Source organism: Phacochoerus africanus, chromosome 12 (genome assembly GCF_016906955.1).
Source record: "Phacochoerus africanus isolate WHEZ1 chromosome 12, ROS_Pafr_v1, whole genome shotgun sequence".
NCBI classification, from domain to species: domain Eukaryota; kingdom Metazoa; phylum Chordata; class Mammalia; order Artiodactyla; family Suidae; genus Phacochoerus; species Phacochoerus africanus.
In genome coordinates, this window is record NC_062555.1 from 44,262,871 (window position 1) to 44,316,128 (window position 53,258).

Here is a 53,258-nt window from a genome sequence, read left to right on the forward strand (position 1 = left end):
TTTGTTTTTTGTCATTTCTTGGGCTGCTCCCGTGGCACATGGAGGTTCCCAGGTTAGGGGTTGAATTGGAGCTATAGTCACTGGCCTACACTGCAGCTCATGGCAATGCCATATCCTTAACCCACTGAGCAAGGCCAGGGATTGAACCCACAACCTCACAGTTCCCAGTCAGATTCATTAACCACTGAGCCATGACGGGAACTCCTATATATGCATTCTTATCATGAATATTTTTCTTTTTCTTTTAGTCTCCCCCCACGCCCCTCCGTCTCTCCTGCCCTCTCTGTGCTCAATCAAGGAAACCAATTTGACCAATTTGGTGGTTTTCTTCTCTTCCTCTGTGCATTGATTCCCTATTGTAAGCTGGGCATTGTTCTAATCATAAGCCACATTGTGCCAAAAAGATAGGGAATAAACATTTAAACAAATAAGATCATTTAGGATACCTATAATTACAATGGAATAAAGTAGAGAATTTGTGAGGGTACCTTTACATGATGTTGGAGGTGGCCTCTCTGAAAAGCAGATCCTCTAGTTAAGATCTGAATGATTCAAAAAAAAAAAGACAAAAAAAAATCTGAATGATGATGAAGCAGCAGCTCTGGGGAGACCTGAGATGTGAGCAATCAGAGCAGAAGGAACAGCATGTGTAAGGCCCAGAAAGGAAATGAGTTTGAGGTGGCTGAGAGACAAAAGTCAGTGTGACTGGAGCATCGTAACTAAGAGCAAGAGAGGGAAAGATGAAGCCAAGAGGTATAGCCTCCATGAGGCAATGTTAATGTCCACATGTGCTGGAGGCCATCAAAGGTTTCAAGAATTATGCAATGGATTTTGTTTTGCAATGATTTCTCCAATTCAAGTATAGCGAATAGAGTGGAGGGGCCAGAGGAGACACAATAAGCCCAGTTGGGGAGGCTGTTGCCAGGGTCCAGAGAAGTTGCAGTGGGGATAGTGAGTGACTGAATTCTCAAGTGTTGTAGAGGAGAAGTTTGATGGATGGGGTATGGGGCTGAGACAGACCGAGGAAAGTTATGTGAATAGAGCATGTGGGTATGCATTGTTTGAAGACACTGGGATCCAATGATGGGGCAAAAGTGAGCAGACATGAGGGATGGTCTGGAGGTCAGAGTGGGATGGCCTCAGCAAGGAAGCAAGCACCAAGTCATCTGAAAGCCAGGGGGAGCCATCACACCCTTGAGGGCAAACCCCAGGCAGCCAACATGGCCCCAAGCCATTCTCGGGAGCATCCTCGTATCTCACAGTTCACATACATCATGGCTGATTTATCTTTCTCCAGTGAGTAGGCATTACCTTTTTTCCAATTTTTTTTTTAATTTTGGATTTTTTGGGGGGGAGGTGGGGGAGGACATAAGCAGTAAGGCTGCATATACTTTTTTTTTTTCTTTTTTTAATGGCTGCACCCATGGCATATGGAAGATCCAGGGCCAGGGACTGAATCTGAACCTGCAACCTGCATAGCTGCAACCTACACCGCAACTGCAGCAATGCCAGATCCTTTAACCCACTGTGCCAGGAACTCCCTGCATATACATTTTTTAGAGTGTCAGAAGTGGGTGGCTGGGTATAAGATTAATTATCAATATAATTAATTAACAGGTCAAGTCATCTTCCAAAAATGTAGCCATGAAATCTTATGGATTTACCAATAAACTATGTACAGTGTTTAATAATAAAAGTGCAGATCTTTTGGCTGAGAAGGGAGCAGAGGATGTCTTGGAGCAGAAGATGACCCAGAATTCCACATCCCTGGAGATGCTAGAAGTGACGCACCTTGCTGTCTGGTACAAGAGTTTCATCTTTGATGTCAAGAGGACTTAGCTCCTTCACTACTATTTAAAGGAATTTCTTGGAGTTCCCATCGTGGCGCAGTGGATAACGAATCTGACCAGGAACCATGAGGTCACAGGTTCAATCCCTGGCCTTGCTCAGTGGGTTAAGGATCCGGCATTGCTGTGAGCTGTGGTGTAGGTCACAGACGCAGCTTGGATCCCGAGTTGCTGTGACTGTGGTGTAGGCCAGGGGCTACAGCTCCGATTCGACCCCTAGCCTGGGAACCTCCATATGCTGTGGGTGCGGCCCCTAGAAAAAGAAAGAAAAAAAAGAAAAAAAAAGAAAAAAAAAACAAAAAACAACTTGAGAGGATTGGTAGTGAAGGAACTGCAGTGATGCTCCCCACCCCGGGCGGAGGTGGAGTTGAGTTCTGAGGCAGCATCTTTCCTTTCAGTGTTTCCTCCCATGAGGTTTTAATGAGGCCTTTTAGTTTCCAGCTGGGATCAGGTCCTCTTCCCTAACTCTCACTCAGATACACACAATTATTTTTTTTTATCACCTACTGCATGCCCGATAGTGTCCTGGGCACGAGGAACACTGCTGTGAACAAAGCCAGCGACCTACCCACGTGGTGTCTATTCCATGTGTTTCCCCAGCTGTGCTTTGAAGTCTTCATCAAAATCCTGGGCCTATTGTCAAACCCAAGTTCATGTGCCCCACGCAGAGTGAGGCCAAACAAACACATCGGAGTTTGCAGCAGAGTAAGGCTGGCTGCAAAGGCCAAGCAAGGAGATTAGGCAGGTCATGCTCAGAGAGCCTAAACTCCTCTAATTAGTAATTGTCTGAATCTGCCCTTTGGAACGCAGGGAAGATCTAGGAGGCTGATGGCCCTTTTGCTACAAACAAGAAATGGGGGAAACATAAAGGCTTTTGTACCCAGGGGTCCTGCTTGTGTTCGGGCACTAGAGAATTTCATGTGCTAGGTGCTAGGGCAAAGTGTCATCCCCACATTTGCCTCCAACCAGAACAAAGACAATTTCTATCAAGTCCGAAACTCCTGTTGTGGAACTTTTTTTTTTTGGATGTACCAGCACCATGCAGAAGTCCTGCTGGGAAATCAAACCCATGCCACAGCAGTGACCCAAGCCACAGCAGTGACAACACAAGATCCTTAACCCAACTGAGCCCCCAGGGAACTTCTACAGCACTTTTGTACCATATCCCCTGCAACTTTGGGTACCTGTACCTACAAGTACAACCAATAGGTAAGGATTGTGAGCTGGATTTGGAGAAGCTGGTCTGACCCGTATCAGAATTCCTCTCCCTGGATGTTAGGGGAGAGTACTTGCCTAGACAGAAAATTGACACTCTTCTCAGGATTGGCAGGTACTGTGCCTGGGAGCGTGTATTATGTTTTGGATCATGAGACTTTCTAGGATTCCACTCAATAGTGAAACTTCTGCAGCATATGTGTTTTTCACCATAAACCAGATGACCTTAACTTCTCTTTAATTTCTGCATAACAAAAGTGCATGCTGGAAGTCTAGGCTTTTAACAGGCCTCTGAAAGTGTGCTTGCCTCAATGGTCTTTCCTGGAGGTTGTCTAGCATTCTTGCTCTCAACTCCCTTTCTTCTTTTTTTGCTTTTTAGGGCCACACCCATGGCATATGGAGGTTCCCAGGCTAGGGGTCGAACTGGAGCTGTAGCCTCTGGCCTACGCCATAGCCACAGCCATGCAGGATCTGAGCAGTGTCTTCGACCTACACCACAGCTCATGGCAACTCCAGATCCTTAACCCACTGAGCAAGGCCAGGGATCAAAGCTGCAACCTCATGGTTCCTAGTCGGATTCATTTCCACTGGGCCACAATGGGAAATCCCTTGCTCTCAACTCTTGCATATCACTTCTTGCTACCTATTCTCCAGGATGATGCTATTTGCAACACACAGTTCCTTGTTGTGGTTTTCTAAGCATCTTGGATCTGAAGGTAAGATATTGGTTGCAATATTTAATAAAACACTAATAAAGTTTTGGGAATAGAAGGACTGGAGCTCAACTTCTCTCCTAAAAACAACAAAATTCACAACTAAAGACTGAGCACTCTTCACTCAAATGGATCGGAAACCCATACCCTACTCCAGGAGAAAAAGAGGAGGCCACATCAAGAGGTAGGAGGGGCGATTTCACGATATAAACAACCCCATACCTCCCAGGTGGGAAGCTCCACAGACTGAAAACTAACTGGTTCACGGAGACTCACCTACAGGAGGGAGAGTTCTGAGCCACACATCAAACTCTCATGTGTGGTGATTCTGGCACTGGGAGAAAGAGCCCCCAGAGCATCTGGCATTGAAGGCCAGTGGGGCTTGTGCGCAGGAGTTCCACAGGACTGGGGGAAACAGAGACCCCATTCTTAAAAGGCACACATGGACTTTCACGTGCACTGGGTCCCAGGGCAGAGCAAGGTCTCCACAGGAACCTAGGTCAAACCTGACTGCAGTTCTTGGAGGACATCCTGAGAAAACAGGGGTGAATGTGGCTTGTTGTGAGGGAAGGACATTGAAGGCAAAGCTCTCGGGAATATTCAGCAGCTGCCGTTCTCTGGAGGTGGCCATTCTGGGAAAATTTGGCCCCACCAGTCAGCTGCTGAGAAGCCCCAGGGCAAACAACAATCCAGGTGGGATCACAGCCCCACCCCTCAGTAAACAGGCTACCTAAAGACCCCTCAGGCACACAGCTGCCTCTAATCCCATCCAGAGACTAAACCCCACCCACCAGAGGGATTAGAATCTGCTCCACCCACCAGGGGGCAGGCATCAGCCTCTCCCATCAGGAAGCCTACAGCAAGCCCCCATACCGACTTCAGCCACAAGGGGGACAGATATCAGAAGTAAGAGAGGCTACAACTCTATTATTTATAAAAAGGTCACCACAGCAAAAGCCTATACAAATGAAAAGACAGAGAACTCGAACTCAGATGAGGGAGAAAGGAAAAACCTCAGAAAGGAAAAACAGCTAAGCCATGAGGAGATTCTTAGCCTCCAGGGAAAAGACTTTACACCGATTATACTGAAGATGATGGAAGACATTGGAAATAAACTGGAGGCAAAGATGGATAACTTACAGGAAACACTGACCAAAGAGATACAAGATAGAAAACTTAAACAAGAAGAGATGCAAAACACAATAACTGAAATAAAAAATTCACTACAAGCAGCCGACAGCAGAACACAGAAGGCAGAAGAACGAATAAGCGAGGTGGAGGACAGATTAGAAGAAAATACAAATGCGGAACAGAAAAGAGAAGAAAGATTGAAAACAAATGAAGAGAGTCTCCGAGAACTCTGGGACAACATTAAATGCACCAACATCCGTATTATAGGGGTGCCAGAAGGAGAAGAGAGAGAGAAGGGGACAGGAAAAATATTCTGAGAGATAATAGCCGAAAACTTCCCTAGCATGGGGAAGGAATCACTCACTCAAATCCAGGAAGCACAACGAGTACCATATAAAATAAACCCAAGGAGGAACACCCCGAGACACATATTAATCAAACTAACCAAAATTAAAGACAAAGAGAAAATCTTGAAAGCAGCTAGGGAAAAGAAACAACATACAAGGGAACCCCGATAAGGCTATAGGCAGATTTTTCAGCAGAAACTCTGCAGGCCAGAAGGGAGTGGCATGATATACTCAATGTGATGAAAGGAAAAAACCTCCAACCAAGATTACTCTACCCGGCAAGGCTCTCGTTCAGATTTGAAGGAGAAATCAAAACCTTCACAGATAAGCAAAAGTTGAGAGAATTCCGCAACACTAAACCAGCTTTACAACAAATACTAAAGGAACTTCCCTAGGCAGAAAAGAAAAGGCAGCAACAGGAAACAAAAATGCCACAAATGACAAGGCTCACCAGTAAAGGTATATATATGGTAAAGATATGAAATCATCCATGCACAATTCTACCACCAAAATCAGAAATCATGAGAAGAGGTGGGTACAAATGCAGGACACTGGAGATGAATTTGCAATTAAGAGAACAACAACCTAAAACAATCTCATATACATATAGACTCTTATATCAAAACTTCAGAATAACTGCAAACCAAAAATACAATGATACACAGACAAGGAATCTCTGGAGAAGAAATATATCTCATAGTAAATAAGTGCATAATCCACCATGAAGGGGGTCATTTGACATCATTCTTGGAATGCTGAAGTCTTCTTACATCTGATTCTGATTTCCTCTCTATCAAAGAATTTATAATTATAATTAAATAATGCAACTCTACAATTAAGTAATACAGTTCTACAATTGTATTATTAATAACCATTTCTCTCCATGGTACAATGTAAGGTCTATAATGTCTTGTTTATCACATCACCTAGAATGGCGTAATGCCTATATTGAAGAATCAATAAGATGTAACAAATTGTGAGGACATATTTATATAGTTACACTTTTTTAACCAATTTATGCATTTTATATTTTACTTATTTTCAGAGGGTGTATTATTTTTGTTATTCTTACCAGTTAAGTTATTTTTTTTATTATGCTATATAAAATATTTAATGGTATATAAGGCTTTCTTATTTATAAGTTTTAGTTGCATAATATAACAATTTTAATATAATGCTAATTTTTAAAGCAAAATTGAAATGTAATAGATAAAACTAAGTAAAGATGAAAGCCATACAAAATGGGATAAAGTATAAAATAAATTTCCTATTTGTCTCAGCATATTTTCCATTCCACTTCCCCAGTGGGAGTCACTTAATCTGTTTCTTAAGATCCATGATATAATAATCTGTGTGACTGTAATTGTGTTTAAATGTATGTATTTCATTCTGTAAAAAATAAAAATAAAATTTCAGAAAAAAAAAAAAAAACGCTAATCAAGTCTTGGGGATAACACTAGGTAATTATGGGAGTTCCTAGTGTGGCTCAGTGGTTTAAGGATCCAGGGCTATCTCTATGGCAACATCGGTTCAACTCCCCCACCTAGTGCAGTAGGTTAAGGATCCAGCAAAGGCCAAAGCTGTGGCATAGCTTGCAGCTGAGGCTTGGATTCAATACCCAGCCCAGAACTTCCATAGGCCTTGGGTGCAGCCAAAACAAAAACAAAAGCAAAAACAAAAACCACTAGGTACTTATAACAAGGAAATAAAATAAAATGTGGGTTTCAGATAAGGCTGACCTGGGCAATGGCTCTGATATTAAGGGAGGCTGGCTGGTCAAGCCACTTAGTCTCAGCTCCTAGACGGTACACCTGCATCATCTGCATTGCACTTAAAGTCTCTCTCTTTTTTTTCTCTTTTTCTTGATCTGCACCCTGGTCTCCAGGCCTTTGCTAATCCTGAAGGAGTCTCACCTGCATTTTTAAAAAACTGAGGTGAGGGGAGTTCCCTGGTGGTCTCATGGTTGGGATTCGGCACTTTTAGCTGCTGTGGCCCAGGCCCAGGAGCTGAGATTCCACATCAGCCACTGCATGCTGTGGCCAAATTAAAAAAAAAAATTAAGGTGAAGTTCACATAACATAAAAGTAACCATTTTAAAGCATACAGCTCAGAGCTATTCAGTGCATTCGCAAGGTTGGTTGTGCAACCATCACCTCTAATTACAAAACATTATTATCGCAACAAAGGAGACCTCATATCCATCAAGCACTCCTCCTCCCCAGCTCCCTCCTCCCCAGCTTCTGGCAACCACCCATCGGCTTTCTGTACTTATGATTTACCTATCTTGGTATCTCATATAAATATACCATGTAACAAAAGACCTTTTGTGGTTGACTTCTTTCACTTACCATAACTTTTTTTTTTTGTCTTTTTGCCTTTTCTAGGGCCGCACCCACACCATATGGAGGTCCCCAGGCTAGGGGTCTAATAGGAATTGTAGCCACAGGCCTATGCCAGAGCTACAGCAATTTGGGAGCCCAGCCACGTCTGTGACCTACACCAGAGCTCATGGCAACGCTGGATCCCCAACCCACTGAGCAAGGCCAGGGATCAAACCTGCAACCTCATGGTTCCTAGTCAGATTCGTTAACCACAGAGCCATGATGGGAACTCCTACCATAATGTTTTTGAGATTCATCCACATTGTAGCATGTATCATACTTCATTGCTTTATTTAAAAATTGTGGTTGGGGAGCTCCTGTCCTGGCTCAGTGGTAATGAACTCGACTAGTATCCATGAGGATGCGGGTTCAATCCCTGGCCTCACTCAGTGGGTTAAGGATCTGGCATTGCTAATGGCTCTGGAGTAGGCCAGTGGCTACAGCTCCGATTCGACCCCTAGCCTGGGAACCTCCATATGCTGCAGGTGCAGCCTTAAAAAGAAAAAAAAATGTGGTAAATACATAATAAAATGTATTTTAACTATATGTAAGTGTACAGTTTGGCATCATTCAGTACTTTAACATTTCTGTGCAAACATCACCACCATCCATCTCCAGAACCTTTTCAACTTCCTAAATTAAAACCCTGAATCCATTAAACTATAACTATTTCTCTCTCACCCCAGCCCCTGACAACCACTATTCTACTTCCTATCTCTATGAGTCTGACCACTCTAGAAACCTCATGTAAGTGGAATCATACAGTATTTGTTTTTGTCTTTTTAGGGCTGCACCTGCAGTATATGGAAGTGCCTAGGCTAGGGGCCAAATCAGAGCTACAGGTGCCAGCCCACACCACAGCCACAGCAACACCAGATCTGAGCCACGTCTGCGACCTACAGCACAGCTCACGGCAATGCTGGATCCTTAACCCACTGAGCAAGGCCAGGGATTGAACCTGCATCCTCATGGATATTTGTTGGGTTCTCTACTGATGAGCCACAACAGGAACTCCCCAGTATTTGTCCTCATGTGACTGGCTTATTTCACTTAGCACAATATCCCCAAGGTTCATCCACGATGTTGCAAATTGCAAAATTTCCTTCCTTTCTTAACTGAATAACACTATTGCATTGCATGCACATACCACATTTGTTTATCTGTTCCTCGTTTGATGGGCCTTGTTTCCACCTTTCGATTGTTCTGAATGATGCTATGAATATTTGCATACAAATTATTTGAACACTTTTCAGTTATTTTGGCTTTATGCCTAAGAGTTCAATTACTGCGTCATAATTCTATGTTTAACTTTTTGAGAAACTCTTAAGCTGTTTCCCCTAGTGATGACACCATTTTACATTTCCACCAGCAATGCAGGAGGGTTTCAATTTCTCCACATCCTTGCCAACACTTACTTTCTCTTTTATTTTGCTTTGTCATAGTTATCATGGGTGGGAAGTGGTACCTCATTGTGAGTTTGACTTGAGTTTGCTTAACAGCTTGTGATGTTGAGCATCTTTCTGTGTTTAGTGACTATAATTTTTTGTTTTTCTTTTTAGGGCTGCACCTGTGGCATATGAAGGGTCCCAGGCTAGGGGTCGAATTTGAGCTACAGGTGCTGGCCTACACCACAACCATAGCCACTCGAAATCTGAGTCTCGTCTGCAACCTACATCACAGCTCATGGCAACACCGGATCCTTAATCCACTGAGCAAAGCCAGGGACCGAACCTGCAACCTCACGGATCCTATTCAGGTTCATTAACCACTGAGTCATGAAGGGAACTCCTCGTGACTGTAATCTTTAGAGAAATGTCTACTTAAGTCCCTTCCCATATTTTGATTGAGTTGCTTGTCTTTTTGTGTTGAGTTGTAAGAGTTTTTTTAATTATTAAAAATGATTTCTCCAGCTTACTGAGATATAATTGACCTATCTTTTAAATTTAAAGTTATGATTTGATACATGTATATATTGCAAAATGATTGCCATTTTGCAGGTTTAGTTAACAACTCCATCACCTTACATAATTAACTTTTGGCCGAGGGCAGGGGTAGGTAAGAACACTTAAAATCTACCAGAAACTTCATGTGTATGAAAAACAGCCTTATTTAATGGTGTCATCATGTTTTATATTACATCCCCAGAATTTATTTGTCTTATAACCGGAAGTTTATACCCTTTGACAACCTCTCCCTATTTCCCACAGCCCATGGACTCTGGCAGCCACTGTTCTACCCTGTAAGAGTTCTTTACACATTCTGCATACTAAACCCACTAACTCTCTCTAAGGGAGATCTTGAACCACATGATCCTTCTCAGGAGTCCAGACTTTCCAAGTGTCTTCACAAGGTCTGATAAGAGGAGGACATTTTTCCTTTCATTCACACAATCTTGCACAAAAGAGAGTCTTGGTAACTCCCCCTCTCCTTTCTACTAAAGCCTTGGTTGCCTTAACTTCTGAGCGTGGCTAGGCAATACAAGCTAAACAGCCACAAATGTTAGCTAGGTGGTGAGCCTCCAACCCTGGATAATGAACTTGATTACTAGGGAAACAAAGCCAACTCCATATATATTGTAGACTATATCAAGCCTTTGTTATGTGAGATATTGGTGAAGCTCAGAGACCTGGGACCCAGGCAAACCTGTTGGGTCAGGACATCAGCGCCTACCCCACCTTCTGCATTGCCAACCCTCAGAGGCAAGGAAACACCTTCCTGATACCACAGTCAGTCCCACTCACAATTTCAGATATTCATAGGCAGCTAATTAAATGCCATTCTCAGATAAGCTGCTTATGGACTTTGTGAAGTTTCCTTTTTAAAAAAAATTTTTTTTTCCCCTGATTTTTAGGGGCATACCCACAGCATATGGAAGTTCCCAGGCTAGGGGTAGAATGGGAGCTGCAGCTGCCGGCCTACACCACAGCCGCAACAAAGCGGGATCTGAGCCCCACCTGCAAACTATAGCATAGCTCACGGCAACGCCGAATCCTTAACACACTGAGCGAGGCCAGGGATAGAACCCGCATCTTCATGGATACTAATCAGGCTCGTTACCTCTGGGCCACAATGAGAATTTCCTCGTGAAGTTTCTGAGGAAGTAAAACTTCCCCAGTTACAGACTGTAAGTGGCTTCTAAGCAGAACAGTTCTTCTGATATAACATTGCAGTTCTGACCAGAAATGGGGTATGGAAACATCTTTTCAACAAAAGTGGGTCACTTGTGGGAGTTCCCTCCGTGGCTCAGCAGTAACGAACCTGACTAGTATCCATGAGGACTCAGGTTTGATCCCTGGCATCGCTGGGTGGGTTAAGTACCTTGTGTTGCTGTGAGCCCTGATGTAGGGCGAAGAAGTGGCTCAGATCAGGTGTTGGTGTGGTTGTGGTGTAGGTCGGTGGCTGCAGCTCTGATCCTAGCCCAGGAACTTCCACAGGCTGCAGGTGCGGCCCTAAAAAGACCAAAAAAAAAAAAGAAGGTTGCTTGTTACAAGGAATTCTATTATTCACTGAAAAAGGAAGTGATAATATAACAATATAAAGTTTTGACAGTAAATCATTAATATTCTTATTTCCATCTAATGAAAATAACATCTTTGACATGTTCTTAGGGCATAAAATCATAAATCAAAGAGGTCATTTAACTACCATAAACATCCAAGTTTGACTTTAAAAGTTATGACTGCATGTCATAATTCAACCAATAAATATGCTAAATTATTTTGTTTTTGTGGAGGATAAAGAAATATTTTTTCCTAAAGTTAAAAACAGGAGTTCCCAATGTGGCGAGTGGGCTAAGAATCCAACTGCAGGGAGTTCCTGCTGTGGTTCAGCAGGTTATACCCCCAACTAGTATCCATGAGGATGTGGGTTTAATCCTTGGCCTTGCTCAGTGGGTTAAGGATCCAGCATTGCTATGAGCTGTGGTGTAGGTCACAGACTCAGCTCGGATCCCATGGCTGCTGCTCCGATTCGACACCTAGCTTAGGAACTTCTTTATGCCACAGGTGCAGTCCTAAAAAGAAAAAAAAAAAAAAAAAAAAAAGACTCCAACAGCACCGGCTTGGGTGTGAGTTCGATCCCCAGCTGAGAACTTCCACACGCCATGGGTGTGGCCACTACAAAACTCTTCCTTTGGTGCAAAGTTATAACATAGGCCAGTGGTCCTAAAATGTGATCTAGGAAAATTTAAGGGTTCCTAAGACTTTTTTGGGGGAGTCCATGAGGTCTAAACTATTCTCAAAATAATACTAAGAGTATATTCCTAATTCACTCTCATTATCTCATGAGTATAAAGAAGAATCTTCCTGAGGTTGCATGGCATGTCAAATCAAAAGAGTTGAGTGTAGGAGCAGATAGGAGAATCCAATGTCCTCCATTAAGGCAGACATTAAAGAGATTTGCAAAACTGTAAGACAATTCCACTTTTCTCACTATGCTTTTTTCTCTTGAAAATATAGCTACTTTTCAGAAGCTATATTATGTATATTAATATGTGATGGAATTACTATTTTATGTTATATATTTTAATTTTTAAGTTTAACTCACAGTAAATGGTTTTTCCTTTTGAAATACAGTTCTATAAGTTTTCAAAATACAGATTCAGGAGTTCCCTGGTGGCCTCGTGGGTTATGGATCCAGCATTATTGATGCTGTGGTGCGTGTTTGATCCCTGACCTGGGAATCTCTGCTGACATGGCAAAAAAAAAAAAAAAACAATAACAAAACAAGACAATGGGGATATTACAAGAACTTTTTTTTTCCTTTTTAGGGACACACCTGTGGCGTATGGGATGTCCCAGCCTTGGGGTCAAATTGGCACAAAATTGTAGGTCAACTATACTTTAATTAAAAATAAATAAATCAGAGCACTTGTCGAGGCTCAGTGGTTAATGAATCCAACTAGGAACAATGAGGTTGCGGGTTCAATCCCTGGCCTCGCTCAGTGGGTTAAGGATCTGGTGTTGCCGTGTGCTGTGGTGTAGGTCGAAGAGGAGGCTTAGATCCTGCGTTGATGTGGCTCTGGCGTAGGCCAGTGGCCATAGCTCCAATTCGACCCCTAGCCTGGGAACCTCCACATGCCGTGGGTGTGGCCCTAGAAAAGACCAAAAAAAAAAAAATAAAGGCAGAATCTGCTGTAAAAACAAAACAAAAATCCATCAATAAATCAATACACCATACACATAAACTCAAAATGGATTAAAGACCTAAATATGAGGCCACATACTATAAAACTCCTAAAAGAAAACTCTTTGACATAAATAGGCAGAACACTCTTTGACATAAATCACAGCAACAACTTGTTTGATCCACCTCCTAGAATAATGAAAATAAAGACAAATAACCAATGGACCTAATTAAACTCAAAATCTTTTGCACAGCAAAGGAAACCATTTTTAAAAAATTCAATAAATAAATAATCATCCTGAAGAAAAAACGCATTAAATCAGAGTAATATGGTTTAAATTAGAGCAATGGGGTAAAATTATGCAGGAACAAAATTATCTTTTATTTATTTACTTTTTGTCTTTTTAGGGCTGCACTGCGGAATATGGAAGTTCCCAGGGTAGGGGTCGAATCGAAGCTGTAGTTGCTAGCCTACGCCACAGCCACAGCAATGCCAGGTCCAAGTCATAACTTCAACCTACACCACAGCTCACAGCAACACTGGATCCTTAAGCCACACTGAGCGAGACCAGGGATTGAAACTGTGTCCTCATGGATGCCAGTCGGATTCATTTCATGGTGGGCACTCCCCAAAATTATTATTTTATTTAAAAGCTAATTTTGAAAAATCCTTCCAGGATGATTGATTATGATACAAAAATGACTTTTTAGGAAACAAATGATTTTCCAAAGATTTTGGTTGGAGAATATCGGCGAGTTAAGATTGTTCTGGTGAAGGATTTCTGCCCCTTTCTGCAGCCTGCAGGCCCTGTTACACTAGGCTGGTAACTCCAGTTCTCCTCTGCAACTGGGACAAGCAAATGGAATCAAGAGAACAGGAAGGGGAGTTCCCATTGTGGCTCAGCAGGTTAAGAACCCAACTAATATCTGGAGGATGCGGGTTTGATCCCTGGCCTCGCTCAGTGGGTTATGGATCCAGCATTGTCACAAGCTGCAGCCTAAGTCGTAGATGTGGCTCAGAGCCCATGTTGCTGTGGCTGTGGTGTAGGTCTCAGCTCCAGCTCCAATTCGACCCCTAGCCCTAGCCTCCTGGGAACTTCCATATGCTGCAGGTCTGAACCCTAGACGCTTAATAGCTGCATGATTTTTTTTTTTTTTTTTGGTCTTTTGTTGTTGTTGTTGTTGTTGCTATTTCTTGGGCCGCTCCCGCGGCATATGGAGGTTCCCAGGCTAGGGGTTGAATCGGAGCTGTAGCCACGGCCTACGCCAGAGCCACAGCAACGCGGGATCCGAGCCGCGTTTGCAACCTACACCACAGCTCACGGGCAACGCCGGATCGTTAACCCACTGAGCAAGGGCAGGGACCGAACCCGCAACCTCATGGTTCCTAGTCGGATTCGTTAACCACTGCGCCACGACTGGAACTCCATAGCTGCATGATTTAGAGCAAAGACACTCAAACTTCATAGGTTTGTTGCTTTGATTGGAAAGCTAGGGATAAAATCGCTTACGTTGCTCTGCATCCACCCTGCATGGCCAGGGGGCGGCTCCCACGCACCGGCTTCAAGCTGCGGCTGCAGCAGCTCTAGGCTGCAGCGGGTGGCTTCTGCGCTTGCTTGGCCCGGGGAGGGCTGGGCGGCACGGCACCGATGCTTTGAGTCAGGCGGCCAGTTGCTGCCTGGGCGGTGCACTAGGCCATCTCCCCCAGCGCCCCTGCTGTTCCCACTGAGAGCCCCAACCAGCCCCGGTCGCGCCGCGCATTATTCAGTCCCGAGGGATGGGGGAGCGGAGTGGGAGTTGGAGGGCGCCTGCCTGGGGGTGCGCTTTCGCAGGATCGCTAAGGAGACACGGGGGGTGCAACCAAGCAGGGCCTGGGCGTCGGGCCCGCTCCCCTGCGGCCTCACCACCGGACCTCCCTTCCGGACCTAGCCGATGGAGCCTGGCCGGGAAAGGCGGGCTGGGGGACCCTATGTGGCTCCACTTGTTTACCGGTGCCAAAGCCCCCCACCCCATCCAGGCAACATCCACACGCGGAGAGTACAGCCCTGGCCTCCAGTCCCGGAAGGGAGAGAGATGGGCGGGGAGTTGCCACAGAGGGGCCCGGGTCTCTGCGCAGCCGGCTGCTGGGGAAGGAGGGGCGGTTACCCATTTGTAGCAAAATGCTAGAGGCTAAAGTGCTTTAACCCGGGCAAAACTTACTTGACCTTCGGATTTGAGCTGGGGACAGCGGAGGTGAGCTTCTATCTGGCGTGTGTGAGCCACTGCACAGCGCTCAGTTGGAGGTGCTTTAAATACTGGCAAGAGAGTTCCTGGCTTGGCTCAGATGAAATGAATCCGACTGGTACTCATGAGGCTACCGATTCCATCACTGGCCTCGCTTCGTGGTTGGGGGATCCCGCATTGCTGTGAGCGCTGGTGTAGGCCTTCAGCTGTAGCTTAGATTCTAATAAGACGATAATTTAGTAAGTAAACTGTTTTCGAGAGTTCTGTGAGCTCCTGTGGCAAATTAATCAAATTGAGGAGGGGACTGTGGGAACCTCTGATTTATAAGTTGGCCAGAAGCACAGGTAACACAACCTGGACTTGAGGTTGGCATATAAAATGGGGGTGTGGCAGTCTGTGCACTTACCCCCTGAGCTGTGTCTCTAATTTCAGGTTGATAGTTTCAGAACTGCACTGAATTGTACCACACCCAGCCAAATTGTAGGAAACCTAGCTGGAGAGTCAAAGAACTGGATACCGTGGGAAAAACTCTACATACGGGGGTCACAGAAGTGTTCAGTGTTGCAGATTAGAGGAAGAAACACAGGAGTGCTTTTTTTCCCCCCTAAACATTCTGCTTCTATTATGAGCTCCTTGTCGTCCACATGAGGAGGTTGAAAAGATAGGTTAATCCAGTTTAGTGAGAAGCTGGCAAAACCAAATACATAAAAAAATTCCCACTGCTGCTGCTAATACAGGCGAATTAACAGCCACTTATAAAACAGAAGAACCAAGTTTTGAGCATCTAAGAGTTCTAAAGCACTAAAGAGCCCAGTGTCTATACCCAAGATTCACCCGAGGAACCAAGGGAGGATGAATAGGAACTGAGGAGTCTGCATCCAGAAGAGATGCCTTTTCAGGCTGCCTGTCTCTTGACCTTGATGTGTTCTTGAGGGTGTTATCTTGTAGCTTTCAGATCTAATATTTCAGAAGAGTGTCTTGGAGACAGTGACATGCAGATCACACATGTGGCAGAGATAACCCTTAGATTGCCAAGAAAGATAGGCAAAAATCAGAAAAAAGATTGGAGGAGGGGAGGAGAACACAAAGGTTCTGGGAACATTGAGTTCTTTGCCTGGGTAGACTGATTAGCTGGTAGCTAGCACAAAGGCCAGCCTGCCCTGGAGCCTGTTGTCTGAGGTGTTTAAAAACAGCACGTTCTTTCTGTTTTCCCTGAAGAACCCTGAGGATGGATCTGTAGAGTGGGGAGGACAGTGATTTCTAAGTCATGTTTACCAATGCCCTTCATGTAGTACCTGCCCCAAGTCACAACCGTTTCCCTCGGCCACATCTCCAGTTTTGGGGTTTTGTAAGCCATATGAGCAAAATGTAAATAATTCCATATTTTTGTATAGATGGTGTGCCATATTTCTTTATCTAGACCTGGTGAATACAGGGTTATTTCCTATACAGGATTTGTGTTTGTTACCCTGCAAAGAAACTGTATGCTTAGGGTTTCCTTGGACTGTGTTATTGGCACTGTCCTTCCACTCATGGTTGTCTGTCATTCTAGGCGTGACTTTATATCAATTCCTTTATCACCTTAGCCCAAAGCAGCAAACTGTGTTTTTTAGTCTTTGGCATAGAGAAAGACCTGACATACTGCACATTTGGAAGTGCATTTTTATTACCTACTTTGTGTGTGTAATGGATCACCAGAAATCATCCGAGAATGACTAATATATTTCCCTATTGGTAACAGGTGTTCTAGGAACCATTGGTATATGAGGAGGGTGCTGTTGGTCTTAGTTAGGGCTGTTGTGAATTAACTGTGACAAGCTAGTAAGGTCTTTTGAAAGTTTGTTTCCAAGCTTCTTGAGCGAATGTTTTCCCTCTGGCCAGGGGGATAGACTGCACATTAATTTTGAAACTCTTTTAAGACATGCTGGCCGTTACTGTTAGTTAAGCCAGATGGTATGTGTCAGCTCCTTTTCCGGGAAAGGAAGAGGTTGGGGAGAGGGGTGCTGCTGCTATACTAGAACCTTATGTGAGATCTCATGGAGCGTGTCTTCTCTTTACATAAATCAGTACATGCAGATTTTCCCTGCACTTTGAGCAGTCCTCTTTCACTTGTGGAGATTCTTAGAGGATTGGGCACAGACGTTTTTGTGTGTAAATTATCTTTGCAGTTGTGCACGTGTAAGTGTTGATTGATAAATTATATAAAATGAATGCTGTGTTTTAGTATTAAAAACAAGCAAAGACGAAGACAAGGAGTGAGTGACCCTTTTATAAATTTATCAGTCATCCAAGCTGCCCTCAGTCAGAATCTGATTTCAGGTGCTGGCCAGCTGTGGACAATGCTCTTAATAATAGCTTAGAGGAGTTCTCTGATGGCCCAGCAGTTAAAGGATCCGACGATGTCTCGATGTCACTGCAGTGGCTTGGGTCACTGCTGTGGCATATGTTTGATCCCTGGACCAGGAACTTCCATGTGCCATAGGTGCCACCAAAAAAGAGAATAAAAAAGCTTAGGGAGCCCCTGGAAAACGGCCCCAATCCATGGTCGTCCAGAAGTCATCTCTATGTTAGGCCAGGGAATTTTAGCTCTTGGGTTTAATGTGCTGAGTCAATCAGTACTTTACACTGAATTTCATTTTATCAATACAATTTTTATTTTTTCAAGAAATCTGGGCGTTCCCGTCGTGGCTTAGTGGTTAACGAACCCAACTAGGATCCAAGAGGACTGGGGTTCGATCCCTGGCCTCGCTCAGTGGGTTAAGGATCTGGTGTTGCCGTGAGCTGTGGTGTAGGTTGCAGACTCAGCTCAGATCCTGCATTGCTGTGGCTGTGGGTAGGCTGGCAGCTGCAGCTCCCATTCAACCCCTAGCCTGGGAACCTCTATTTGCCAGGGGTGCAGCCCTAAAGACAAAAAAAAAAAAAAAAAAAGTCCAGTTAGGTGAATTTTTGAAGTCTACAAGCATTTGGTTTTCACTTTTCCCAATTAAATCCTAAGCTGCTGAACTTGCATGAAGTTTTTCTTTTCTCTTCATACCCATAACTCTAAGAATCTGGCTGTGAATTTGGGCATTTGATAAAGTGGGATTTTGTTTATTTATTTGTTTCCTAGTTTTCTTGGTAATTGATTTTAACAGTATGTTTTACTGTAATTCTTAACAAAATTTTCCTTTTTTCAAGGTGTTGACTTTAAGGTGAAAACAATTTCAGTGGATGGAAATAAGGCTAAACTTGCAATATGGGTAAGAATTTTCAAAATGCATTTTCTATAAATATCAAGCTTGTACTTTTGATTTTTTTTTTTTTTTAGGGCCGCACCCATGGCATATGGAAGTTCCCTGGCTAGGGGTTGGATCGGAGCTACAGCTGCTGGCCTACACCACAGCCACAGCAACATGGGATCTGAGCCATGTCTGTGACCTACGCCACAGCTCACGGCAACGCCAGATCCTTAACCCACTGAACGAGGCCAGGGATCGAACCTGCATCCTCGTGAATTCAAGTCAGGTTTGTTAGCCACTGAGCCAAGAAGGGAACTCCCTAAACTTGTACTTTTTGAAGAAGCAGAAATTAATATGTATAGTGATCTAGAGGTGAATGAGCAATTTGTATTAAATAACTTGGGAGATCTGATGTTGATTCAAGGATAAACAATAAGTAGTTATATCTTATAATTCTATCATCAGGGAGAGATTTGTTTTACTTACTGAAAAAATTAAAATATACAATCTCTTCAGAATATTTGAAAACAGAGTACTATAAAAACATCTTGTCTGCCAGAGAGAATCATGTTATGGAATATCTTTCTTTACAGTGTTATAAAGACAACTTTGTGGTTGCCAAGGGGGAGGGAGTGGGATGGACTGGGAGTTTGGGATTAATAGATGCAAACTATTGCATTTGGAGTGGATAAGTAGTAAGATCCTGCTGTATAGCACAGGGAACTATATCTATTCACTTGTGATGGAACATGATGGAGGATAATGTAAGCAAAAGAATATATGTATGTATGCTGTACAGTAGAAATTGACAGAACACTGTAAATCAACTATAATGGAAAAAATAAAAATCTTTAAAAAATAAAATCAGGTTGTGATGATGGTTGTACAACTATAGGTATAATAAAATTCATTGAGTTAAAATAATAAAAAATAATTCAACTAAAGAAAAGAGACACCCTGGACTGAACTCACACTAAAGGCAGTTGTTGGGTAGAAGGGGAATGAAGCAGTACTTAGAAAAATTTTTTTTGGTCTTAGTATAAATATTTATAAAATTTGAATTTTTTTCTAATACTGATACCCCAACCTTTTTTTTTTTTTTTTTAACACTGATAGCCAGTGTTTATGTACTGGTTTCTCCTCATAGCCTGTGAACCTAGCTGTTCAGATCCACTTTCTCTGCTAACTAGACCTCTTCGTGGTAATGCTGAGTAAGGTAACATGAGCTGTCAGAAACACCCAAGAGTCTCAGTGTCCATGTCTCTCTGCCCATCTCCCCCCCTTTCTCCTTCCTACTTTTCTATCTCTACCTAAATATGATTGATAATATAGTATGTGTAACCTTTATAAAAATATACTCATATATTTGAGTCCCACATATGCTATAATTAAAAATCTAAGTATATTTTTATAACATGATAAAACAGTAGTAGAACCGATCAGCAGGCATCAGCTGGAGAGGTACCTCATCATGGTGGTTAAAGGGCAAGTGCTGACTGGCTGTCAGTCACAGATGGACACAGCAGTGCCCATGCATTGTATGAGCGCATTCCTGGTAAGGACATTCTCTGAGTGGAATGCAATTTCTAACCCACATTTTCTTCCAAATGACAAGTAACTGTGTGTGTCATGTCTTTTCTGTTAATTTTTTTCAAACATAGTTTCCATGATTGATGGCCTATTTGCCCCGTCTCTGAAATATATTTACTATCAATCAGAACAGTCATGTGCAACAGAAAACAATTTGGAAAGTTGTTGGACTAGACCAGAATAAAATATATTGAAGTTTCAGAATGTTGGCTTCTTTCTGGACTGAAGCGGGGCCTCATTTTCCATATGCTTTTCTTGCTTGATTTATTATGGCTTTCTGCCCTTGCTCCAGCTTTGTGAAATACACAACTTAGAGTAGAATCTGAGGCTTCATGGTGGCCCTGAACTCTTACTTACAGATAGGAGGGTTTTGTTTAATTTACTTTCTAGTTCCTGCTCAGTAGAAGGGCTGGCAAGTATTATTGAAGTGATATCTTTATCATAGGCTTATAAATATTTTTAAAAATAAGATAGGTGCCTCCTGACTATAAAGATAACACAGGCTCATTCTAAAAAGGAGATTTGAAACAGTGTGAAATAGAAACAAAAGTTCATCTTTCACCAATGTCTACATTTTCGTGAACATCCTTTAAAATATGTTAGATGGGTGCACATTTTTACACGTTTACATGCCATTTTCCAGAAGACAGGATTGTATCATGTTTTTTTTCAAAGGCTTGCAGCCCCCTCCTCCCCCACACACAATTTATACATTGTTGTGTGTCAGTGATTATAGCGGTACATCGGGGTAAATGACCACTTGTATTCTACATGACAGATATACTTTAATCAAGTATACTATAATCAACATCTTAGTGAAAGATATTTACATTGTTAATAGTTTTTCCACAAAGATTAACAATGCTCTAATGAGCATCCTAGTTTATATATCTTTTTTTTTTTTTTGGTCTTTTTGCCATTTCTTGGGCCGCTCCCACAGCATATGGAGGTTCCCAGGCTAGGGGTCGAATTGGAGCTGTAGCCACCAGCCTACACCAGACCCACAGCAACTCGGGATCCAAGCTGCATCTGCGACCTACACCACAGCTCATGGCAACGCTGGATCCTTAACCCACTGAGCAAGGCCAGGGACTGAACCTGCAACCTCGTGGTTCCTAGTCGGATTTGTTAAACACTGCGCCACGATGGGAACTCCCCTAGTTTATATATCTGTGTGTTCTCATCCAGCTAACTGTAGAATGTGTACTTGGAAGTTGAGTTGTTGGCTCAAAGGATGTAAAGACTTAACAATGGGAATAGGAAAAAGCTCTTCTGTACGATATATTTTTAATCTTTCTCATTTTTTGCCTGAGTAATATTTTTTCACTTATATGTGCATTTCTTTTGATTAGTAAGATTTTTTCTCTTATATATTATCTTTCAATGAATTTTCTTTCATATGCTTTGCCCTTTTTATATTAGCGTTCACCTTTTTGATGAACAAAGTGTTTATATAGTCAAAATAATTTTGTCATATGACACATTTTCCCCCACTCTGTCCTTTGTCTTTAAAATCTTAAAGAATTCATGTGTTAATATTTTTATTGTGTGTGATACTAATTGTCTTATACTGCAGGGTTTTTTTTTCTGGTTTGTCATGACCTTCAAATCATGTTTAGGATGAGTTGGGAGGGGGTGAGCTTTTGGGGAAGAGATGTTCTTGCCATATCAAACCAGAAGGCTTTTTTTTTTTCCTTATAAATTGACAAGTGATTCTAAAATTAGTATCTAAATGTAAGGAGCCTAGAATAGCAAAAATGGTTTGGAAGAGAGGAAAAATGCTGGGTAACTTACCCAAACTAATTCAGTAATTGACATAAAGGGAGTTCGAATTGTGGCTCAGTGGTTAAAAAAACCCAACTAGTATCCATGAGGACACAGGTTTGATCTCTGGCAGGGCTGAGTGAGTTAAGAATCTGGTGTTTCTGTGAGCTGTGGTGTTGATCACCTATGCAGCTTGGATCTTCCATTGTTGTGGCTGTGGTGTAGGCCAGCAGCTATTGCTTCCATTCGACCACTAGCCTGAGAACTTCCATATGCTGTGGGAGTGGCCCTAAAAAGACAAAATAAATAAATAATAGAAAGTTTCAGTAATCAGTGCAGTGTGGTATCTGCTTTGGTATAGATACACAGATCAATGCATAAAAATACAGCTGTCAATTGGCTATTTGACTCAGGTGCCGAGTTAATCCTCTGCTGAAAGGAGAGTCTTTTCATTAACGATAATGGGACAAAAATGTAATGGGAAGAAAATGAACCTCTATCCATATTTCCCAACAAACACAAGTATATGAATCATAGCCTTAAATGTAAAATAAAACTACTAGCTTTGAGAAGAAAAACATAGATGCATTTTTTTTTGCCTTTTCTAGGGCCGCTCCCTCGGCATATGCAGGTTCCCAGGCTAGGGGTTGAATCGGAGCTGTAGCCACCGGCCTACGCCAGAGCCACAGCAACGCAGGATCCGAGCCACATCTGCACCCTACACCACAGCTTGTGGCAATGCCGGATCGTTAACCCACTGAGCAAGGGCAGGGACCGAACCCGCAACCTCATGGTTCCTAGTCGGATTCGTTAACCACTGTGCCACGACGGGAACTCCAATGCATTTTTTATAATCTTGGATTAGGCTAGGATTTCTTAGAGGACACAGAAAACACTAACTTAAAAAAAATGATAAATTGGGTTCCAAAACTTTAAAAACTTCAGGTAATTAAAATACACCATTAAGAAAATACATAAACTCCTGGAAGTTCCTGTCGTGACTCAGTGGTTAACGAATTCAACTAGGAACAGTGAGGTTGTGAGTTTGGTCCCTGGCCTCACTCAGTGGGTTAAGGATCCAGCGTTGCCATGAGCTGTGGTGTAGGTTGCAGACTCGGCTTGGATCCCGTGTTGCTGTGGCTCTGGCAAAGGCTGAAGGCTACATCTCTAATTAGACCCCTAGCCTAGGAACCTCCATATGCCGCAGGTGTGGCCCTAGAAAAAGGCAAAAAGACAAAAAAAAAAACATAAACTCCAGGATGGGAGAATAAATAACCATCAATTGCACTTTTACCTAACAATGCATGTAGGAGGTACAATGAAAAGAATATTCCATTTATAGTACAATACATAAAATATTTGAATTTCAGGCAAAACTTCTAATGATGAAATAAAAGAAAAAATAACTGGAAAGTTATACCTAATAAAGATGACAAGACTTCCTAATTTAGTAAAGACATTTTAACGTTGAGATTAATTTTTCTCAGAGTATTTTAAATAACATTTTATTTTATTTTTATTTTTTAAATAACATTTTAAAATGGAATTTCCAAGCCAAGGAAACAAGCCTTCATTTTTAGCTTATTGACTCTTCTTCACAGTGCATTTTTATCAGGTTGGGTTAGGCAATCAGGAATTCCATAATCAGTCGTGGATTTGTCAGTGGCTATTCACGCTCAAAAAAGGTTTAAAATACTGTAATAAAAATTAGGTCATGAGCAGCTCCAACTACCATAACAAGAAACAATCTTAAAAAATGTTCTGAAGATGTATGATTTAGCTGCAGATAAGACACACACACCCCTATTATTGCTGAAACTGTACTTTGTAACATGGGGGAGCCTAGCAGATATAATGCCTCAATGGCTTTTTAGTTTACTGAGGGCTTTGAACTGGAAATAAATGCATAGAAAATGTGAGCAGAAAAATCAAAAGAAAACCCTATAAAAATAACAAGATTAATCATGGATATGGAATCAAGATTGACATTCTAGAATGTCATGAAACCCATTAACTTTACTCGAACAATCACAGAAGCAATAGCAAGCCACCCACAAGGAAAACAGCAGATGAGGAATTAACAATAAGGAAACAACATGGCTGTTGATGCAACAATTACATTTTGAATATTGTTTTCTAATATTGGAGAATACTGATCAAAATGTATGAATGTGGCATTCCCTTTGTGGCTCAAAGGTTAATGAACCCCACTAGTATCCATGAGGATGCGAGTTTGATCTCTGGCCTTGCTCAGTGGGTTAAGGATCCAGCGTTGCCACAAGCTGTGGGGTAGGGTGCAGACATAGCTCGGATCTGACGTTGCTGTGGCTGTGGTGTAGGCCAGCAGTTACAGCTCCGATTCGACGCCTAGCCTGGGAACTTCCATATGCCACAGATGTGGCCCTAAAAAGCAAAAGAAAAAAAGAAAAAAGAAAAAATATGAATGCATGGTTATACATCACACTTTTTAGCTAAGTCTCAGAACTGGAGTAATATCAGCTTCTTATTGGTTGAAGAAAAAATGCCCATGGTCTGAATGTAGGCCTGGGAACAAATGATTTCATGTGACTATGAAATATTAATATCATATCCCAAAAGTGGAAAGTCTGTTATAAAATTGGGACTATTGCTTATAAAAATATTATCATTTACATTTTGATGGCAGTTTTCCATAAATCACACATATTCTCGTAAACAAAACTCTAAGATTTTTATCCATATAGTCATTGTTTTTGAAATCTGTGAGACATTCTTCCAATTTTTGCCTAGCATCTTTATTCCAGTAGTCAAGAGCTTCACTAATGATAACCATAACCCTGGGACCATAACTTGAAAAATACTCTTCTTCGACATTAAAATATGCTGTGAGATGGGAGTGGTCACCTGCCAAATTTCGAAAGTCTAAGCCTTCCTGCACTTGGAAACACCCCTATATACAAAGTATGAGGCACAGCATGTACAGAAGCACTACAAAATCTTGGCCTCTGGTCTTGTGAGTAAAGGACCAAAATAGTCTCTAAAGAACAAATTCATTGGACGGATATCATCTGTATGTTCGTCTGGGAGAGAATTACATGGGAGACAGCAGGACTTTTTTAATGACAAACATTTTTGGTCGGGAGTTTCTGGCTTCTTCAACCAGCGTAGACAGATCACTTCTCTTTTACCATCCAAGACCAAAAATGCTCCAAAACAGGGGCTGTTACAAAGATAACAAAGGAGCAGTGTTGTTCCTGTATAGATGCAGAAGTATTGTAAGGACCCGAAAGAGGTCATAATTCCTGTCTAGAAAGCCAGGACATTGGTGATGGTGGTGATTGTAATGGACCCTGCTGCTTTTGAAGAGACATCGGACATCGGCTCTTTTAAGTTATCCATGATGTTGGCCTCTGCCAGGCAGACATCATGATAAACATGTCATCAACCCCAACACCTGTTTAAAAAAAGAAACAGGAATCTTCATACATTAACAGCCATTAACAATTAAACAGATCAAACTATTTTCTTTGTCTGTCTCTTAAGGTCTTATCTTGCCTAGTATGTGTTTGGATACTACTTTCTCCAGTTGCCTCTGAATCCACAATACAATTTATCAGTCCTTGCTCTGCAATAACTCTGTGCTTTGTACATTCTCCCGTTTGCATATAGCACAGTATACCCTACTCTCAGTCTTCGTTTAGGGTGTTTTATGAGACTGGCGGCTGTCCCCTGCGCTAAGAGGGCTGCTCTTTAGGGTGTTTTATTTTGACTTTTTTTAGGGCTGCACCTGCAGCATATGGAGGTTCTCAGGCTAAGGGTCTAATAGAAGCTACAGCTGCCAGACTACACCACAGCTCACAGCAATGCCAGATCCTTAAGCCACTGAGCGAGGCCAGGGATCGAACCTGCAACCTCATGGTTCCTAGTCGGATTCCTTCCACTGCACCACAACAGGCACTCCCTCATTAAGGTGTTTTAATGATGAGTAAATGTATCTTTGATTCCATTCAAATACTTTATAGACCATTTTTCTCTCATAAGCCATTTTATTCTAATGAACTAACACTGAGCCAACATTCTGCTGCTCAAATTATGAGCTGGATTTATCTGTTCTCCAGGTAGCATCTAGCTATCAATGTGGTATGATTTTATACACACCACATAGTTTATAGACACACACACACACAAACAAACAAATTCATTCATTTTTAATATCTAGAATGCTGTCATTCAAACTTCACTTGACCACCTTAAGGCATAAATCTCAATAAAATACAAGTACACTTGAGATCAGAAACATGTACCAAAGTAAATCTTAAGAATCCTTCACATATTAAATGCCTGCTAAGGTTCTCAGTCTTTTCCACAATGATGTATCAGGATTGGTTTGGAATGAAGAGGACAGGAGAACATTTGAGGACTTTGAAATCATTGTTGAAGGCTAGAAGAGGACTATACAGAGAAGAAAGGGGTTAGAAAGGCCAGCACGAGTATGTTGCAGATAAATTTCATCTCCCTCAAGCTTTCTACAACTTTCACCCACGTACACGTCTGTTTCTGTGTGTACTGATCCAAAATCAATACTTGGAAGTGAAATGTTGATTTTGATTTCAAGTGTGGAGGATCTCCTCCATGGGCGACAGGGGAAGAACTGGGAATTGTGCTTTGCCTCTAATTCAGATGTTCTCTGAGTATGATCAAGGCAGCAGGGTCTACGCTGACACAGGTTTATGTCGTCTGTCAGAAACTGCATCCTGATGGTCCCACTGCTGCCAGCTTTGTGGATTCCAGTTGTACTTAGCTGGACCAAAGGGAAGAATTGGAAACACTAAGAACCACAAGTGATGTGCTTGCTTCAGCAGCACATGTATTAAAAATTGAAACTAAGAACCATGAGTGAACCCATCGATATGTATTAGGTATTTAAAAAAATTTTATTATTTATAGAACCTGGTTTAGAAAATGTCCTCACATATTTATTGCTTGAGTTGCTGAAATCACACCCCCCCACACTCAATCACACACCTACACTCATACTTCTGTGCACACACAGACAATACAAAGATGATGTATACACACTTTCACTCCAGATATTCATGGCTGTGGGGAACCCTGGGTGATGAGTGTGAGTGTGCACTAGGAAGGGGCGCCTTCAGTGCACGCTTCCTCCACTCTCCCCCCTGGAAACCAAATAGTATTTCTTCCAAGTTGCTTATTCACAAAATATAAATAGCTCTCTCTTCTTGTGCTTATGGTAAAATAAATTCTGGAAGTACAGGAAAATACAAAGGCAAAATTCAAACAAAAGTAATTCTCCCCTTCAGGGAAAATCCTTGCTAATATTTTATGTATATTCATCTAGAATTTGCTCTATACAAATATACACATATATGTGTACATCACTCTATTTTAAGCATCTTGTTTCATAACCAGCATTTTTCATTTAACGCTATATATCTACCACTTCATAAAGACTGCATAGCATTCCAAAACTTTAATAGGCTATGTTTGAATTGACCGATCCCGTGTTGATGCGGGATTTAAGTTGCTTTTGTTTGGTTCCTATTCAAAATCACACTGAAATGAACATACTTGTTCTGCTTTGTGAGCACTTGTCAAATAATTAGGACAAATTCTTAGAAATGGAGTTGGCAGGTCAAAGTTATTCCCTTTTAAATTTTTAAGTCTTTGTTGTGAAATTGGATTTAAAAAGAGTACTGATTTACAATTTTCCCTCAGCAGAATATGGGAGTGTTCATTTGCACACCACCTTTCCAAAACCTTCAATCTTACTAATATTCATTAATCTAATAAGAAAACAAGGTGTCTCACTTTTGGTTTAACTTTCATCCTTGATTAACTGAGAGGCCACATATATTTTTTCTTATATTTTCAGGGATTAGTATTTTGGAGTGTGTGTGTGTGTGTGTGTGTGTGTGTGAACTGCCTATTTATGCCCCTGCTCCGTGTTTTTCCCTTTGGGGTACTAGATTTTTTTTTTTTCAACTCTAGAGACACATAATTCATTTGATTTTCTTCTTTTCTGATAGCCCATTTTGGATCTGTAGCGCCACCTAAATATAATTAGTATGCTTAATATAAGACAGTCCCTTTCCTTTATCTACCCCACACCCCCCCACACACACAATGTGTAGCCCCACATTTTCACTCACCTAGAATAAGAAAGGGTGAATTTGCAACTGTGGTCACAAATGGCACCCCAACGTACAACATCAGGCCAAAGACGCTCACCACTGCCAAGGCGGCAGAAATCACCCTGAAGGCTGCAACCCACATTTTCTTTCGTACACAGTCACACCTGCAAATGTGGAGGGAAAAATCATGGAACTTGTGGGGGTAGTTTCCACACTGAATTCCATCAATTCATAACATTCTTGGCTTGGACACCTACTCAGAGACCTCTCGGGCAATAATTCCATAGCTGTCTGCTGGAGAACTTTAATTTCTAGGCACTAGCCCAGACCAATTGAAAAAAAGAAAAAGAAAAAAAGGGAACAGAAAAGTTGGAGATCTGTTCTTTTACTAGACCATACTGGTCGAGTCTTAGAGGCCAGCCAAGCCCTAATCCACCGACTGGCATTTCAGAACCAAAGATATACAAAACTACTGCAGATAGTTAATTCCACTCTGATCGTCAAAGGAGTGTGAATGGAATACAACAGCAGATGAAAGGCCAACAGTCGGAAAGTACCCTTATCCAGTTATCTTCTCACCTCCCCTTGACTCCAATTAGTCATAAACACAATCCTGTATAGCTCCTGTATTTCAAAACTGGTTCAACATGGACTGTGACAAAAAGTATGAAAGCCTCCCTCTAAAAGATTTTCAGGATTCTCCTGTACTGGATAACCAAACTCTAGAAAAGTGGCCACTAATTGCAAAAAAGAAAACACGGGAGTTCCCGTCATGGCGCAGTGGTTAACAAATCCGACTAGGAACCATGAGGTTGCGGGTTCGGTCCCTGGCCTTGCTCAGTGGGTTAACGATCCGGCGTTGCCGTGAGCTGTGGTGTAGGTTGCAGACGCGGCTCGGATCCCGAGTTGCTGTGGCTCTGGTGTAGGCCAGTGGCTACAGCTCCGATTAGACCCCTAGCCTGGGAACCTCCATATGCCACGGGTGCGGCCCAAGAAATAGCAACAACAACAACAACAAAAGACAAAAGACAAAAAAAAAAAAGAAAAAAAAGAAAACATGATGTGACACATAGTGCATTTTGAATAACACCACCTATTTCTGATTCTTGGTTGGAGCAATAGGAATGGGAATATATATATCTACAACATTTTAAAGAATGGATTTAACGCTTTATCTCCCTAACAACCACAACTTTAATATATTTTAAAATATTGACAATAACCTTAGGTTTTCTATTTTACTTATTTGCTAACTGCTTTAAAACAAATGACGGATGGCTGCCTTTAGAAAATTTTTAGCAGGAGAGAGAAATTAAGTTTGGTTTGAAGATTTGGAGATGAAAATGGAGCTGCTGATTCCAAAGTCGTAAGAACGTAATTAAAGAAAGAACTTTTTCAGGCAAGACCATATGAAAAATAGCTAAACTTTCTTATTTCCAGATTTCAAAACTTATAACAAAGCTACATTAATTAAAAGAGTGTGCTACTAGGAGTTCCTGTTGTGGCTCAGGGGAAACGAATCTGACTAGTATCCATGAGGATGCAGCTTCAATCCCTGGCCTTGCCCAGTGGGTTAAAGATCTGGCATTGCCGTGAGCTGTGGTAGAGGTTGCAGACTTGGCCCAGATCTGGTGTTGCTATCACTGTGGCGTAGGCCAGTGGCTACAGCTCTGATTTGATCCTGAGTCTAGGAACTTCCCATATGCCTCGAGTGCAGCCCTAAAAAGACAAACAAAACAAAACAAAACAAAAACAGTGTGGTACTAGTATATAGACAGACATATAGGACAATGGAATATAACTGAGTATCTAGAGATAAACACATACATCTATAGCCCACTGATTTTTGACAAGGATGCAAAGTCTAATCAGCTGGAAAAGAACAGGTTCTTCAACAAATGATACTTGCACAAGAATGAAGTTGGATCCCTACTTCACATCATACATAATAATGAATTAAAAATTAATCAATCACCTAAATACAGAGCTGAAACCAGAAAACTTTTGAAGAAAACATAGGATAAGTGTGCATGACTTAGACTTGTCAAGGGATTCTTAGATTTAACACCAAAAACACAAGTAGCAAAAACAAAAATAGGTAAGTTGAATTAAAATTTTTAGGAGTTCCCTTGTGTCACAGTGGGTTAGGAATCTGGCATTGTCACTGCGGCGGCTCAGGTCCCTGCTTTTGTACAATTTCTATTGCTGGCCCAGGAATTTCCACATGTCATGGGCGTGGCCAAAAATTTTTTGTGCATTAAAGGACATTAGCAAGAAAGTGAAGAGCTAATCTACAGAGTGGGAGAAAATATTGAAAATCATATATCCTAATAAGGACTTAATATCTAAAATATATAAAGTACACATCAAAAACAGGACTCAACAACAAAAGGACAAACAGCTTCATTAAAAATAGGCAAAGGGAATTCCTGTTGTGGCTCAGCAGAATAAGAACCTGACTAGTATCTGTCAGGGTGTGGGTTCAATCCCTGGCCTCACTCAATGGGTTAAGGATCTGGCATTGCTGCAAGCTGCGGTGTAAGTTGCAGATGCAACTTGGATCTGGTATTGCTGTGGCTGTGGCACAGGCAAGCAGCTGCAGCTCCAATTTGACCCCTAGCTTGGGAACACAGGTGCGGCCCTAAAAATGCAAAAAATAAACAAAAATAAAACTTAAAAAATAGTTTTTAAAATGGCACATCACATGTTATAAATATTACATATACTATATATATATAATCACAATAAAATACTTTTTAAAGTTGAGTTTAAAAAGCTAATGAAAGTGTTTTACTTGTAGGATGATATAACTGCAAACATTATGATTAGAAGGTATGCCAACTGAAACAAGGGGATCACTGTCATAGAAGTTGCCTCAAATTCCAGTTGTCTAAAAAGTGATGTAAAGTAGACCACCTGCCACAAAAACATACTCAACTTAAAATTCCATTATTTGTGTGTGAGTTACAAACGATATTGAAACACTACAGCTTACTGATTGAATGATTAAAAAATCCAATCACATGGATAATGATTTTAGAATAAAGTAACAAAGATGTGTTCTTCCCCCAAAAATCTGTCATGCTTTCCAATGTTTCTTTCAAAAATCTAAAGTTTAAAACTCTTGAATATTATGAAATCAGAATCTGATGTAAAACTGTGAAATCACTACAGACATTCTGGCTTTTCCAGATTTTTATTAGGTTGTTTTCTTGTACTATTTTAATTGCACAAATATCATTTCAAAAAGGCCTTGCTAGTCAAAGGCTTTTTCCAGTAGGTGTCTCACTTTTACCAGTCTTATTCAGGGTATCAGTAGGTTTGCCATCCCAACAAGTAAGAAACAGCTGACATGTGCCTGGCTCTGTGCTCTTTTGAAAAGCTCAGCTACTTATCTTTCTCAAGAACACCTTGATCTTTTGCTTAAAGATTTGTTCTTTTTTATTCCAATGAACTCCAAACAAATTTTAGAGGGCTCCTGGAAACAGTAAAGACTTTAACTCAAAGTAAGAATTTTAATGTAATTTGACCTGAAAACCAAACTAAACCTGAAGATCCATGTCTGTACTGAACAGACCTACCTTGAGGAGGTAGGATTTGTGGTTTTTTCACCAGAATGGTACCAAGGATTTAAGATTTGGGGCAGCCTTCAGTGTGTTACTTTAGGAAAGTTGGATTAAGAATCAAATGCAGTAGAGTACTTCAGGAGTTTCAAGTCAAGGAGGTCCTGTCATGGCACAGTGGTTAACGAATCTGACTAGGAACCATGAGGTTAAGGGTTCGATCCCTGGCCTTGCTCAGTAGGTTTAGGATCAGGCGTTGCCCTGAGCTGTGCTGTAGGTGGCAGATGCAGCTTGAATCCCGAGTTGCTGTGGCTCTGGCTCTGGCGTACGTTGGCAGCTACACCTCTGATTAGACCCCTAGCCCGGGAACCTCCATATGCCCCGGGAGCGGCCCAAGAAATGGCAAAAAAAGACGAAAAGAAAAAAACAGGAGTGCTGTTGTCTATGGTCCTCGGCACAAGTCTTACCATCCCTCCCACCTTTCCTGGCCTCCCTTGAAACCCCAGCGGCCGGGTACCTGGATAGGGTACCTGGATAGTCTCCAAAGCCAGACTCTTTTCCATGCTCTTAACTTGGTTCAGGAAATGGATCAGCCACGTCTTGCTAAGCTCGATGTCCTCTCCTCCCGTCTTCAGGCAGTACCGGAGCCGCATGGCTTTGGCCTCCAGGACTAACTGGCTTGGGCCCAAACTCTCACCTAAGAGGGTTCCTCCTAGGATGTTGGCCAGGTAGACCATACCACTGGCTAGGCTGTAGATGGGGAGAGTGATGTTTCACAGGCTGAGGTCTCTGTTTGTTTTCCAGGCGAACAAGAGTGGGTTGGAAGGGACACACAGCCGCGGTTCATGGAGCAGACCTCATTGTGCTAGATTTGAGTTCCTTCCCCACTCCCACCCCCTGACAGACAAACCCTGCACCGCCTCGTCCAATTTATTAATTTCAGACACGGCATCTTATTCTAGCAGCGAGGCGGTGTTGGAGACCACTAGAACCCAAGCATAATTGAACTCGGTGCTCTTCCTGGAGAAGAAGAAATGAGTCCTTGGCGGTGAAACGGCCGTGCACAAAGCGTCGCTCAGCCTTGGCCGGGCTCCCTATGTCTTCTTCTGCATCCTTGGGCAGGTAAATCAGGCCAGAGCCGACGAGGGCCGTCAAAACCATGGGCAGCAGCAGGAAGACCCAGGGGCGCGAGCCCACCTCCCATTTCAGCGGCCGGAAGGCATGGGACAGGGGCGTCTCCAGGCAGTTGGCGTGGCGGCGGGGCTTCGCGAACACCAGGAGCTCTGGCAGAGACCGCGCCAGCTGCTGCCATTCTGGTGCGGGCTCTGAGCGCTGCCCCGACGCCCGGCCGAACTCAGGTTCCCGTCCCTCACTGGACGCCCAGTGCTGCGGCGGCGGCGGAGACCCAGTCAGCCCCGGCAGCTGCGAGCCCCTCTCAGAGGCCGCCTTAGGCCCCGCCTCTGGTCCCGCCTCCGGCTCCCGCCGCTCGGTTGCTGAGCCCGGCTCCTTCCCCGCCTCCCACCGGGACTCCTCCTCCTCCTCCAGCGCAGCCTTAGCGGAGCTAAGGCTGGTTTCTGGGCCTGAAGGCCACTGTCTCAACCTTCTCAAGCTGGGTCGCAGGTCAGACAAGGAGCGCCCTTCACCCCACCCAACCGTTTCCTGGAGGAAGTCTGCGGGAGTCCGTTTGAGTTCTGGCTGCTCGTTCCGGGATGCTGGGGCTTCGTTGGGAGGCGCATGGTAGCTTAACTAGCCCCAAATTTGTCCCTGGCGCCCATCCTCTCAGGAGTCAGTTAATACGAGGAACCCTTCCTAAAGGCGAGTGATTTGGCTTGTTCACAAGCGCGTGCACAAAGACACAGACACACAGCACAGATAGTACATTAGTACATGTGTTCTTAGTGGCAGCTTTTACCTTGCGGGGGGAGGGTGTATGGATCATCCAGAAGCATGATTCTCAGGGTAAGGCTTTGGTGAATCCCGTACACCTAATTTAGTTGTTTTTATTTTTTAGCTACAGACGTAACATTCTCCTTGTAAAAATTAGAAGTAAATGCATAGAATGAAAAGAGAAGAAAAAAAAAAAAAAAAAACCCTAAAACGTCCTTCTCTCCCATTCCTCTTCTTAATGCAAGGGTTTAGAAGTGGGTATTTATCCTTACAAACTGTTTTCTTTGCATTTGCAGGCATATCAAAATAGATGTAAATATATACTTTTCATAAATATTGCACTGTATATGCAAATCACCAAGTTTGTCAAAGTATTTTAGCCTGGGAGTGTGTGTAGCTTTATCTTAACACTTTTCAAATGCTCTATACTTTTCCAGTCTATAAGTGAGAATTACTTAGCCATAACCTAATTTCATAACAACCTGAGGGTTGTTTAGAGTGTTTTGCGATGTCAACAATGCTAAGTGAATGAATGTTTTTTATTCAGAGTACAGGAATTATATTTGTGAGAATTTTTTTGTCTTTTTGCCCTTTTTTAGGGCCGCACCTGCGGCATATGGAGGTTCCCAGGCTAGAGGTCGAATCAGAGCTACAGCTGCCTTCCTACGCCAGAGCAACAGCAATGCCCGACCTAAGCCACGTCGTCAACCTACACCACAGCTCATGGCAGCGCCAGATCCTGAACCCACTGAGTGAAGCCAGGGATCGAACCTGCAACCTCATGGTTCCTAGTTGGATTCGTTTCTGCTGTACCACTACTGGAACTCTGAGTTTTGTTTTGTTTTTTTTTTAAAGGGGGGATTTACTGGGCCAAAACATATCCCATTTTAAATGTCAAAGTTCTTGGTAAAATTCATAGAAGTTCTATCAGTTTATATCCTCATAAGCAATGTATGAAGTTTTGTTTTTCCACAGCCTATCCCAGCATGTCATTAAAGTGTTTGATTTCTTCCGTTGGTATCTTATTTTGGTTTTATTTTTAATTTAATCCTTAGAGCCATCATATTTCCTCTTTGGGTGAACTCTCATATCTGTTCCCAGTTTTCTTTTTGGACTGTTGGGATTTTCTTCTTGATTATAGAAGCCATTCATACATTAAAAGAAATGATCACTTTTTCCTATGTTTTAAGTCATGAGTCTCTCCACCTCCCTCCCTCCCACCCCATTTTGTTGGTTGCCAGGCCTTATGTTTGTAGTTGAATTAACTGATATTTTTTTTCTTTTTTTTACAGCGGCACCTGCAGCATATGGAATTTCCCAGGCCAGAGGTCAAATTGGAGCTGCAGCTGCCAATCTAAGCCACAGCCACAGCAACACCAGCTCCTAGCAGCAATGCCTGATCCTTAACCTGCCCAGTGAGGCCAGGGATCGAACCCAAATCCTCACAGACACTATGTCATGTTCTTAACCTGCTGAGCCACAACAAGAGAAACTCCTGACTTATAGATTTTATTTTATATTAGACATAATAGCCATTTCCCTTTCAGTGATTATAATCTACTTTAAAGTCTTTATGTTTACTACTTTTTTATTGAGGTATAGTCAATTTACATTGTGTGTTAGTTTCTAAGATACAGCAAAGTGATACATTTATATATATTCTTTTTCATATTCTTTTCCATTATGGTTTATCTCAGGCTATTGAATATAGTTCCCTGTGCTGTGCAGTAGGATCTTGTTGTTTATTTTATATAGAGTAGTGTGTATCTGTTAATCCCAAACTCCTAATTTATCCCTCCCCCACCCCCTTTCCCCTTTGGTAACAATGAGTTTGTTTTCTATTAGTGAATCTGTTTCTGTTTCGTTAATACATTCATTTGTGTCGTATTTTAGATTCCACATGTAAATTATATCTTATGGTATTTGTCTTTCTTTTCCTGACTTACTTAGTATGATAATCTCTAGGTCTATCCATGTTGCTGTAAATAGCATTATTTCATTCTTCTTTAAGGCTGAGTAATATTCCATTATGTATATGTACTACATCTTTATCCATTCCCCTGTTAATGGACATTTAAGTTGTTTCCATGTCTTGGCTATGGTGAGTAGCGCTGTTATGAACATTGGACTGCGTCCTTTTTTTCAAATTATCATTTTTTCTGGATGTATGCCCAGGAGTAGGGTTGCTGGATCATATGGAAACTCTATATTTAGTTTTTAAAGGAAGCTCTATACTGTGTTCCATCGTGGCTGCACCAATTCATATTCCTACCAGCAGTGTAGGAGGATTCCCTCTTCTCCACTCCCTCTCCAGCATTTATTATTAGACTTTTTAATGACGTCCATTCTGACCAGTGTGAGCTTGTATCTCATTGTCATTTTGCCTTTCTCTAATAATTAGCGATACTGAACATCTTTTCATGTGCCTACTGGCCATCAGTATGTCTTCTTTGGAGAAATGTCTGTTTAGATTTTATGCCCATTTTTTGATTGTGTTATTTGTTTTTTTTGTTGTTGTTGTTATTGAGTTGTATGAGCTGTTTGTGTATTTTGGAAATTAATCCCTTGTCAATCATATCATTTGTAAATATTTTCTCCCAGTCTGTAGGTTGTCTTTTCATTTTGTTTATGGTTTCCTTTGCTGTGTAAAAGCTTATCAGTTTATTTAGGAACCACTTGTTTATTTTTGCTTTTATTTCTATTGCCTTGGGAGACTGACCTAAGAAAACACTGGTGGAGTTCCTGTCGTGGCTCAGTGGTTAACGAATCCGACTAGGAACCATGAGGTTGCGGGTTTGATCCTTGGCCTTGCAGAGTGGGTTAAGGATCCGGCCTTGCCGTGAGCTGTGGTGTAGGTTGCAGACGCGGCTCGGATCCCGCGTTGCTATGGCCCTGGCATGGGCTGGCAGCTACAGCTCCTATTCGACCCCTAGCCTGGGAACTTCCATATGCTGCGGGTATGGTCCTAGAAAAGGCAAAAAGACAGAAAAAAAAAAGAAGAAAAAAAGAAAACATTGGTAAGATTTATGTCAGAGAATGTTTTGCCTATGTCCTACAAGTCTTATGGTGTCATGTTATATTTAAGTCTTTAAGCCATTTTGAGTTTATTTTTGTGTATGGTATGAGGGTGTGTTTTAACTTAATTTACATGTAGCTGCCCAGTTGCCCAGCACCCTTTGTTGAAAAGTAAACATTTTACATTTAAATATTAATCCATCTGGAATTAATTTTAGTATAATGTAAGAGGCGAACAATCAGTGCCTTCGAGTGCTTCCTGTCAACCAAAATTGGGATGCCTTTCCGTAATATGAAATTTCAATTAAAATACTGTTTCCTGACCAGGGACGGCATGTGTGGCCTTTGACCTACATGTGTGGCCTTGTGACCAATAATTGACTACAAAATAGACACGGAAGATATGCATGGAGGTATGTGTGTCACATTTAGGCCAAGACCTTTAAGAAGTTCTCCGTCCCATCTGCCAGCTAGACACAGGCAGCAAGAAGAGGCCATTTGGGCTGTGGCGCCATAAGTTGGCAGGAACCCAGGCCCTGAATCACTGTGGTCAAGAGAGCCCCTCACTGACCAGGAGCATCTACAGCGACCATTACATGAGTGGAAGGACACTTTCATTGTGGAAGCCACTAAAATGTGGCCGCTTTTTTCTTAACATGGCCAGTGTGGCTTCACGGATAACAAATCCAATGAGGAGATAGCTGTCCCTAAGCATTTGCATCTGAGCACACTTCATTTTCTTCAGCGAGCTCTCTGCCCACTGCCAGTTTATTTCCTGAGCCCTAGGGGACCAAGAACTTCTAGAGTTAAGTTTCCTTACTAAGGAAGCAGAGAGAAGAGGAGAAACGCTAACAGGAAACGAGGAGGATGAAAGTGATTAACCCTGGAGGGACTGGAAGGGGGCATCCTAAATGAGTTTCTCCAAGCCAAGGAGGTGAAGGTGGACACAATTTAGCTAAACAACGGATGGCGTGATAATCCAGTAACTCCTTGACTTCATATTTTTGCCTATGTTAGCCTGCCCACAACAAAATGAGAGAACTGTGTTAGGAAAACAAATATCTGAGCCCCAAATCAAGGGGAATTACAATAGTTCCCTGGTATCCAAGGAAGGTTGGTCCCAGTAACACCTGCGGATAGCCAAATCCATGGATATTCAAGTCCATTATGTGAAATAGCTAGCAGAGTCGACCCTCCATGTCCTCGGTTCCCACATGGTGTGGCTCAGCCAACTGCGGCTTGACAGTCAACGGTGGAACATAGGATGTGGACCCCACTGCCATGGAGGTTGGTGGTACATGGATGCGGACCCCACAGTTGTGGGGGTTGATAGAACATAGGATGTGGACCCTGCAGATATGGAAGTTGGTGAAACAGGATGTGGACCCCTCGGATACGAGGTTGATGGAACAGAGGCTATGGACCCCACCGATAGGGAGGTTGGTGGAATAGAGGATGTAGAACCCACGGATACAGAGGGTGGATTGTAATGAAGAGAATATGGCAATCCTAGCAAACGGGCCTGATTTATAGGTTTTTCAAGGAGAGGGATCAGTGTAGGGGTCAGGATAAGAAGTGTAAAATGGAGGGATGCTTCCTAAAAGGAGCAGGGGAAATGTAGGCAGAAAGAGCAGGCAGTCTCCGTCGTGGATGTCCACCACAGGAACAGCTGTGACAAAGCGCTCCCACCTTCCGCTGAAGTGAAGTAAGTTACTCAGGGCATGAGAAGTCCAAAAGCTGAGAACAGGTTAGATCTGGGGGAGAGCACATGGCAGAGGCATTGATCCCCACTAGGCCCCAGAGGACAGAGACTTCAGAAGCACACACAACAGGTTCTGTTCAGGAATCTGCTGAGCATGATTCCAAAGCTGAAATGGATGTGGGACCTTAGGTGGAGGTGCCTCTGAGACAAGTTCTAAGGTCTACACGAATTCTGCTTAAATAGGACTAGACAGAGTCCACACGCAATCCAGGAATACATGGTCTACATGGGTAACAAAAATCTTTGGATATTTTTCAATGCATTTTGGAGTCCTAAAGTAAGCTAGCGTGCCTGGGTTCAAATCCCAGCTCTACCTCTTACATATACACAATGTGAATATGTATAAGATGTGGTACACATATACAATGGAATACTACTCAGTAGCCATAAAAAAGAATGAAGTAATGTCATGTACAGCAACATGGATGCAACTAGAGATTCTCCCACTAAGTGAAGTAGGTCAGGAAGAGAAACACAAATACCATATATCATTTATTTATGGTAATATATAAATTATGGCACAGATGAACCTATCTACAGAACAGAAACAGTGTCATAGACATGGAGAGCAGACTTGTGGTTGCCAAAGTGGGAGGGGGAGGGAAGTTTGGAAGTTTGGGGATGCTAGATGCAAACTATTAACTTTTAGAATGGATAAGCAATGAGATCCTGGTGTGTGATAGAACATGATGGAAGACAATGTGAGAAGAGAGTGCAGAATGTTTGACTGGGTTACTTTGCTGTACAGCAGAAATTGATGCAGCATTGTAAATCAAGTATAATAAAATTTAAAAAAAAGATTTCAGAACTTGAACTTTAATTTTAGAAATTAGATATCTAGAAATAAATGACAATATATTTTGCACAAATAAATACAGTTTTAAAAACTTTCCAGAGTGAAGCTCTGCAAGTGACACCATCAGAGTAACTAATTTTGATAATGGGTAATTTATTTAGTTATTTATTTGTTGTCTTTTTGCCATTTCTAGGGCCAAACCCATGGCATATGGAGGTTCCCAGGCTAGGGGTTGAATCGGAGCTGTAGCCACTGGCCTAGGCCACAGCCACAGCAATGAGGGATCTGAGCAGCATCTGTGACTTACACCACAGCTCTCGGCAATGCCGGATCCTTAACCTACTGAGCGACACCAGGGATCAAACCCGCGACCTCATGGTTCCTAGTTGGATTCGTTAACCACTGAGCCAAGACGGGAACTCCACTAATGGGTAATTTAAACAACATATGGTAGCATTTACAAAAATGTATGAGGAAATGGTCACAATTAATTCATTAGACATTTATATTTCTGTCGTGTACTTACATAGGTGTTTCCTAATTCTGTGTGATCTGTGATTCTTTTGATGACATACTATATAGGAAGCACATGGAAAACATTAACTACTATTTTCCATATGTGTCAAAAATATTTTGTAAGCACTACTCTAATTATATATACATATTGTACTAAGTCACAATAAAGAAAATATCCATGATAAAGTAAACCATTGGTGTGAAATGAAAAATTAGCTAGACCAAAATGAAAATAAATATGAGCTGGACTGGAGCTGAGTAGCAATTTTAAATTAAAATCCATACCCAAATAAAATGATCGGGGTTTTATTTTGCTTTCTTGGATCTTTCTACAACATTTCGATATATTTTTAGCATCTACAGAGTGTGGGCTGTATCTGATACTTCACAAGTACCCTCCGAAAGCTAGCTTAGCTTTGTCGTCAACACAACCTTGTTCACTTGCCAAAAGAGCATATTCTGAACTGCTTCGTGTAACTTTATCATTGGTACTAAGTCAACTAAGATGTCCATTTTTTTTTTTTTTTTGTCTTTTAGGGCTGCACCTGCGGCATGTGGAGGTTCCCAGGCTAGGAGTCTAATTGGGGCTACAGCTGCTGGCCTACACAACAGCCACAGCAACACGGGATCCAAGCCGCATGTGCGACCTACACCATAGCTCAGGGCAATACTGGATCCTTAACCCACTGAGCATGGCCAGGGATCAAATCCACATGCTCATGCATACTAGTCAGATTCATTTCTTCTGCACCACAGTGGGAACTCCTGCTAAGGGTTTTTTCTTTTAGCTGTTCAGTAGAAATACTTGTCGTGAGGTCTATAACTTATTAAACTCTCAGTGGCCATCAGAGAAAGTCCTCTTATCCTGATAGTTGTCTTCCTAGACCTCTGCAGCACCACCTGCTGGTTAATTGGCCTAAGGAAATTAGAACTCTCTTCAGTAAAAAAGAAACTTTTTAAAAGTACTTTAAAAAAGTAATTTATTAAGTGTATACTGTGGACTCTTACAAAACAACTTAGCTCTGGAATGTCTTGGATGCAGCTGGGCCTCAGGAACACCTGGAACCAAGCCTTGAATGTCATCAATGCTACCCATGGCTGGTCATTTTTTTCTGTCTGCCTTGGATCTCTTCTCTTTCAATGCAAATGAATTTTTCCCCAAATGTCTACCAGCAGATCGGAGTTTGAATCTTCATAAGTTCCCAATTCTGGTTCCAAAATTCTAGGAAAAGGACACTGATTGGCTTAGCCTGAGTCATGTGCCTGTTTAAAGACCAATCGACTGAGTCCAAGAAATGAATCGACAGTAACATCTCTGTCAGTTTATCTCTCTTAGTCCAATCAACTGTATCATTGTGTCTCCCACCATACCCATGAATACTGGGACAAGATTAGCTCCTATGGAAGGGACGCAGATGTGTCCAGAAAGGATGGAGGCCATATTTGACCAAACTTGAGATTTGCTCTCCGTGGATTACTAAATCATTATTCCAACCTCTCCTTTCCCCAGCCACATAAGAATAGGTCAGAAAATTTAAAGCAATCTAAAGGACTCTTCTTTAGTACTTACCCACATATCTTTATACTAGTACCGGGATTTTTTTTTTTTTTTTTTTGGCTTTTTGCCATTTCTTGGGCCGCTCCCGCGGCATATGGGAGGTTCCCAGGCTAGGGGTCGAATCAGAGCTGTAGCTGCCAGCCTACACAGAGCCACAGCAATGCGGGATCCGAGCCGCGTCTGCGACCTACACCACAGCTCATGGCAACGCCGGATCGTTAACCCACTGAGCAAGGGCAGGGATCGAACCCGTAACCTCATGGTTCCTAGTTGGATTCATTAACCACTGCACCAAGACGGGAACTCCCCGGGATTTTTTAAACAGTTTTTGTTGTGTAATAGATGAAACATATGGAAGTTCATATGCGACACTGATGTAAATTAAGAAGCACAAAAATAAACACCTGTGAATCCATAACCTAAGATGAGGAAATAACATATTATAAACATCACTGAAGACCCTAGTGTATATGCTCTGCAGCATGCCTCCAACACTTTATTTAATGTAGTAAATAAATATTAATATAGTTCCCCATGTTGGCAGGAAGACAACAGAAGGTCGTAAAGAACATAGGCTCTGGATTAAAATTCTACCCTTTCCACTTGCTATATGCAAATGACTTCATTTCTCTATACCTTTCCCAATCTTCATCTGTAAAATGGGATTAAACTGTATTCATCTTGTAGAGTTTGATGATTACGTGAAAAATGTAACACTTTTTGTAATAAGGGAAACCTGGAGCTTGAAAACAATGTAATACAAATATTCATTAACAAGGGACAAGTCAAAAAAACTGGTAAACGCAAATGACTTCTATTGAGCACATACAAAAGAGATCAGATGTATGGTTACTTAAGGTAGGCGGTGGGGGGAGGAGGAATTGGATGAAGGTGATTAGAAGATATAGATGTCCAGTTAGAAGATAAAGAAGTACTAGGGATATAATATACAGTGATAAATATAATTAACACTGCTATGTGTTATATATGAAAGTTGTTAAGAGAGTAAATCCTAAGTGTTCCCATCACAAGGAAAAAAATTTTTTTCTACTTTTATTTCATGTCTGCCTGAGATGACAGATGTTCACCAAACTTCCTGCAGCAATCATCTCAGGATGTATGTAAGTCAAATCATGATGCTGTACACCTTAAACTTACACAGTGCTGAATGTCAATTATCTCAATAACACTGGAAGAAAAGGGAATTCTCATCGTGGCTCAGTGGTTAACGAACCCGACTAGTATCCATGATGACGAGGGTTCAATCCCTGGCCTCCATCAGTGGGTTAAGGATCCAGCATTGCTGTGAGGTGCGGTGTAGGTCTTGGACGTGGCTCTGATTCATCCCCTAGCCTGGGAACTTCCATATGCCAAGGGTGCGGCCCTAAAAAGGCAAAAAAAAAAAAAAGAAGAAGAAAAAAAATAGCTACAAGAAACAACATGAAAAAGCCCATAGCTAGTGGAAAATAACCACACAACACAATATAATGTACCATGATTTTTTTTTTTGGCATGATCAATTTTTCTTTCTTTGAAAGGAAAGTCTCTTCTTCCTGAAATTATTATTATTTTTTTCTGTTTTTTTTTGTGGGGGGAGGAATGTTCTTCTTCTGCAGCTCTGATTCAATCCCTAGCCTGGGAACTTCCATGTGCTGTGGATGCAGCCCTAAAAAGAAAAAAACAAAAAACCTATAATTTGCAAGATATTCTAGGGCAAAACACAGAAAGTTTTTTAAACACATGGAGCAAATTCTAGAGAACAAATAAACATAAAATGTTATGTCAATAGTAATAAGGGCTATGAAGACAAATAAAGCAGGGTCAGGACTTGAAGCAGTGGGACTCAGACTTATCTCAACACTGGAAACAGCTGGGAGCTTTAAAAAAGGAGGGAGCCCTGGTTTCACCTGCAGAGATTCATTTTCAGCTGCTCAAAAGTATAGCCTGGGCATTGCAATTTTTAAGTACCTCAGACAGGTCTAATGTACAGCCTGAGGTGAGAACCACTAGGTTAGGGAGTGACATGAGATGCTCTTTTAGGTGGGTGGTCTCTCCTCTTTGCCTAGGTCATGTGAGGAGGGACCTGAATGAAGAGAGACAGTGAAGCAAAAGAACACACCTAAAGCTTCCATCTGGATAGATGGACCACACAGGCCAGGGAGAGTGGGAAGGAGGTAAGTTTGGGTGGAGCAGAGTAAGGCAGGGGAAGAATGAACTTGCTTTCAGGTGGAGAGACAATAGCCAGACCATTTAGAGCCCCGTAAGCCATGGAAGGAACAGGGGTTTATTCTAATGTGATGGAAACCATAGCATTGTGTGCAGAGAGGAGTGAAATAATCTTATTTGTGTTTGAAGAAAATTACCCTGGCAGCTGTGTGGAGAGTAGACTAATAGGAGTAGTAAGAGTGGAAGTGAGGGGCTAGCCAGAAACCTGTTGCAATTCAGGCTGGAAATCATGGTGGTTTAGATCAAGGTGTTGGAGATCAAGCTGCTAAGATGTGACTGGACTGGGGATATTGGAGAAGGCAGAGCCAAAGGAATGTGCTGCCAAAGTGGATGCTGAGTGTGGGAGAAATAAAGGAGTCAGGAAATCTCCCAAGCCTTTGGCTTGAGCAAACATTTTATGTTCATGGTGGTGCCATTTACTCGGCTGGATGACACTAGAAAAATGGATTTGTTTTGGCAGGAAGGGATCAAGAGGTTTTGTTTTGCTTTGGTGGGGTGGGGGTGGGGGCTCTCCTGCAGCTTATGGAAGTTCCCTACCCAGGGGTTGAATCAGAGCTGCAGTTGCTGGCCTACACCACAGCTCATAGCAATGCCAGATCCTTAAACCGCTGAGTGAGGCCAGGGATCAAACCCACATCCTCATGGATACTAGCTGGGCTAATTACCACTGAGCCACAATGGGAACTTCCAGATAAAGTTTTGTTTTTGGACATGTTATGTTTGAGATGGAATGACGTTGGGACAATAAATGGCAGAGTGTTACTTGTTGATGTTAATATTCTCAATTGACAAACAGTTGGTAACATTGATCCTTTGATTGTGAAAGTTTTACTATTCCATAAATATTTTAAGGCAGTGACTTCTTATGCAGCATGATTAGGAAAAATATTGTATGTTACAACTATTTTCTGGTAAAACAGGTCTAAGATAAATTGGAGGATTTCTAGTTTTCAGAAATTTAATACTTTCACAAATTAGACTTTCAAAGTCCATGCGTTCCTGGTTTTATCATTTCCCTGAGGTGTCCACATTATGGCAGGATTAAAACATTGGTCTAGGAGTTCAGCAGGTTAAGAACCCAACTAGTATCCATGAGAATGTGGGTTTGATCCCTGGCCTCATTCAGTGGGTTAAGGATCTGGCATCTGTTCAAGCTGTGGTGTAGATCACAGATGTAGCTCAGATCTGGCGTTGCTGTGGCTACGGCGTAGGTCAGCAGCTGCAGCTCTGATTTGCCCCCTAGCCTGGGAACTTCCATATGCCATGGCTGCAGCCCTAAAAAGACAAAAAAAGAAAAAAGAAAAAAAAAAAAAGAATGGAAATAAAACACACTGCCCCAGATGTTACAGAAATGAAATAGATTAAAAGATACTATAAAACAAAAAATAGGAAAACTTACTTCAAGTGGACAAATACCTAAAACAAGCAAGAAGAAAACAAAACTTCAAACCAACTCAAAAAGTTAGAGAAAATTTTAATAATCATCAAATAAAGAAATAATAAAAAATCAAAGAAATTGTATCAGTAGTTAAACAGCTACAAAACAATACTCCAGGCCCCTGTGATTTCTTTGGAAGGACCATTAAGCATTAAAGGGAGGAATAACACCAATCTTGCACAGAATCTTCCAGATAATAGGAATAAGAGGGAAGACTTATTTGGTGAGAGTAGCACAACTTTTTTTTTTTTTTTTTGCATTTTAGGGCCACACCTGAGGTGTATGGAAGTTTCCAGGCTAGGGGATGAATTGGAGGTGCCGCCGGCCTATCTCTGGCACAAATTCAGCAATGCCAGCCAGATCTGAGCCATGTCTGAGACTTACACCACACCTCATGGCAACACCAGATCCTTAACCCACTGAGTGAGGCCAGGGATCAAACCCACATCCTCACAGATACTAGTCATGTTCTTAACCCACTGAGCCACAAAAGGAACTCTGAGAGTAGCATAACTTTGCTACTAAGGCCTGGCATGGGCAATACAGGAGAGGAAAATCACAAACAAATCAAAGCGAGTCACATGTAGACAGGATAATCTATCATTACCAAGGACGGTTTATATGAAAGATGCAAATTTAACATCAGAAAAGCAATAAATGTAATGCACTGACAAATAAAATAAATTCTACAATAACCTTAACAGATCTAGAAAAAGTATTTGATAAAGTTCATTGCCAGTTATGATTCAAAACAACCAGCAAATGTGGAATAGAACTACCCCCCAAACTTCCATAACCTGCAGATGTAATGGTGAGTCATTGAAAGTTTCCCTTGGAATTCAAGAAAAGACAAGAATGTTCATTATCTTCAATTCGGCATTTCAATAGTACTCCTAGGCAGAGCAAGAAAGCAAGAGGAAGGCACGAAAGTTTTGTGACTAGAAAAGAAGAAATAAAACTTCTTTTATTTTTGAATTTGTGGCATAATTCACATATGACATGGTTGTATTTGTAGGTTAAAAATACACAAAATATGAGAGAGAATTCGCAAGGTAGCTGTATATAAAATCAATATGTGAACTCCAACTGAATTTCCATAGAGCAGCGCATTCTTAAAATCATGACTTACAATAGTATCAAAGCCAATTATATATATACTTTTTCCAGTATTATTTTATTTTATTACTCAATGAATTTATTACATTTATAGTTGTACAACGATCATCACAATCCAATTTTATAGGATTTCCATCCCACACCCCCAGCGCATCCCCCTACCCCTCAAAATGTCTCCTTTGGAAACCATAAGTTTTTTCAAAGTCTGTGAATCAGTATCTGTTCTGCCAAGTTCATTGTGTCCTTTTTTCAGATTCCACATGTCAGTGATAGCATTTGATGCTGGTGTCTCATCATCTGACTGACTTCACTTAGCATGATAATTTCTAGGTCCACCCATGTTGCTAAAAATGCCATTATTCCATTCCTTTTAATGGCTGAGTAATATTCCACTGTGTATACGTACCACATCTTCGTGATCCGCTGCTCTGTCATTGGACATTTAGGTTGTTTCCATGTCTTGGCTATTGAAAATAGTGCTGCAATGAACACTGGAGTACATGTATCTTTTTGAGTCATGGTTTCTTCTGGATAGATGCCCAGGAGTGGGATTGCTGGATCAAATGGTAGTTCTATTTTTAGTTTTCTGAGGCATCTCCATACTGTTTTCCACAGTGTTTGTACCAATTTATAATCCCTGTCATAGAGTTCCTTTTTCTCCACACCCTCTCCAGAACTTACTGTTTGTAGACTTTTTGATGATGGCCTTTTTTTTTTTTTGTCTTTTTGCTATTTCTTGGGCCACTCCCGTGGCATATGGAGGTTCCCAGGATAGGAGTCGAATCAGAGCTGTAGCCACCGGCCTACGCCAGAGCCACAGCAATGTGGAATCTGAGCCGCGTCTGCAACCTACACCACAGCTCACGGCAACGCCGGATCCTCAACCCACTGAGCAAGGACAGGGACCGAACCCGCAACCTCATGGTTCCTAGTCAGATTCGTTAACCACTGCGCCACGACGGGAACTCCTGATGATGGCCTTTTTGGCTGGTGTAAGGTGGTATCTCATAGTGGTCTTGATGTGCATTTATCTAATAATTAGTGATGTTGAACATCTTTTCATGTGTTTTTTGGCTATCCGTATGTCTTCTTTGGAGAACTGTGTGTTTAGATCTTCTGTCCATTTTTTTGATGGGGTTGTTTTTTTGGTATGGAGTTGCAGGTGATGTTTATAAATTTTTGAGATTAATCCCTTGTCAGTCAATTCATTTGCAAAGATTTTCTCCCATGCTATGGGTTGTCTTTTCGTTTTGTTTAGGGTTTCCTTTGCTGTGCAGAAACTTTTCAGTTTGAGTAGGTCCCATTTGTTTATTTTTGTTTTTACTGTCATTACTCTAAGAGGTGGATCTGAGAAGATGTTGCTGTCATTTATGTCGGCGAGTGTCTGGCCTATGTTTTCCTCTAAGAGTTTTAGTATGTCTGGTCTTATATCTAGGTCTTGAATCCATTTTGAGTTTATTTTTGTGTATGGTGTTAGGGAGTGTTCTAATTTCATTCTTTTCCATGTGGCTGTCCAGTTTTCCCAGCACCATTTATTGAACAGGCTGTGTTTTCTCCATTGTATATTCTTGCCTCCTTTGTCATAGATGAGTTGGCTGTAGGTGTGTGGGTTTAATTCTGGGCTTTCTAGCCTGTTCCACTGATCTATATGTCTGTCTTTGTGCTGATACCATACGGTTTTCTTTTTGTCTTTTTTTTTGTTGTTGTTGTTAGGGCTGCACCCGCAGCACATGGAGGTTCCCAGGCTAGGGGTCGAATCGGAGCTACAGCTGCCGGCCTACACCACAGCTCTTAGCAACTCTGGATCCTTAACCCACTGAGCGAGGCCAGGGATCGAACCCGCAACTTCATGGTTCCTAGTCGGATTTGCTTCCGCTGCACCATGATGGGAACTCCACCATATGGTTTTGATGACTGTAGCTTTGTCGTATAGTCTGAAGTCCGGGAGCCTGATTCCTCCAGCTCCATTTTTCTTTTTCAGGATGTCTGGCTATTCTGGGTCTTTAGTGCTTCCAAACAAGCTTTAAAATATTTTGTTCAAGGTCTGTAAAAAATATCCTTGGTAATTTGATAGGGATTGTATTGAATCTATAGATTGCCTTGGTTCATATAGTCATTTTGATGATATTGACTCTTCCAATCCAAGAGCATGGTACATCTTTCCATCTATTTCTGTCATCTTTGATTTCTTTCATCAGTGTCTTATAGTTTTCAGAGTACAGGTCTTTTGTCTCTTCTGGCAGGTTTACTCCTAGGTATTTTATTCTTTTGGATGTGATGGTAAACAGGAATGCTTCCCTAATTTCTCTCTGAGATCTTTCATTGTCAGTATATGGAAATGCAATTGATTTCTGTGTATTATTCTGTGACTTTGCCAAATTCGTGGATGAGCTCTAACAGTTTTCTGGTAGAGTCTTTAGAATTCTCTAGGTATAGTATCATGTCATCTGCAAATAGTGATAGTTTTACTTCTTCCTTTCCAATTTGGATTCCTTTTATTTCTTTTACTCCTCTGATTGCCGTGGCTAGGACTTCCAGAACTATGTTGAAGAGTAGTGGCGAGAGCAGACATCCTTGTCTTGTTCCTGATCTCAGTGGGAATTCTTTCAGCTTTTCACCATTGAGAATGATGTTAGCTCTGGGTTTGCCATATATGGCGTATGTTATGTTGAGGTAGGTTCCCTCTATGCCCACCTTTTGAAGAGTTTTTATCAGAAATGGGTGTTGGATTTTGTCAAAGGCTTTTTCTGCATCTATTGAGAGGATCATATTTATCATATTTATTCTTCAGTTTGTTAATGTGGTGTATCACACTGATTGACTTGTGGATATTGAAAAATCCTTGCATCCCTGGGATAAATCCCATTTGATCATGATGTACAATCCTTTTAATGTACTGTTGGATGTGGTTTGCTAGTATTTGGTTGAGGATTTTTGTATCTATGCTCATGAGTGAAATCGGCCTGTAGTTTTCTTTTTTTGTGGTGTCTTTGTCTGGTTTCGGAATCAGGGTGATAGTAGCCTCATAGAATGAGTTTGGGAGTGTCCCTTCCTCTGCAATTTTTGGAATAGTTTCAGAAGGATAGGTGTTACCTCTTCTCTAAATGTTTGATAGAATTTGCTTGTGAAGCCATATGGTCCTGGACTTTTATTTGTTGGAAGTTTTTTAATCACCATTTCAATTTCAGTACTTGTGATTGGTCCATTCATCTCTTCTATTTCATCTTGGTTTAGTCTAGGAAGATTGTACTTTCCTAAGAATTTGTCCATTTCTTCTAGATTTTCTGTTTTACTATCATATAGTTGCATATAGCAGTCGCTTATGATCCTTTGTATTTCTGTGGTGTCCGTTGTTACTTCTCCTTTTTCATTTCTAATTTTATTGATTTGAGTCCTCTCTCTTTTTTGCTTGATAAGTCTGGCTAGGGGTTTATCAATTTTGTGGATCTTTTCAAAGAACCAGCTTTTCATTTCATTGATCTTTTCTATGGTTTTCTTTGTTTCTATTTCATTGATTACATATATACTTTTTCATATTATTTTCCATTATAGCCTATTACAAATACTGAATAGAGTTCCCTGTGCTATACAGTAGAACCTTCTTGTTTATCTAGGAAAGAATTTCTTAAATATGAATAAAAACAGTAAAGTACCTAGAGGAAAATATTTATAAATTCAGTTACATTGAAATTAAGCATTTCATTTTCAAAAGTCATAAAAGGAGTGAAAACCAAAGCCACAGTGTGGGAGAAGACTTTTTAAAAAACTCTACAACTGGAGTTCCCGTCATGGCTCAGTGGTTAATGAATCCGACGAGGAACCATGAGGTTGCGGGTTTGACCCCTGGCCTTGCTTGGTGGGTTAAGGATCCAGTGTTGCTGTGAGCTGTGGTGTAGGTCACAGACACGGCTCGGATCTGGCATTGCTGTGGCTCTGGTGTAGGCTGGCGGCTACAGCTCCAATTAGACCCCTAGCCTGGGAACCTCCATATGTTGCGGATGTGACCCTAGAAAAGGCCAGGAAAAAAAAAAGACAATAAATAAATAAATAAATAAATAAACTCTACAACTGAGAGAACTAGTATTCAGAACATTTAGAGACCTTCCACAGTGAGAAAAACAGAAAACCCTACCCTAAAAATGGACAAAATACTTCAAAGAAGCACTTCACAAATTAGGAAATCCAAATGGCTGATAAACTGGAGGAGGTGACAGACCTCCTTAGTGCAAGGGAAATGCATATTAAACCATGAGATTCTAATACAGTGTCACCAAACTGGTGACTTTTAGATTTTACCATTTACTGCCTTGACTTATTTATAACTTTTAAATATCTGGACCTGTGGTCTGTGGATCTCCACTTGTTGAAAATATTAACTAAGACTGAGTATAAAAATTTTTGAATTTTCAGAAAAATTATAAGAATCTCTCCCAAAACTTTGTTTTTCCTGGAATGTCTTGGTTGCAGCCTGTAAGTTGCAACATGATTGAAAAAATTTTTCTGGTCTCACGATACCAAGAGTTGGCAAGGCCATGGAACTACAAGAACTCATGTGTAGGCGTTTCTGCAGTGGCTCAATAGTAATGAACCTGACTAGGATCCATGAGGATGCAGGTTTGATCCCTGGCTTCACTCAGTGGGTTAAGGAGCTGGCATTGCCGTGAGCTGTAGTGTAGGTCACAGATGAGGTTAGGATTCTTCAATGCTGTGGCTGTGGTGCAAACCTTCCATTCGACCCCTAGCCTGGGGAACTTCCATGTGCTGCAGGTGTGCCCCTAAAAAGACAAAAAAAGAACTCACATGTAGAGTGAACGAGAAATGGCTTAACAGTACATGCTACATGGTTTTGTTCAGGATATGCCTACCAAATGAATGAAATTTCACTCCTAGCTATACCCTGGATACACACACAGGAATGTTCACAGCAGTGTGGTTGATATAATTATTCCCAACTGGAAACAATCCAAATGGTCTTCACTGGCAGAAAGGATAAAGAAGTTGTGGGATTTTATAAAGCAAAATCTTTGCAGCAATGAAGATTGCTATGATAAAAAATCCTTTGATTAGCTGCACACAATCTAGATGCATCTTGTGAAAGATTAAGAAAAAAGCAAGACATTCTCAAGAATTGACCACATATTGGGACACAAAGCTAATCTCAATAAATTTAGGAGCATAGAAATTATCTCAAGTATCTTCTCTGACCACAATGCCATGAAATTAGAAACCAACCATGGGAAAAGGAAAGAGAAAAAACCTACTACATGGAGACTAAACAACATGCTACTAAAAAACCAATGGGTCAATGAGGAAATCAAGAAGGAAATTAAAAACTACCTTGAAACAAATGATAATGAATACACAACTGCTCAAAAATCTATGGGATGCTGCGAAAGCAGTGCTCAGAGGGAAATTTATAGCAATACAGGCCTTTCTCAAAAAAGAAGAAAGATCCCAAATTGACAACTTAACCCTCCACCTAAATGATTTAGAAAAAGAAGAACAAAAAAGTCCTAAAGTCAGCAGAAGGAAGGAAATTATAAAGATCAAAGAAGAAATCAATAAAATAGAGACTCAAAACACAATAGAGAAAATTAATAAAACCAAGAGCTGGTTCTTTGAAAAGGTAAACAAAATTGACAAACCCCTGGCCAGACTCACTAAAAAGAGGAGAGAAAGAACCCAAATAACCAAAATTATAAATGAAAAGGGAGAAATCACAACGGATACAGCAGAAATACAAAAAACCATAAGAGAATACTATGAACAACTACACGGCAACAAGTTTGACAATCTGGAAGAAATGGACAATTTTCTAGAATCTTACAGCCTGCCAAAACTGAATCAAGTAGAAACAGACCAACTGAACAGACCGATCACTAGAAATGAAATTGAAGAGGTCATAAAATCACTCCCTACAAATAAAAGTCCAGGACCAGATGGCTTCACAGGTGAATTTTATCAAACATATAAAGAGGAATTAGTGCCCATCCTCCTTAAACTCTTTCAAAAGGTTGAAGAAGAAGGAATACTCCCAAAGACATTCTATGATGCCACCATCACCCTCATTCCAAAACCAGACAGAGATACCACCAAAAAAAAAAAACTATCGCCCAATATCATTGGTGAATATAGATGCAACAATTCTCAACAAAATCTTAGCCAACCGAATCCAACAACATACCAAAAAAATTATACACCATGACCAGGTGGGGTTCATCCCAGGTTCACAAGGATGGTTCAACATTCGCAAATCAATCAGCATCATACACCACATTAACAAAAAAAAAGTCAAAAATCATATGATCATCTCAATAGACGCAGAAAAAGCATTTGACAAAGTCCAACACCCATTCATGATCAAGACCCTCGCCAAAGTGGGTATAGAGGGAACATTCCTGAACATAATCAAAGCCATTTTTGAGAAACCCACAGCAAATATCATACTCAATGGGGAAAAACTGAAAGCCTTCTCACTCAAATCTGGAACAAGACAGGGATGCCCACTCTCACCACTGCTCTTCAACATAGTTTTGGAAGTCCTAGCCACAGCAATTAGACAAACAAAAGAAATAAAAGGCATCCATATAGGAAGAGAAGAGAGAAAACTGTCACTGTATGCAGATGACATGATACTATACATAGAAAACCCTAAGGACTCAACCCCAAAACTACTTGAACTGATTAATAAATTCAGCAAAGTAGCAGGATATAAGATTAACATTCAGAAGTCAGTTGCATTTCTGTATACCAGCAATGAAATATTAGAAAAGGAATACAAAGATACGATACCTTTTAAAATTGCACCTCACAAAATCAAATACCTCGGAATACACCTGACCAAGGAGGTAAAGGACCTATATGCCGAGAACTATAAAACTTTAATCAAAGAAATCAAAGAAGATGTAAAAAAATGGAAAGATATTCCATGTTCCTGGATTGGGAAAATCAATATTGTAAAAATGGCCATACTACCCAAAGCAATCTACAGATTCAATGCAATCCCTATCAAATTAACCATGACATTTTTCACAGAACTAGAACAAACAATCCAAACATTTATATGGAACCACAAAAGACCCAGAATCGCCAAAGCAATCCTGAGAAACAAAAACCAAGCAGGAGGCATCACTCTCCCAGACTTCAAGAAATACTACAAAGCCACAGTCATCAAAACAGTGTGGTACTGGTATCAAAACAGACAGACAGACCAATGCAACAGAATAGAGAACCCGGAAATAAGCCCTGACACCTATGGTCAATTAATCTTTGACAAGGGAGGCAAGAACATAAAATGGGAAAAAGAAAAGTCTATTCAGCAAGCATTGCTGGGAAACCTGGACAGCTGATGCAAAGCAATGAAACTAGAACACACCCTCACACCATGCACAAACATAAACTCAAAATGGCTGAAAGACTTAAATATACGACAGGACACCATCAAACTCCTAGAAGAAAACATAAGCAAAACACTCTCTGACATCAACATCATGAATATTTCCTCAGGTCAGTCTCCCAAAGCAATCGAAATTAGAGCAAAAATAAACCCATGGGACCTCATCCAACTGAAAAGCTTTTGCACAGCAAAGGAAACCAAAAAGAAAACAAAAAGACAACTTTCAGAATGGGAGAAAATAGTTTCAAATGATGCAACCGACAAGGGCTTAATCTCTAGAATATATAAACAACTTATA

General features: G+C 41.4%; 3 pseudogenes; all 3 read right to left on the reverse strand.

The window, feature by feature from the left end:
- Positions 1-23,219: 23,219 nt before the first annotated feature.
- Positions 23,220-23,750, reverse strand: LOC125112466 (patched domain-containing protein 3-like; annotated as a pseudogene).
- A 209-nt stretch (positions 23,751-23,959) lies between these two features.
- LOC125112467 (patched domain-containing protein 3-like) lies at positions 23,960-30,507 on the reverse strand (annotated as a pseudogene).
- Positions 30,508-30,562: 55 nt separating this feature from the next.
- LOC125112468 (patched domain-containing protein 3-like) lies at positions 30,563-33,199 on the reverse strand (annotated as a pseudogene).
- Positions 33,200-53,258: the final 20,059 nt, after the last annotated feature.